The following is a 70,105-nucleotide window of genomic DNA, read 5'->3' on the forward strand; positions in this document are numbered from 1 at the left end:
GACATAAATTGTGATTTTGACATTAAAAAACAGACCAAATAAAGTCCTTAAAACAGTGCAAAATCTGAGCGTATCAGCTCTCGGTTGGTCTCCCATAATACTGGGGCATGACGGTCAGTACGTTGTTCTTCACATCTATATTCGCCTGCCCTGGGGTCACCACTATTGCCTGAGCTGGTTCTCCAGGCAAGTGAGCGTTGAGAGACCCGATCTCAGGATCGTTAACTACCAGTGCGGCCATCCTAACTGGTCCTTCTTCTGTAACAGTCTCCTCCTTCAACTCAGCAAACGGGTTCTGATCTTCCTCCCCTTCTGAGCTTGTATTAGATGGCCCTCCCGTGTTCAGTCCAGATCTAGTAACGACCGGGTTGGCTGCTTCTCGGATCCTCCAGTTGGTCGTATTATTCCAGTGCCTAAAGTTCTGGCCTCTATTCATAAACTGAAAAAAGAAAAAGAAAATAACAGGATTAAAAATATGTATACTAAATATCTCAAACACAAGCACATATAACGCCATCCATCCCCGGCAACGGCGCCATTTGAAGATGTCCTTTTTCAAAACTAAGAACTCAGAGTTCACATGCTCTAAAACATGCAGTGTTGCTCAACTTGTTCAAGTCAGACAATAAATGGTTCAAGCTGGCTAACAACTACTGGTCGCTGGATATGCAAACGGAGAGACTTAGGACCTTCAAGACCTTAACCCACAATACTATTAAACTAGTAAATGGAAGTAAGGGTCGAATCCCTTAGGGACGGATGTGAGTGGAGTTGGGATTGAGACATTTGGGAAGTTTGGCTGCGGCCAAGCTTTTTAGTGGGTTAAGTTTAAACTAAGGAAAAGGGAACTATTCAACTAACTAAACTAAACTGATCAAGCTAGACTAGAGACATCATAACTAAGGAAATGTAACTTGATCAAATAAGCTAAGAACGGAAAGGTAAAAAGTAACTTGGGACCACTGACACAAAATAAGCGCACTACCTAAAAAGTTGTAAACATCGAAAAGGTGACAGAGACTGCAATCCTAACAAACTACTACCTTCTTCTACGCTAAGCAGCTAAATAAAAACAACGAAAGCAGATCTAAACAGAGCAACAAACGTAAAAACAGAAATCAGACAAAACGAGCACAGATCCATAGGAAATAGACGTAAAGAAAAGCAGATCTAAAGTATCTAAACTATTCTCATGCAAGTTGGTGAACTAAAATGTAAATCTATCTACGAGAAAACATAAACAAGGAGCAAACGAAAGCAATCATAGTAGAAAACATCAGATCCAACACAACTTGAACTAAAAACTCCATTTCATAAACGATCTTCGGTAAACGTAACTAAGACAGAATTTCAAACAATGATTCAAAAAGCGATTAACGATGGAAAGGAAGCTAAAGTAGCAACTGGAAGGAAAACATTAAAAACAACTAAGCTGCGGAAACGATGAACTAAAAAAATAGAACAAAAATTATTTTAAACCCTCGGGGTGCAACTAAAGATCCAACTACGAAGACTTCTACGCAGATCCAGGTCCCTCCTTCCTTGACGAGGAAGAAGAGATGAAAACAGAGGTGAGAACGGTGACTCATGCGGCTAACTCCTTACTCCATGCTAAGAAAATAAGGTGAAAATAAGGTGACTGAAGGTGATGATGGTGTCGAACTCTTTCTTGTGTGCACTCCCTTCGTATTTATAGGATGATGTTGGGCCCAAATCCCTAGGGTAAGCCCATCTTGTCTTGACATTTATGCCCTTGAGATGGCATCTTTTCTTCTCTCTCCTCTGACTCATCACTTCATGTGGTAAACTCCACTTGATCAACTTGTCGGCTGGCAGGCTTCACTGTTCGTACGCAACTGATCAACTTGGCTTCTTTTCTGGCCATTTTTCACTCCTTTTCTGAGTTGATCAAGTTGATCCTGCACTTGCCGCTTTTACACTTTATAGCCCTCTGCACACTCAAATTCACCACTCTTTTCGCACATTATCAGCCATGTTACTGTAATAAACCCTGCAAAACCATGCTTGTAACAAGCCCTATCACGGAGTATACGGGTCGCTGCGGGGGATAAAAATGTCGTAATTCCCTCGCTGAGGGCGCGTGTAATGAAGCTGTTTGCAAAACCCAGAATTGTGGTTTCGAAAATGTTGACCATGAATCGGTGGGCGACAACGCCTGGGATCGCCGTAATCTGCCCCGTCAACGTCGGAAAAATCGTAGGGTAGTTCTGGATCAGGCCGTGGTGGCGGCCGAAACTTCTCAAGTCTCCGGTCGTTCGCGTTCATACGCGACTCCAATTTATCCAAGGCGGTCCATAGATAGTCCAACTTTGCCATATTAGGTCTTGCCATATTAGGTCTTGTAACCGTTAGATCATATCCTTTCATTATGAGTTTAAGATTGTCATTTCAAGTTAAAGAAAAACACAATTATAGATCTCTCCCTATGAAGATTCACATCATTTGGTATATATCATAGTTATATGTTCTTGATCTTATAAGTGATTGGGACAATTTTTCTAGTTCTTCTATTTGTGTCATGTTCTTGTTTTGTGATCAGATTGTGTTACTGTTATTGGATTACAGTACAATTTTACTTTTACCTGATCTATAAGATGTCAATTATCTCTTTGCTATATTTGAGCTAAAAATATATTGATTTGGATAGTCAATTGTTCGATTGCAATTTGTTGCCGTATTTTTTGTATAATTGGGGGTAACATGAAATCTGATCAAAATTGGAAATCAAAGTTGTTGGGTTAATATAGACCTTGTGTTGGAGTTCTCCTTAAAATTTCATTCAAATTTGGAGTTGGGGACCTTCCTAAAGTTCATCAAAAATCTAGAAAATTTTTCCAAATCTTGTTTCTCGATGTTTTGTATGTCCTCTAGCCTAGCACCCACTTTCACATACTTTCTTGGCTTTATTATTTGGTGTTGCTTGATTAGAACATAGCATCGTCATTTGGTAGCTCTATTTTACTCTAATCCTTTAAGTGACATTGGGTGAGTGATATGGGGTTTTTGGAGAAAAAAAAAACAAGAGATGAGCTCTTTTGATATGACCACGAGTGACATTGGGTGAGTGATATGGGGGTGTTTGGAAAAAAACAAGAGGTGAGCTCTTTTTATATGACCATGAGTGCTAGACGTCAAAGGTCTTCACTTCAGCGTGAGCCATGGGTTAATTGGGGCCCAAGGATGAAAGAGAAGACATGCCAAGGATCCAACAAAGCTAGAGGACCTCCTAAGGATGCGAGGAATAGAGAAGGCCTGGATTTGAGGACAAATCCTTTCCAAGAAGAGGAGGATGATACGACCATGGAAGTCGTGCATCAAAGTTCGTACCTACAGCTGGCTTTAATCAGTATTCTTCCTGTCGAGATGATGTCCAAAAACTTTGAAACAACCACCATTGTCTTTTTCTTCGATAGAGCTTCACGTGAGTATCTTACACGCCCATTGAAGTCCGGATGAGGGAGTTATGGTCGTTTTACGGAAGTCACGCAGTACAGAAAAAGTTCCACCCGGGCGGGTGGCTACCCAAAGGCATGGCGGAATCAGTGATTTCCACCCGAGTGGGTGGCTTTCGGCCACCAAATTCCACCCGGGCGGGTGGCCCACACAGAGGCTAGATTTTGTGGGCCTTTTTCTTGGAATTTGACCTTCAACTATAAATAGGACTTTATCTCATTTTCTTCTTGGGTTGATATCTCCTTTGTGAGTTTTTACTCTTTGAGGATTGTATCCAATTCCTTCCTTGAAGGTTGCTTGTTTCAATTCCAATAATTTTTCAAGTAGAGGTATGCATCAATAGAGTGTATCCATTGAGTAGTATTCCTTCTTGTGCACGAACACCTTTCATGGCTCCTAACACTAGAGCATGTACTAGACAAGATAACCCAGCGGTGGAGGAGAAACATATGTGGAGTTGAAGGCGTGATGGATGAAATGTTAGCCGCTATCATGGCTAATTTGGATGGGATGCAAAGTAATGTGAATAAATTGAAGGATGGTCAAATATCTATAAATAGTAAAATGAATATGTTGAGGAAACAACAATCTAACATCAAGCCTCCCGATAACCGAAGGAAACCGAGGCAAGATCATAAAGTGGTAGAAAGTTGTGTGGGGGATGAAGATCCTAACATGCAGTATGATGGTCATGAGCGGAGTTGGAGGGATCACTTTTGGAGTAATGGTCATGGAAAAGGTGGAAGAGATGAAAGATGCCCGGAGTACCGAGCTAGACATCATCATGGCTACGGGGGCTTTGGGAATATGAGGCATCGGCGGATCTAGGTGGGGTCGGGGGGGGTCGGCCGACCCCACCGCTGTTCCCGGAGAATAGCCGGATAATACCCTTCCCCAGCCGCCGACCCCACGCCGCGCGAAGTTCTGCCCCAGCAGCAAACCAGTCGCCGCCCCTGTGGAGAAGAAGATGTTGTTCCCAATTTCCAATCTTTTAGTAATTGGGCTTTACAAATGGGCTGGACTTGGTATAAATCAATACTCTAATTAAATAAACCCAATTTCCAATAAACCTATTTAAATAAAGAGAATTGGGTCTGGTGAAGGGCGGCGATGTCTGCTATTCATAACTGCTCCTCCGACGTTCTTCATTCCTGCTCCGGCGCAACAGGTTGAGGAATTGTTGTATATTCAATTTTTTGATTTGGCATTGCTGTTGATTGTTGGGTAATTGCTAAGTGTTCATTGTTGGGTAATTGATGTGTATTCAATTTTTTGATTTGGTATTGTTGATGGTTGGGTAATTGATGTGTATACAATTTTATAAATAGTTATTTCCTTCTAATGGTTTGGCAATTGATGTGTACGCATTTTTTCAATTTGGTATTCCTCTGTATGCAATTATATGATCTATGTATGCTACGAAAAGAATTTCGAAGGAAATCCTTAGCAATTGGTACTATTATTGAGGTAAAATTATCATTCAAGTTTAAGTTTGTACTATTATTTGTTTTTTTGTTCTGTTTTTACAATTCACATTATAGTGCTATAAAATTGTTCCATGAAGAATTCGTATGAAGAATGATGGACAAAGTATTACAAACTATCATTATTATCGTGTTGAAATTTTTTATCAGGTATTTTTGATAACTAATATTCTTGTTTATTTAAACTTTGATATTAACTCCTAACATAATTTTTTCTCACAATCAGGTTGTTGATTTAATTAGTCAAGAAATGAGGAATCGTTTTTCTTAGTCCAGCACAGACCTACTCAACCCCACGATTTTTTATTCCTGGATCCGCCATATTATGAGGGGTATGATTGTGAGAAGTATAAAGGGGAAGAATGTGACCCAAGCAACGATGAACTAAAGGGGAACATCAAGCACAGCTTGCTTGAGTTCCACAGAAAGTTTGATCCCAACCTACTTGGAGTAGGAATCACAAGTGAAGACAAGGTGAAGCTCTCCATTGTCGAGTTTAGAAGTCACACCAATACTTAATTGGTCCATGTGTTGAAGCTTCGGAGATGGAGAGATTTGGTCATGGCTTGAGTTGAATGTGCTAATGAGATCCATTTTTTTACCAAAATATTACTTCTTGAATAATAAATATTAGTGCAATGACAACCCTACTTATACCTAACTTCTCATTTGCAACATTATCGACCACATCAATAATGCGCAAAACCACAATTCCTACAATCTCATATCTCTCAGCACATCTATATCAACAATTTTAATTTTAGTTCTTCAGTTTTACTAATCATCGTCTACTTTACAAAATTAAATAACAAAAATGACATAATTTAAATTTGTCCTAAAAAATAATTTCATCTTTCCATTTCCGTCTATCCATCAAAATTATTCGCATACTAAAAATAGAATATTATTTCAAATTTATTATTCAATTTTTATCTTTCGCTATTCTACTTCCTCCACATTTTTCTTTTTTCTTTCATATTTTACCTGTTTTATTTATTTCTCTCCCATATTTTACTAATTTTGTATTAAAACTCATGCTATCTACCAATAAAACTATTTTTGGTAGATAAAGAAAGTAATATATTTCAAATAAATGTCTTGCTGTCTGAACCAGAGTGCCACAACGCATACCCATCTCCGTATCAAACCTCTGCCACACCCAATGCCATATTGTTGGAGAGGTACCCAATGCGGGGTTTATCAAACAACATCAGAACTCGAGGTGTGGCACCCCTTCCCTTTAAGCGCAGCCGATGGTCTCATATCCCCTAAAATTAAAATTTGATACCATTCGTCTAAAAAAATAGTAATCCCTCTGTTCCTTGTTAATAGAGGCATTTCTTTTCGGTACGGAGTTTAAAAATAATGTGTTAAATTGATGGTGAAAAAAGTAAGAGAGGGTAAAGTAAGAGAGATAAAGAGAAAATAAATCAAGAGGGAGAATGACATTTGCCAAAAGTAGAAACGACTCAATTAACTTGGAACTTCCTGAAATAGAAAAATGATTCTATTAACATGGAACGGAGGGAGTACTCTTTTCGTCTCACACAAGATGTCCACTTTTTTCTTTTTAGTTTGTCTCACTCAATATGTCATTAAATGTCATCTTTCCTTTGTAGTAAGAAGGAGGAGAAAAATTACGTTAGGTGAGAAAGTTTTAACTTTTGAAATGAGATTTTTTTTGACACCCTAAAATGGCAAAGCGAGACAATTTTTGTGGAGGGAATATTAATTATGCAATAAGAACTTCCTGTTTAATTATACAAATCTATCGATTCTATGTAGCTAACAAAGTCACTAATTATGTAGTGCGTGTATATGTGGGTATTTTGAGATTACCGTTAGAGCATCCACAATAGTTCAGCCATAGCCTAGCCACAAACTCCTCCTGCCACATTAGCAGCCCTAAAAACTCCTCCTGTCATATCATCATGACAAGCAACTGGTCAAGCAATAGTCCAGCCATAGCCTAGCCACAATAAATAATATTATAAAAACAAATAATTAACAAACGCACAAAATACGGAATTAAATTTTCGACACAGATACGGAATACTCAATAATAATATTAAAATTTAAAAAGTACATTAATTAAAAAAAGTACATTAATTTTTAAAAAAATTACAAAATAAAAAAATCCTCCTCCACACACGAGCCCCCCCCTCCTCCTCCTCACTCCTCGTTGTCGTCGCCGTTGTCGCCGCTATTCGGGACCCCCAAATCTGCGGCATCTGAGCCTGCGTCTGAGGCCCCCACCTATGCCGCGGCGGAGGTTAAATCGGCCCGCATACTCACGAGCATCGCGTGGAGAAAACTCTTCTCCTCGGGGTCGGTTGCCGCCCTCCATTCAGCTAAGACCTTCCACATCTGAGAGCGCGTTTGTTGACGCGCGAAGAAGGCGAGGTCGGCTGTCTACTGGCCAACAGGGGGGATGCCGACTGGACCTCCTGGGAGGCCTGGCGAGTCCGTTGCGCCCGCCTTTGACCAATCAGGCGAGTACGGCGAGCAAACGCGGGAGGGGACGGGAACTCCTGTGCATCCTCGGGGAGGTCGTGGGAACCGCCGCTGTAGTCACCGGTATAGTTCAGGCGCTGCTTCTTCGGCCAGCCAGCGTCGACACCTGCCCGAAACTTCTCGGAGTCCATCAGCACCTCGTAGCATTTTCAGTAGGTGAACTCCTTGTAAAGCCCGGGCACGGGGAAGGTTTTCTCCACTATCCTCCTGCAGTCCTCGTCAGTTTAGCCACTGGTCTGCATTCAGAGGACGTTGGTGTACAAGCCCAAAAATCGGGAGGCCCCAGCCCGGATTCGGTCCCACCCCTTTCCGGCACTCCTCCCCGCTGCGTGGCCTCCCCTCCGGGCAAAATGCCTTGTAGGCTGCTGCTATTTTAGCCCACAAGTTGACGATCCTCTGATTGTTCGAGGCGAGGGGATCATCGCAAACACTCACCCACGCCTTGGACAGCGCGACGTTCTCCGTCTGTGCCGGGCTGTCGTCACCAGCCGGCTGCGACGACTCACCGACCACCCTCTTCCCCTTCTTCTTCTTCTTTGGCGCGCCCCGACCCCGAACTACTCCCCCCGTTTGAACGAGAGTGTCCGCATCCCCGAGATCTATCTCCAACTCCTCAAAGGAGAAAATATCACACCCAGTGAACTGCGTCTCCGCTGGGGTCAATGTGTGCGAAGAAGCAGTCACAAAATCAAAACTGGGGCGATAGACGTTGCCCTCCCCCGGCGTCCCCTGCATCCCCAGGTACCCCGGCATCATCTGCATCCTGGGTTGCATCCCCGGTACCCCCTGTCCGCCCGGCATCGCCCTCCCCCCCGGCATCCCCTGCCATCCCGGTATACCACCCCCGGATGCCATCCCGGGCATCATCTGCTGCCAAGGGTACATGTTGCATCCCCGGGTACCCCGGCATCATCTGCATCCCGGGTGCACACCCCGGCATCATCTTCATCCCGGGTTGCATCCTCGGTACCCCCTGCCCGCCCGGCATCCCCTGCCATCCCGGCATACCACCCCCGGATGCCATCCCGGGCATCATCTGCTGCCAAGGGTACATGTTGTAGTACCCGGCCATTGGACCCATCCACCTCCCATGGGTACCGTGGGAGTTTGAGACTCGCTCGTCCCTGAAGTAGGCTCGTTGTTGTGCTCCATTTCGCGTTGTTGCTCTTGTACAGAAATTAAGATAGAGAGAATACTCGTTAAAACAAGTGGTGCAAATGAAAATGACGTGCAAATCATGTATATATAGTGTTTCGAAAATTAAATAAAAATAATAATTTCCGCTTGCCGATCGCTCGCCGATCGGGAGCCTGCAATGGCGGCCAGCCGATCAGCGAGCGCATCGGCCAGCGCTAGGAAATCGGCGTGCGCTCGTCGTTTTTCTGGCCGATTTGGCGCTAGCCGGCTGCAGTGGTTCGGCGAGCGCCAGGGATCGGCTAGCCGGTGGGCTCGCCGCCATCGTAGATGCTCTTATGATGAATATATATTCTGAATTTTGATTCACCACCACACGACCAAAGCTCATCTCTTTTACAAATATCGCACTCACTCACAGAGATAGAATCATAGAGATAGAGAGATGGCTGCCCATCTCTCTTCACATTCACTCTCAGCTATCTCAAGCTTCTCTGTGCAACATGTTAAAATTCCTTCAAACCGCAGTATGTCTCCGCTCTTCTCTTTTTGCTCTCAATTCCCCTTTATAATCTGTTAATACTGCTTATGCACAACCAAATCTGAATTTTGTGCTCAATCATGTGGATTGTTGGCTGATTTTTTTTAATTTGTCAAAATCTGAAGAAATTCCTATCCAAATTGCATGAAATTCCTTCTTCAATTCGATTATTGATTTTAGTGAACATTTGTATTCGCTTTTGTATCTTGTAATTAGTAGTTGATGAATTTTTATTTGGTTGTGTATTTGTCACAAAACAAAATACATTATTCTGAATTCACTGGATTTCTTTGGATTCTGTTTTAGATGCTAATTTCAAGCCAGTGGAATTGCAAGTTAGGTCCAGTTTGGAGGATGAGAGCAGCACTTCTTCTAGTTCTGATAAGCCGTTAGAACCTACGCAGGTAGATTTTTGTTTCTTGAACTTATGTGTTTAGAGGTGAAAGTATGGTTGAATGGGATTGTTGGGATTTGGTAGAGTTGCTAAGCCTGTTATTGTCTTGCTGAAATGCCCTACTGCTTTTACACATTTTGTAGCTAATTGATATGTAGTATTCTTTCTTATCCACACCTTATATGCATTGGCTTTGGTGAATATGAAAATTACCTTCTGTTTGGTGCACTTGTATGTTTGATAGTGTCTCTAAGCCTCTACTTAGGGTGACTGCTGAGCAAGTCTTGTTTGGAATGTGAGGAAATCTGGTGTATTGGCATCTGGATATTTTCCAGCAGTGATTTATGGATTTTGAAATTTATTAACCCTAGTTGGAGATGTGTAGATCTTATATGCTTTTGGTATTTCTTATAGTCAATTAGTCATCAAGTAGGTATCGGTTTTTTCGTTAAAATGTCTCACAACCTATCACTAAAAGAAGTCTTAAAGGGCAGTAGTCGGGAACATTTTTGCTCATATACTTTGAAAAGAATCATTAGTTTTGAGGTATTGAGTGTGTGTTTAAAACCAGACATTCTGGATCTACAGATGGTGGATCTCACCATCTCAAGTGTTCACTGTTACGCTGTTTGTTCGACTGTTCAGTTGTTTATTGTATTGTTTAGTAAGTTACTTCACAGGACCTAATCAGCTAGTAGCACAGTAGCTTGGGGGTTATTTGTCGATGTAGCATGAAATTGCCGTGAATGACTGCTGAGGTAAAACATAGAATGAAGCGCACAGAGTGATTTTTATCCAACTTGCATTTACTTTTTTGTTGATGTAATTGTTAGTCATCATCTGCTGTAGCTTATTGACTTCAATCGACGTTCTTTGTCTTTCAAACAGGCATCACATACTGCAACCTCTCGTCGCCATTGTCTGAATTGTATATGCTCCACAATGGTGTTGATAGTTGCTCCAGGAATTTCGGATTCTGACTCTAAGGCAAATGCTATGGATAACAAAGAAAAAGCAGTGTGTCGCAATTGCAGAGGCAGTGGTGCTATAATCTGTGAGTGTGAATACGCAGTTCTCTTTAAAGACAGTATCCTATTCTGAAAAACATATAAAGCAGAGCTCATCTGTTTCTCTGACCTCGTGTAGGCCATAAGATGATGTTCATTTGCTCTTTATTTAGGTGATATGTGTGGTGGTACAGGAAAATGGAAAGCTCTGAATAGAAAACGTGCAAAAGATGTCTACGAGTTTACAGAATGCCCCAACTGCTATGGTAACTATTTTTTAATCGTGTAGTTTGTTTGAGCATGCGTTTATCATATAAGGATGTTTCAATGTGGATATCGTCATTCATATATATAAACATATGCTGTTTCTTAAACTCTCTGACTTTAATATTGAATGATATCTACGAAATTCTAGGTCGGGGGATATTAGTATGCCCTGTATGTTTGGGGACAGGTTTGCCAAACAACAAAGGTCTTCTTCGGAGGCCTGATGCAAAGCAATTGCTCGATAAGATGTACAATGGCCGGTTGTTACCAAACTCCTAGGTACTATACTGTCGCTGTTCTTCATCACTTTCTTCCTACTTCATGATGCACAACAGCATTTTGCATCTTGTCATTCCCACTAAAGAGCAATACATGGTTTGTCTGTGTGCTCAGTATGATCTCTGTGTGTAACGAGACATCTTTGGACGTAGCAACAGATGAGAGGAAAGGAGCGTATAAGGAAAAAGTAAAACACAATGCTTGCAAGTCTAGTAGCATTTCTCAACTTGGGATGTGTGTTGAAAGCAATGGCAAATCTTTTGATCTCGAGACTCCTCTGGCAAGTTTCTTGGTCACCATATGAGAAACAACTCATGTGTTGTATATTTCTCACGCTTAATTACCATGATCATCATCATGAGTGGGTGTAGATGTTGATGTTGATGTAGATGTTACTGCTTTTGCCTCTCATGCTCTAGCCAGTGGGGCCGTATTGATCCTGTTTACTTTGGATGACTAGTCATGACTCATGACAAGTCAAGATAGAGTTAAGTTTTATTCGGAGCATATAAAACTTTTTTTAATTTTTTTGGTTTGCAGTTTTATTATTATATGACAAAAGCTCGGGTCAGAAATTGTAACTTGCAAATTAAACACATGTAAAATTATTTTTAAAATTTTTTTCTTGACATAACTTGCAAGGTAAACGTGTGGAGTTTAAATTTGGATAGATCATTTTTCTTTTCTTTTATTAATTTTGAATGTATTATTATAAATAAAAATAAATAGTTACATAATAAACAAAATACTTTGGAAGTTAATCTTTTGTACATAGATTATTTGACATAATTTTTTATTGTTCTAAATAGAAAAAAACATATTCCCTTCGTCGTACTCTTTCTAATACATATAATTTGTTCCCTATATTCGTCTATTTCCATACACAATTATAAATTATAAATTACAAATATTTACCCAATAGTACAAAAAATAAGAAATTCATAACCCTCTTATAGCATCTCCAACAAAGAAAGGTAAATAAAAGAGGTATATTATCTATTTACCTTCTAAAAAAGTGAAATATACCCTTTCAAAAAGTAACACATTCCAAAAGTGGAAAAATGTATATACAAAGGTAAATCATTTTTAAAAAATAAAATAATAGTACAAAATGCATTAAAAAACATAAAGTGTAATACTTTCTTAAATACTTTTTCCCTCGGATAATGGTTTTTCATGAAAAGAAGACAAATATGGTAGTTATAAGATTTTACCTCTCCATTGATGGATAGGTAACGATACCTTTTCAAAATGGGAAAATATATAATACTTTCTCAAATACCTTCCCCTTGAGAATGATTTTTCATGAAAAAATGTGAATATGGTAGTTACATGACTTTAACTTTCCATTTACCTCTTCCCTCGGAGATGCTCTTACAAAGAGATTAATTATTTTTGAATAAAAATTTAGAAAAATGATACTCCCTCCGTCCGTGAATAGGAGTCTCGTTTTTTCATTTTAGTCCGTCCGCGAATAGGAGTCTCGGTTCACTTTTACCATAAATGGTAACAGGGTCTCACCTTCCACTCACTCATTCCACTCACATTTCATTTAAAACCAATATATACAAGTGGGACGGACCCCTATTCCACTAATTTTTTTCCACTCACTTTTCTTAACATTTCTTAAAACTCGTGCCGCAAGAAATTAGACTCCTAATGGCGGACGGAGAGCGTACTATGGAGAGAATAAAATTTTAAAAAAATGAGTTATTTTTTTGCTAAAATTAATAAGACCAAAAAAAGAGAAATTGGGAAAGTATAAATTTATAGAATCTGAAAATCGAATCGAGCTGCACACAAATAAAAACTGTCGCCATAAATCTCACCCTGACGTGTGTAGCGCCGCCCGTTGCCTCGCTAGAAGCCAGGTTTCCTTTCTACGCAACATTCTAGCTACTTTCCTTCCATTGTGTTGCAGCTATCTTCTTTGATTCCTTTCATTGTGTTATCTATCTGCACTGATAAGCGTTTTTGTGCTTGTATTACTCTGTCTTTATGAAACCGTTCTTCTATAATGTTGAAGAACTTGATATATTCAAATGGAGGAATACAAGTGTAGTGTGGTCTTTTGAAATATGATCTGAATTTGCTTGAAAAAAGTTCGCTTGGAGGCTTATTTCTGTTCGATCTGAGTTGACTCATTACTAATTCGTTTTTATTGAGTTTCGTTTGGATCGAACTATCATCAATTTTTCGGCGGCAAAATCACGCAACTGTAACTTATTGAAACCCCTAATTTCTAGGGTTTGTCGTAAAGCAATTTGCAAATGGATAGCGAACGTTCCTTCAAAGTGCCGCCGGAAACGGAGAGGTTTCTCTGCGAACGGTTGCTGGACGAAAAGCAGCCCATATCAGAGCGGTTTAGAGTCCTATTTTCTCTCCGCAACCTCCGAGGCGTCGCACCCCGCACTGCGCTCATCCAAGGTATCTTAGAAATGTTCTTCCAAATTTTCCTTTGAGTGTCTCTATGTATATGTTCATATATTTTGTTATTGTCTAGGTTTTCTTTGTTCTTCTTTTAAGCTCGGTTTTAGGTTTGTTTCTATTAATAAGTTGATTAGTTGATTAGAGTCCTTTTTGTAAAGAGTAGTTGATGCAAGCTTGAATTTGAAAAGATTAGTTTATTAGAGTCCTTTTTGTAAAGAGTAGTTGATGCAAGCTTGAATTTGAAAAGATTAGTTGATTAGAGTCCTTTTTGCATATCAATTGTTTTTGTTGAGTAAATTTGATATAGAATATAGCATGGTTGATTTTTTACATTCGTTTAGTTTCTCTTGTTTGAGATTGAAAAAACAAGCCTCGTTAAAGTAGTTTGATGCAAATCTCTACTTCAGCAACTAGGGATACTTCAAACCTGCTTGCACATGAGGCAGCATTTGCTTTGGGTCAGATGCAAGATGCTGAAGCTATCCCTGCATTAGAAGCTGTTCTAAATGATCTTTCGTTGCATCCCATTGTGCGCCACGAGGTATGTGCTTTTTGAATCTGGATTTTGTATTCAAGTATATCAAGCGCTTCAGTTTCTCATGATTAAGCTCTAAATTAAATAGCTATTGTGAATTTGTAAATCATCAGGCTGCAGAAGCTCTTGGTGCAATAGGCTTGCAATGTAATGCCCCACTTCTTAAGAATAGTTTGGCTTCAGATCCAGCTCAGGAAGTTAGAGAGACATGTGAACTAGCCCTGAGTCGAATTGATGGGTTGAAGAATACCTCTGTGACTGAGGCATCCCCTTTCTTGTCAGTGGACCCTGCTGCTCCTGCTGCTTGTTCTTCTGTAGAAGAACTCAGGTAGTTATTTTGCACAAATATCATAAGTTCGTGTCTTTATATCATTTGGTTGCTTTATCAACTTCTTTACTTTACAGGGAAGTTCTAATGAACGAAGACAAGAGCATGTACGAGCGGTATTCTGCTCTTTTTGCTCTTAGAAACCTTGGGCAAGACGAAGCTGTTTCTGCTATCGTTGAGTCTTTAGGTGCCAATAGTGCTCTACTGCGGCATGAGGTTTGTTTATCTTTTCTGGATAGATGGTGCTGTATGTATTGAAGTTTTCCTGAAAAAGACAAGAATTCCTCGCCAACTCATTCTTTTTATGCCAATTGGCAATATGATTTACTATTGGAAGATTGGTTATACATACTAAGCTAGTTGGCAGTAATTGCAATATCAGCCGTTATCCTCTTCTTTCTTTTTACCTCTATCAGTCATCTCATTTTTGTGATACTCTAATGAATGTGAATAGATGTTGGAAGTTTAGGTCATGCCACTGATATCATCTTCATGATGTTTGTTTCCTAGCCTGAGTGATTGAGACAGTTCTTGTTGAGATTTGGATAATGGGTGATGCTTCATTGTGGTCAAACCGTAAAAGTGTCTGTTGAGCACCGATTAGATATTTTCAAGATCTCTGAAGTGGTGATTGAGAGTGGTTGATTGGCATTGTGTTATTGAGTAGTAGCTTCATGATTGGGTATTCAAGTGGAATGAGAAGGTGGTGGGAATGGAAAGAACATAACCCTCAATTCTGGGTGTTGTGTGTGTGTAGGGGGGCGGGGGCAGTGTTATTCCACACTTATGGTGAAAATAAGGTGACCAAGAACTCAGTTATCTTTCATTCTCGTTCTCCCTCACCTAAACCTCATATCAAGCACATCTCGAGTAATTCACTTATCGTTAATTGTCGGACGTTTCATACCAGTATATTTTCTATCATACGATTCATATTTTTGTCATTGATACTCTTGAAGTGATTGGCTGGAATGTCATCAGCTAACTGAATAATTGATAACCCACCCAAACCATGTAAGAAACAAGTTTTTACAAGTTACAGTGAAACTGATGCCTTTTGCTGTTGGCAAAGGATTTCTGAAGTTTAATAGTAGTATAAATATCACATTTATATTGTTGCTGGTGAAGGAATTATTTTTCATCATCATGTATTATTTGCAATAATAAATTTATGTTTTCACTTGATCAATGTAACTTTTTGTTTCTTGTGAATAATTCCTTTGCAATTTTGATTGAGTCCAGGTTGCTTATGTCTTGGGCCAACTGCAGAACAAGAAAGCTTCAGATGCACTTTCACAGGTTCTTAGAGATGTAAATGAACATCCTATGGTTCGACACGAAGCAGCAGAGGCTCTTGGTTCTATAGCAGGTTCAGCTTATCTATATTTAAAATGTGCATGCATATATAGAAGCTAAAATGGATGTATAATCTGTTGACACAATTTTGATATTGTAGATGAAGAATCGATTGCTCTGCTTGAGGAATTTTCCAAGGACCCCGAGCCCATCGTCTCACAGAGCTGTGAAGTCGCTCTCAGCATGCTTGAGTTTGAAAAATCGGGAAAATCCTTTGAGGTAATAAACACTGATTCAACTAGCATGTCTATATACTTGGTCTGAGACATATTTTTGTGATGAGTTGCAGTACCTTTTCATGGAGACGCCTCAAGCTTCATGCTAAGTGGAATTTCTTGTTTTTCAACTTCACTATTCTCAAGAGTGGTTCAAGAATCAAACCCTCAACTATTGTAGAGATGGAAATGAGGTTGCTCTAATTTTGTCTACATCTCTTAACTTATGAATTTGGCTTTCACCTTGTGAAGATGACTTATTTATCGGCTACCCTCCTATGCATCTGTTATATTACTATATGATTCTTCATGGGAATCAATATAATTGAACGATACATAATAGAGAATTCATTATGTTAAATATATAAATTGTTTAGGGATACATTATTTATAAGTTGAGTGTAAATTTGTATCAACTTTTGTTATTAACAAATCGATTAAAGTGAACCGATATGATTTTGTTTCTTGATGATTCAAAAAAAATCCAATTTCCAATAACTAGTCCAAACTTATCAGGACTCACATATTTGAGGATGATGGTGCGGCAGTATTGTTGGACTTTTGAAAATGAAGAAAGGGAAAGTGAAGAAAGAGGGAGGAGGAGAAGAAGAAGATTATAGTAATATGAAGTATATCAATTAGTAGTTAGGAAATATAATAAGGTGCGAGGTTATTGTGATATATGCGTTGATCAATATAACAGAGAAATCATATATTCTCAAAGAATATTTCATCTTCTTAAAACAATGAAGTGAATTATGTGTGATGATATTCGGATTTTACGGTAGAGGCAACCTCTAAATATATAAGGAAAGAAGATCAATTAATTCTTGTGCTATCATTCACCTATCCAAGATAATATTATTTCTTTAATTAATCATATAGTACATGATTTATATCCATTCTAAGTTCTAACACTTCCCTTCTAATGACATCTCCGATACTTAACATCGCTAACCACTTCTTCAAATATCTTGGAGTTGATGACTTTGGTCAACACATCTGGTTAGTTGATTTTCTGATTTGTTCAGAAGATGTTTTGCTGAATTAGTTTACTGAATTTAATTTGCCAGTTGCATGTCCATTTATTTTCAGTAAATTCAAAGCCATTTCTAATATCATCACAAATTAAAATATAAATCATGTAAAATGGTAACGCAGAAAAGGACTAATTAAACCTCATGACTTTATACTGCACTTATTATTTTAATTAATATGCAATGTCTTATTATTTTCATGAAATTTAATAAGGTGCTATATAAACTCTTAACAAAATATATCCTCCAACTCCAACAGTATAAATATGGAATGAGAACATGTGTTCCACAAACATATAGAGGAGTTTAAATGATGGGATCATTCAGATTGTAAGTATGATTATCAGATTTCATTGCAATTAGGCCTTACTTATACTCCCTTTCCCTCCATCCGTGAAATGTTGTCCAATTTTGCCATTTCGGTCCGTCCGTGAAATGTTATCCACTTAGTTTTTTTTTTTTTCCATTTTTGGTAAATAGACCTTACGTACCAGCAACTCATTACACTCACATTCTATTATAAAACTAATATATAAATGTGGGGTCTACATTCCACTAACTTTTTCCACTCATTTTTCTTCACATTTCTTAAAACTCGCGCCGAGTCAAACATGGACAACATTTTATAGACTGAGGGAGTAGGGAAAATGATCAATACAAAAATTGATTTCAATACAAAATCCTGACTATGAGATTTGGCAATCTAAATAATTAAATAAAAATACGGAGGGTCATAATAAAGTAGTTTTAGGTCATATTATAAAATTCGGGTTTGAGGTCATGTTAAGATCATTTTATGTCATCATTACTATAATGACGTAAAAATAAACTTAAGATGACTTAAAAATGACTTTTGTATGCTTGGTTCTGCATTTTTGTATTAAGAATGAGCTTTGCATAGATCAAAACTTGAGGGAGTAGTATATTAAGTATTTTATTTCATTTTTTTATATCGGGTTTCCAGAGATAGGATATCTGAGTTGGGTATTAAGATTGTTTGGATTGTCGACTGCAACACGTCATATTATCCGCTTTGGGTCAAGCCTGCACAGATTTATTTTTGAGTCACTCCCAAAATGCCTAAAACTAATTAGAGTTGGACAGGAATTATATAAACCTTCCAACTTCCCTTCAGACTCCCGATGTGGGATGGGTTTGAACTCAACATATCTCCCTCTCAAACCAGATCACATCGGGAACAGACAAACGCAGTGGACACATCGAGACATTACGGGCCCGATTCGTACTTGAGTCATCTTAGGCCCCACTCGACTTGTCTCTGGTACCACTTGTTTTGATAGAATAGAGCAATTGTGTAATTGAGACAAACAGAAACGTGAAGAAACACATATTTACGTGATTCACCAACATTGTGTTGGCCATGTCCACAGACAGAAAAAAGAGAACAAATTGTATTAAGAGCGAGATCCCACTGGCAAACTATATAGATTCAAGACATACTAACAAAGATATCCCAAAACATTTTGGGTTTGTGTAGACATATAATTGAATTTTGTATTTGGGCATCCGTGAATTCAATTGGACAGCCCTACTTCGCTTTAGTTTTGGATTGAGTGCAATGTAGTTATTGGATTATTTTTAGATTATAAATCTATAAATAGCATTTGAAAGTCAATTATATAGTTCATGTAATCAAAATTAGCTTCTTTTGTCCGTGATTAAGAATTCTATTTGAGTTCAACATTATGTTTTAAGAAATAAAAGAATATGTGTAGGAAAAGATAATGAAATGTTTGTGTGATGGAAGACTATACAAACATACGTAATTAGGTCCTTAAATACAACTACCAAAAGTAGTTAACTTTGATTTCTTTAATTGATTAAATCATCGAAATTGCAGAGCTATAGAAAATTAAACGCCGCTATTTTCTTGTCGACATATTCGACGAAGAAAGAGGAAATGGGGGTTAGGGCTTTTTTGCGCGCCAAAACTAAATTACTTTTGGCGGCTACTGCAGTAGCTGGCGCCGGCGCCGGTGCCGGCGCCATTGCCACCTCCGATGACCCGGCTTCAGCATTCAAACTCGCCACCGCCGTTCCCCTCCGCCTCTTCCGCGACGCTGCCACCGCCGCCTGCATCGTGTACGGTACGATTGGCTTCCTGTATGAAGAGAAGATCTTTCTGGTTTATTTAATTAACAAGTTTACTCTGACAGCTGATCAATCGAGCTGCTTATTCGATAGTTCTCACATCTGATTAGTTGGAGAATTTGTTTTTTGATTTTGTTGTGTGCTGGTGTCAAACAAATATGTGTGTTTTACCGAGGACAAGAGAGGCTGTGTCTCGTTCAACTAGGAAATTTATGAGTATAATAAAATTGGTTGTTCATAGCAATTTTCTACTTGCATCTAAAAGACTGTTTCTGTTGTTGATAGGAATTTTCTAACTCATGGAACAATATAATTGAGGTCTTATGTTAAACAATTTATTTGTAGATTATGAATACTCACTCTGGGGCTTGCCTGATGGAAGCAAAGAAAGGGAAAGAGTTAAACGTGAAGTTCATTCCAGAAGTGCACTTAAGCTGCAAGAGCTTTGCTTTAGAAATGGTGGGATCTACATCAAGCTAGGTCAGCATATTAGTCAGCTGGTATGCTGTTATTTTCTGTTATAGTTTATTCCAGAGTGTTATTCTTAATTCTGGATTTCATAAAATTTCCTTGTTTCAGGAATACTTGGTGCCTGCTGAATATGTACAGGTAATGAGACAGTCGATGTTGAATAAATGCCCCGTTTCATCATATGAGCAGGTTCTTGAAGTTTTCAAGAAAGAGCTTGGTGGGGCACCTGATGAAGTAAGTACCCTCATTCAGCTCAAATAACATTGGAATTTGAATGGCTCTCCAACATAAACCAGAAACAAACATAAGGTTCTTATTATGTAACAAGTCCTCTCCCTTTATCATTCACACATAAAGTTGGTTCTTGCAGATTTTTGATGAATTTGATCCTGTTCCCATAGCAAGTGCTTCTTTAGCACAAGTTCACATTGCCCGAACTCATGATGGACAACAAGTTGCTGTGAAGGTGTAAAAAGCTTGGACTTTCATCTTCTGCAGAATTGATGTCAAATGATTCAATTGATTTTCTTAGTTTCTGTTTTAATTCAATTGACTTCAGGTTCAACACACTCACATGACAGACACTGCAGAAGCTGACTATGCAACTGTTGAGTTAATTGTGAACGTTTTGCATCGCCTCTTTCCTTCTTTTGATTACAGGTTTAAGTGGATCTTTCGATTTGGAGTACTAATGCTTCATACTTCCTAATAATTGATATTATGTTAATAGCTGTGTTTGGCGCTATATTCGTTTTCCTTTTCCTTATTAACTCAAGAAACTCAATTTTGTACAGGTGGTTGGTTGATGAAATGAGGGAGAGTTTACCTAAGGTTTGCTGCTGACATGTCTATTTTTGTTCTCTCGTTGTTCTTTTATGTAAGATGAAAAGGTCCATGAGTGATGGACACACGGTAGTTAGGTGTTCACTGAATTTCAGCTCTTCAGTCTTTTTGTGGCAATATTTCCTTGGGGAAAACTTTGATCTTGACTGCCCAATTAAAAACTCCTGGCTTAATCCCCTCTTTCCCATGTTGTTTCGATATGTCTCTATTTGGAGCCACTTTTAGTATGCTATATGTTTCTCTAAAGAGTGAGTGAACTGAAAATAAAGCACACATACTTTGTGGTTTCACCTTTTGCAGTATCTATACTTTGCAAATATCATGGGAGGTCACCAATGACGGAGCCAAAAATATAATGTTGGGGGCCCAAGGGGATTCTAAATCAACTTAACATATCAAGTCATTAAGAATGACAATGAAAAAATATACAACTCCCTCCGTCGACAACCTATAGTCCTGTCTTTCCATTTTGGTCCGTCCACATAAAGATATTACCCCCTAAACATGGTTACCACCGAAGAGAGAGAGAGAGGAGAAGAGGAAAAGGGCAATTTTGTCCTTAAATCCCAAACAGTGAAAAAGTATCTCAAAAGCTATTACCCCCTAAATATGGTTGCCACCAATGATATTTCTAAATTATAGGTACCACAATGGTGAGAATCATAAAGTATGGTTATCTTATTTGTAGTTCACTCTTCTCTAAATTAAGGTTACCCTTAACTTTCTTCACTGTAGTCAATATCACATGTTACCTATTTTTATGTAACACGGGTTAACGTTCAACATACTAAATTCTTAAAAAACCTACAGTTTCTGCAAATGTGTAGTTAGTTCAGTGTGTGCTCATTTCGTTAGTGATGTAGTAATTCTTGTTTATATGGTATCCGATTACCTGAAGGATTGTGGATGAGCAACGTTTAATTCATGATGCCCCTTGTTTATAGTAATATCTCTTTACATTGTCAGATGAAGGTTACCTTTCTTATCGCACTTGCCACTTCTAAAACATGTTTTAATGAGTTACAATGAACTTCTTAGGAGTTAGATTTCTCGAATGAGGCCAAAAACAGCATAAAATGCATGGAAAACTTTCGGAGGTTCTCTCCGCATATTGCAGAATGTGTTTATGCTCCAAAAGTGTATTGGAACTTGAGTACCTCCAAGTTGTTGGTGATGGAATTTATTACCGGAGTACAAGTAAATGATTGTTTGGCCATTCAGAAGCTAAGTATTCAGCCGAGTGATGTTTCAAAGCTGGTAAGTTTATGTACTTCCTCTAACAATTCAGTATGATTGATGCCCAAAATCAGATGGGTAAAGCATTTTGGATGGAAAGTTATCTTTTCATTTATCAAGCTCCTTAAATGTTTTTTTGTAGCTATTGCAGTATTACTATTGAACTTAATTACACACTATGAGTTGATTGATAAAAGAAATGTCAATGGATCTGTAATTTATCTAATATGATTGAAAAGTCCTTAACATCACCATCTTAATTTTATGTATCCTTACTATATTTGGGGGTTGTGTGTTTGTTTATCATATGCAGCTTAGTCATGCTTTTGCTGAAATGATGTTTAAGCATGGCTTTGTGCACTGTGACCCACATGCTGCCAACGTGCTAGTTCGTCCTTTGCCTTCTGGAAGTAGGAGTATTTTTGGTGAGGCTTTTGCCAGATCTTTCTGGGTTGTCATTTACATTAATTGTGCATCTTTCTTTCTTTTAAACACGTTTTGCATGTATTGAGAACTCCTGGTAAGGTCTTCTTGGTTGTTGCATATTGATCACATGCAATATGCTTTTATTGCTTCGCTGAATATTTTCTTGTCTTTCACACTCAGGAAAGAAAAAACCACAGTTGGTATTGCTGGACCATGGTTTATACAAGGATCTTGATGACACAATGCGATTAAATTATGCTTCACTGTGGAAGGTGTGTGGTGTTCTTTAAAAACATTATTTTTTAATTGGAGATTCTGAGTTCAATTTCTTATTTGATGATATAATTCATTGGCATGCTTCACAGGGTTTGGTATTTTCTGATGCAAATGCAATCAAAGAAAACAGCACTAAATTAGGTGCTGGTGATGATCTTTATGTACTGTTTGCTGGCATTCTTACTATGAGACCTTGGAATAAAGTCATCGATCCAGCTGTGGATCACCTGGTTGTTAAGGGCACTGATGGCGATCGTTCAGAACTCCAGGTTGACCTTATATTTCAAGTGTTTCTCCTAAAACCTAAATCCTAATGATGACATGCTTCTTGAAAGAAAATATTCTATGATCCTTACTTCAAGTTGAACATATTTGATTGAACTAACTAGATTTGTCACAGTGAATCTTATCCATTGCTATCTTATATTCTTGAAGTTATAATTCAAAGAAATGTGCTTCATGATTTGTAAACACAATATGTATAGTATTCTGTAGTATGACAGCAGATGCCTAAGATTTCCATCTGTTCCCGATAGATATTAAACTGTTCCTTCCTTTTCATTTTCTTTCTTTGCAGATGTATGCTTCGCAATACTTTCCTCAAATTACTGAGCTCCTGGGGAGACTCCCCCGTGTTATACTTCTAATGCTAAAAACAAATGATTGCTTACGAGCAGTTAATAGAGCACTGGTATGTAGTTTCTTCTATATCTAATTCTTTCACACTTGTAGTTTGATGCAGTATATAAAACTGGCCGGTAAGAGCAGTACTAATGCTGCCAAATGAATATTATCATCTGAACCGACCATTCATTTTTAGGTGCATTTATGAAGAGCATTAGGACTCCAGCTTTACAGATTTTTTCTTGGTTCCACATGCATCCTCCTAATCCTCAATTTCTGGTCTTGAAATTTAGAATAAGCTTACACTTTGCATATCAATTTTCAGTTGTGCTATTTCAAGTGACATGGGTCACTCAACATATACTTTTAAGATGGTTCATGCATCTATTATCTATATGTATGCATCATTTCTCAGTCCTCACTTCATCTTTTAAGATTTTGTTTTGTGAGGAAAGGAATGTAGGGTTTGGTATGTCACTCTTCTTTTGCAATCCATACTAATACCACTGTACTTATGTAATAGATGGAAGGATCATCTGTCGAGACATTTTTGATTGTGGGAAGAGTTTCTTCCGAAGCAGTTATCGAATCAAAATATTTGCATAGCAAGTCCATCCTATCCCGGCTTCATGTTTGGTTCGAGGAGTTTCTCTCAGAGGCTCGGTTGCTCGGTTTGCAGTTTGCAGTGTGGCTTTTGAAATTTCAGAAAGCTTTGACGCTGTGAAAACCAGTCCACACTTCCTCATTCTTTGATCTATCTGAGAGACCATGGTTTTTCAACCTTATATTCTTTAAAACTGTGTCAATAATTTTATGAATCCACATTTCGATATTTGTCCTTGCAATGCCACTAAATCCAGTGATATAATTATCGAAAATTTCCCGCAACATTTGGTCCTTGAAAGGCAAGAGGTGCCACTCTCCAAGTATGTATCAGTTAGGCAGAGTGGCTTTCATCTCCTGGAGTTGTCATTATCAAGAAGCTATGGTACATTCCAGTCTCACTCAACATTGATTGATATGATGATTATGATCTCTCCTCTCCATATTGAGCTTTTTAGAATTTCTACTTGTTTCTTTTTCTTTGGTTGTAATCCCTTAGGTGGGTGCAGGCTCTCATGCGGTTTCCCATGGTTTAATTCGAGTTTATATATTATAAATGTATGATTCTTTGGAATAAAATTTATACAGATTAATTTTAATAACTCGAAACTTGGACGTTTAGGGTTAGAGTTGGAGTGGCCCGATTGATTCAAAACCCGTTAGACTGCAATTGATATCTATATCTATGAGCTTAGTTACTATGATGTCCTTTTCGATTGCAGAGATGGTACGGCTGCCATAACTCTCTTAGCCTACCCAAAATTAGTAAATATTAAATGGCATTTATTATTTAGGTGTGGATGCTTGAATTTTTGGGTATGATTTATTTGTGAGGATCTACGAAAGATACACTATATTTTGACTGTTCAAACTTCCATGTATTTGGCTACATTGATTTACTACTTGGCTACTTAGTTGCTTGCTCCTTATTAAACAGACGACAAGCGCGTAGGCAATCATTATTTGGACAATAATTATCCATGAATTACTATTTTAATTTTTAATGATGAATTTTTCATCGAAGTAACGATGGAAATTGGTCCAATGAGTCTATTGATTCCATTTTGTTAATTATACTATTACTCTATCTGTTCAAACGAAGATGACTCTTATCCTAATTAAAATTACTTATTACTAATGATAGAAATATCTTTTTGCTACATTATTTTCTCTAACATTTCTCACTTAACACATAAAATAACATTGCATAAAGTCTCATGCTGTGCAAAAAAGGAGTTATATTCTTTGGGATGGTAGGAGTATGAATTAAAGGATATACTCATTCTTAACCATGTTTTAGTTTTTAATTATACTCACATTTATTTATCGGCTTCGGAATGTTGACGTGGCTATTATGTGTAGTATCCAACACAAATTTTGTCAGGTTTATTGGTTGTTTGATGTGTCTATTTTCAAATTTTAAAGTTCAATCCATTTTTTTAAACCAATCCTATATCAATTGAGGGATTTGATGAGTTTTTGGGAATGTGCAATATAATTGGTGAAAACGATCCGCAAAATGGACAAATGAAGGAAGTTAGAATGTCAACAGTAATTGGCCTACTAAGACGATCTCAAAATTACATTTTAAGACCATCATTCTCTTCATTTTCGAAAGAGATTTGCGTGAGTATCTTGTCTATATTTTAAATCATTTCATACAATATGACCATTTTTAATAAAAAAAAATTACAAATAAATTTTTTATTCAAAATTTATCTCACTATTTCAAATATAGCGTTATATTACCGTTTTTTATTTTTTTATCCTCTAATATCTTCTATAATCACCTATAAATATCACATTTATCCCATTAGTTTTTACACAAAAAAAACACTCTCTCACTCAATTTTCTCTTTTAATTTCCAACCCACATTCTGTTGGAAAAATGTCCAACGGAGACAACTATTCTTGGAGCCAATTTTAGGTCAACATATCGGATAGGTGACGACTCCCAGAACCGCCGGCTCAGCAAAGGTCCACCGGAGTGAGGATGATGTGTATATCCCACATATGTCCTTCACGACCAACACGCTGCCCTAGTCGTGGATGGAATTCTTGTGTTCAACGAGCCCGACAATCGTTGGAAACCCACAAAAGTCAAAGGTCTTTTGGTAGAGATTGAATGAGGCATAGTATAAGGCAACCAAGCCCAATGGTCCTCCCCGTCGAAAATACACGATACTTCGAGATTATTTCGACCGAGTGAGTCCCAAAATTCAGAAAATCTGTGTCATCTTCAATAATTAGGAGAAATGATGCCGCATCGAATAAAGTGAGACCAATATTCTGAAGTTGGCACTAAGAATCATGCAACAAGACAACATGAAGCCTATCAAGTTTGTCCCAACTTGGAAAAAGGTCCATTACATCGACAAGTGGGTGGGAGTAATTGAGTTGCGTATGGGATAATCCTCGAAACACATGAAGCACATCATTTTTAATGTTTCGATTCAATCTATACACATCTTTATGCAAGACATTGTATTGAATGATAATATTTCCATCATCTTGAGCATGGTCTCTGATACGTTAGGATTTTGCACTACTTTAAGGCCTAATTTGGTCCGTTTTGAATGTTAAGGCCTAATTTGGTCGGTGTTGCATGTGATACTTGCAAATCATGTACGTTTATTGCATATTTTATCCATTTTGGTGTTTTTACGTGTTTTGTGAGAAATGTGTAAAATAGACAGAGAAAATGATAGAAAAATGTCAAAAAAGCGGAGATTGAAGAAGAATACATCCAGCGACCGCTGAGATGAAGTCAACGGTCCACTGTGTTTATGTGGAGATGCAGCAGCCTTAGTTTAAGCCCATTTTATGACCATTCTAAGAACGTCGAACAGTGCAGTCAAAGCTTACGGGAATTTAGGCGGGAATTCAAAAAAAAAAAGAATTTAGGCGGAAATTTAAGGAAGGGAAGAAAATATTATCTTGTGAAGCCGAATCTTTTCCATTCCTTGTAGGGCATAAAAATTACCAAGTCTAAACTTTTTTCAAGCCTACAAATACCCCATAATCTCATTCATATTATTAATAATTCATAGCTTCCAAAATTGGGGAGCCCCCTAGGCTCCTCCCTCTATGCTTCAACCCTAATTTCTCCATATTTCTCTACACATAAAATTCCTCCATCCTTCATTCCATCATTCATTCTTTATGTTTTGTACTTTAATTTATAGTTTTTTGCTATTTGTCTATGAGTAGCTAAATTATAAGAATTCGAGGGATGTGTCAGTAACTCTTTTGGTTTATATAATTCCAGTTTTTGATATCCGTTTGTTTATGTTCACTTTATTCTAAGTTGTTCGATAATGATTCATGTTTGAGTAATACATGTTATGATGATTTCTTTGCATGTAAAGTCATTGAGAGAGGATTTGCATGTTAGACAGACTTAGTTAACACTTCAATTAATTCCCCCTAAAAAGGTACGCTAATTGAGAGTAAGGGCAGCTTGATGGTCTAATCGAGCTTTTTGGAGTTATAAACCTAATCCTGACAACGTTAGTGTATAATCTACTTTGTGCCGCATGAGAAATACTTGTTTTACTCACTCTAGTTGAATTTGAATTGTGCTAGTATATCATAACTGTGTTTTGTGTAAACCATTATTGTGAAATCAATATCTCTGGAATTCCTTTCTTTATTTGATTTACTTTGTTTATATTGTTTATTTATAGTACCTAGTTAATTAATCCAACTCAACACTCTTGTGTCTCTCTACAATCTATGATGCTTAGTATATGATAGTCAGTTGCAATTCTATTTCCAATCTTGTGCTTCTCCTTTAGCTATACTATAATTATTTTGTCATATTGCAAGTAGATCTAATGCTAATAAAATAATGCATGTAACATGTGCATGTGCAAACATTTGAAAATGAGAGTATTAATTGTTATGATGTTAGCTTGTGTAATGTGTAACTATATTTGATTCTTTATATTCAATTGTTATTTATTCAGTTGATTTGTTCAATCGTTGAGTTGTGCTTTTAAATTATACCTCCAAAAATATGAAGAAATTAGGATTATTTAGACCATAATTTTAGAATTCAAATTAATGATAGACTAATTTAGTTTTTAACAATTCTATTAAAAAACAGCAAAAATATTATTCATACATATACTTTATGGTGTCCTGCATTTAGCTCAAGTGCGAAACACATAAGATTAAATAAGTAGGGAGAGAGAAATATGAAAGCATTGAAGGTGTGACACACTGCTCTCTCTCATTTAAAGCCAACGCTAACGCTACCATTTCAACAACTGCCTCCCCACCCACCCTCACTTGTGAATCTCAATTCTCCGTTTCCCATACTGGAATAGGAGAGGGAGTGATGGTGGGACCGCCTAGGCCATTGTTCGTCTTGTTCGGATCATCGATCGTTCAACACAGCTACAGCAATGGCGGTTGGGGCGCTGTTCTCTCCGATATCTACGCCCGTAAAGTATGTTTTCCCATTTTTCGGCTCGACTTTTGCGTTTGATTGTTTTGAATCCGTCTATTTCCGCTGCGCACTCCGTTTCTTTGCAGTTTTGATTGATTTCTTTTATACTACTACTGTTTCTAATTTAGTTTATTAGTATGTTTGATTATTAATTATTTCTTAATTATGGGTTAGTAATTCATAATTATGGTTCAGCGTTTAGTACTATATGGTTAGGTAATTCATAATTGAAGTTTTGATTTTTTGTTGATTGTATCGTTGGTCCAATGCCTAATAAAGGGATATGGGAATTGAAGAGTTGGTCTTGGGAAGCAAACTATCATTGAAAGTGACATGCGACAACAAATTTTCGAAAAATCGACAACACAAACTATAAGTAATTGATCTTGAAACTATTTGTGTGGTTTTGTTTGATCCATTGGGACAAGACTGGCATTATATGTGATTGAGTTCTTTTCAGCACATGATTTGGGAAAATGATAGTTAGTGAGTTAAACGGAAAGAAGTAGGGGAGTAAAAAGAGAGGGAAGTGTGATAGAGAGTAAAGTACGAGTGAATAGATGTTTTGTTTTTAGCTAAAAATGGAAATCAATCACTTAGAGATAACCATTAAAGGAAAAATCCGAAACTCCCGGCAGATGGCCAGTAGCCCAAAGAAACGAAAGAATCGGTTACATTTTTCATATAATCTCCTCTTATAGATAGACTAAAGACTAAAAAATTGACGAGATTTTTTTTCTTAAACTCAATTACTTATAGTGGGACAGAGGGAGTTTACCTTCTGATTAACAGTACTTTTTCATGTCTTCTTTATTGGATATACATGTTTAGTTACATTTCCATAGTAGCAGCAGTTTTCATTTTCATGGTACATAAATAAGGAAATTATTCTTAATTGGCATCATTCTCTGAGCAAAACCATTATCCCTGAGTTGTGATTGTGTCATTATATTCTCAACAAACAGGCTGACATAATCTTAAGGGGATACTTTGGTTGGAATTCCAGACGTGCTGCCAAAATTCTTGATCTGGTTTTCCCAAAGGTAAAAGCATTCCTGCTGCTCATTGAAACAACTTTACAACTTTGCGTTCTATTCAAATGTCGAAATCTTGCATAATATCGACTATATGGTTAGCCATACTTGTTTATTCCAATCTGAGAAACGGAATCCTTAATTAGGCAAGCATTTTTAAACCAACTCTTACCATATAGTACATTGATGAGTTGTGGTAATTGAAGAGCATGTCGCTATGGATTATGCTTCTTGTTTGACGTTAGCATTGTGGTTATTTCTGTTGGAGCAGGATGCTCCTGTTCAGCCATCATTGATAATCGTGTATTTCGGTGGCAATGATTCCATGGGACCTCACTCATCTGGACTCGGTCCTCATGTACCGCTTCCAGAATATATTCAAAATATGAGAACAATTGCGAACCATCTCAAGGTAACTAGTCTAAACTTTCGGATATGTAGTCATTATCTGATTGCTTCAATTGAGCATAAATCATCGTGTTTTACTGCAAAAACTTAGAGCCTGTGCTCTGATATCTTCTCACAATTCACAGATTGCTTATGCTGCTTTTCCATCCCTTAACTGTCTTTGGAACTTTACGTACTAACATTGGAAATGAATTCCAGAGCCTTTCAGACAAAACTCGCATAATATTTCTTAGTTGTCCTCCCGTGAATGAGGCTAAACTTGCTGAAAGCACAAGGTATGTAGATATTTGGCTACAACTATATACAGCAATGGCAAAGTTTCTCAACTGAGAAAGTGTTAATCTGGATAATTCTTTCGAAACATATATGCAGTACATATTTCAGTGAGCTAGTTCGAACAAATGAGTTGTGCCGGATGTATTCAGAGGCTTGCATAGAGTTATGCAAGGAGATGGATGTGAAAGTAGTAGATCTGTATACAGCAATCCAGAAACGAGAAAATTGGATGGAAGCTTGCTTTACGTGACCACCACCTCCACCCTATCTATCTATCCAATTCTGTTGTGTTGTTTTTGAGTAACTTGTCGCATCTGCAGGGATGGAGTCCACTTGTCCGAGGAGGGAAGCAAGGTAGTCGTGGAAGAAATACTGGAGGTGCTGAAACAGGCCGAGTGGGAGCCTAGTTTACATTGGAAATCGATGCTCACTGAGTTCTCAGAGGAATCCCCCTACGATCTAGTGGCTTCGGATGGAAAAACCACGATAAATCCTTCCGAGTGGACTTACCACAGAAAAATTCAGTGGGACTAGCTGTGTTAAACCCAATTTTGCTTTGTTGGTAGCTACTTCCATTGAGCAGAATGAATGTGCAACTAGTTATTTATGCTCCTCAAGTTAATGTATACTTGCTTGTATTTTGTATTTGGACCAACCCTGCAACAGTGTGAGGGCTGGGCTAGCTAGCTATGGTTGGAAAGTCCTTTCCAACTTTTGTCACTTTAATTGTGCTACCAAATTCAGTTGACATTAGTTGAATAGTTTCTTTGGGTTATTTGAAGTATAGGATGAACTTTGATCCTAAACCCAACTATATGGATTAGTATTATAAAAATATTTTTCTTTCATTGTTCAATTAATAATCAAGTCGAAATACTCGGGCAAATTGGAGGATTTTTGTTGAGTTTTTAGAATTTTGGGTTTTGATGCTTGTTCTTGAATACATGAACTTAAGTTGGCTTGAAATTCCAACTTGGATTATCGAGTATACTACAATTACAAAGATATTAGTTTTAAGTTGACCAAAAGCCATTTTTGGTTCCAACGGGCTATTTTACAATATTGATTAATAATATTATATTTTGAATTATTACATCCCTAATGTAAATGATCTGATTCAATCAATTTTGGATGCAGTCGTAAAAATTGACAGTCACCACCAATTAAGTTAGTTTGAGTGGATTAGCAACTTTTGATTAGAACATTTAAAATGAGCATACTTTCCTTATTAGTTTGTCTCAAGATAATACAATTCTAATTTTGATAGCTCTCTCTTTCCAATTAATACACCTAACCATTTTTTCTCTCTTTTATTAGATATTCAAATCTCTTTCTCTTTTTGATTTAATACTTAGAGCATCCACATCCGTGCTCTTGCCAACGAGCACGGATGTGGGCCCGACCCCACTTTTTCTGCCTACTCTTAGGCAAGAGCACAACACCCACATCCATGCTCTTCCGCAAGGACTAGCACAAGGGTCCTACCATTCCATTATTCAATTTAAATAAAAACATTTCCACAAAATTAAAATGCATTAAAAATACCCAGAATAATATTACAAAATACATTAAAAATTAAAAATTACATAATTAAAATCCTAAAAAATAAAAATTACATAATTAAATTCATAAAATTAAAAACCCACTACTCGTGGCCGAATTTCGCCCACATGTGTTTGATTAGGTCTTCTTGTAGCTCAACGTGGGTTCGGGTATCGTGCATTGTGTGTCTTGTTTCGATCCTCTCACCCACCGTCGTATGCACACCTCGGTGTGGGGGAGACCTCGCGCTTGAGCTTCCGGCTTCATCCTCGTCGTAAAAGCTAGCCGCCCTCGGTCCTTCGTCGGCTATAATCATGTTGTGTAAGATAATACACGTGTACATGATGTCGGCGATATTTTTCACGTACCACAGCCGAGACGGGGCCTTCACAATGTTGAATCGGGCTTGAAGGACCCCAAAGGCTCTTTCGATATCTTTCCGAGGGGACTCTTGACGCTGTGCAAAAAGAACCCGTCTCGGGTCTTGCGGGTTGCCGAGCGTCTTCAAGAAAGTCGACCACCTTGGGTAGATACCATCGGCGAGATAGTAACCCATGTGGTATACATTTCCGTTGACGGTGAAGTCGATCACCGGTGCTATACCATTCAACACATCATTGAAGATGGATGAAGAATAGAGCACATTCAAGTCGTTGTTAGATCCGGCAACACCGAAATATGCATGTCAAATTCATAGGCGGTAGTCGGCGACCGCTTCAAGGATAAGTGTCGAGCCGCCGCCTTTGTGGCCGCTTAAGTGTTGCCCCCTCTAAGCAGTCGGACAATTCTTCCACCTCCAATGCATGCAGTCAATGCTGCCAAGCATACCGAGAAAGCCATGGACTGTTTCGTGAAGACGAAGCAACCGTTGGCAATCATCGGTGAAGGAATTCATCACCGAAAGCTGAACGAACGCCCTCGCAAAAATTTTTAAGACAAAGGATTCCAGTGGATTCACTGACATGCAAATACTCGTCGAAGAGGTCCGCCGTTTGCCCAGTAGCGAGTTGTCGGATGGCACACGTACACTTCTGCAACGCCGAGAGACTTTGCCGACCGGCTGCATCTGGACATGTTTGGAAGTATTCAATACGGGCGGACAATGTGTTGACAATACGTATGAACAAGCGCTTTGACATGCGAAAACAACGCCTAAAGTAAACTTCCGGAAACCGCGGCTGGTCGGAAAAATAGTCGGCAATGAGCCTTTCGTGGGATCCCTCCCGGTCACGATGGATGTAGCGGCGAGTTGATCTAGTTGGTTGAGGAGGAGGGGCGGGGGTATTCGCTGCGACATATGTTTCATAAGCAGCAGGATGTTGTTCATAGTATTCTTGTTCTTCACGCTCCGCTTCCGCAATGAGATGAGTGAAACCCATTTGAGGTTTTGAGTGAGAGATTAAGGTGTAGATAAGTTGTATAAAAAATATGAATGATAGATGATTTGATATGAAAAATGGATGATGAATATGTGTATTTATAGATGATTTTGGGGGAAAAAAATAAAAAAATTTAAAAAAATACAGAAAAATGGGCAAAAAAAACGGCCATTTTTTGGGATTGTGAAAATATTTTTTTTTATTTTTTGGTATTATTTTCAATTTTTTTAAAAAGAAATGATTTTCCAACGGATATGCCGTTGGTCAATCAGAACGCGCCACGTCGCCTGCTCGCTGGCACGGACGTGCTCGATGCATCGAGCAGCGCCGTGCCAGCGGCGGACAGCGTCTCCGTGCCGCTGGCACGGACGGACGACCTCATGCTCGCCAATATGAATGCTCTTACACTCACTCTTTCTTTTAACCAATAATTTCTAAAATCTTGTGCTGATTAAGAAATATACCAAATATATTATTTTCCAAATAATTTAAATATTTTAATCAAAAGTTGCTAATCTAATCAAAACTCACTTAATTGAAGTTGACCGTCAATTTTAAACAGGTCCGTCCAAAATGGACTAAATCCGCACCGTTTTCATTTGTTAGTATGCAATAATTCAAAGAATAATATTTTGGACCAAAACCGTAAAATCAACATATGTTCATGACCAAAAGTGTCCTTTAGTCTTTTATATTTTAGCTAAAATGTCATGGTAAAATCAAAGTTCAAACTATTTCAAAAATCAGAATAAATATTTTTCCAAGCACCTTCCCGACCAGCTCGGCCCATCAATGAAACAAAGGGGGCTTGGGTTGGGCTCATTGGTTGAAATGAGCTCCAATTGGATCATTTTGTAAGCCCAGACCTAACTCGGGACCAACCCAAGCCCGACCCAGGCCCATCAGAGGCCCACTGTATATAATTAGTTTTTATTAAAATGTAATTAGGTAATTAACCACTAATAATAGTATATTTCTCTATTTATGCATGTCATATTGTCATCTTGTGCATTAGACAAGTTAATCTTCTATATATCGTTTCAATTTATTAGATGTCCCCGATTAGCCTCAAACAATAATAGTCTAATTCTACACAAGTTCTCAACCAAATCATGATTCAATGTTGACTAAATCTAATATTTTTTATCCAAGATGTAAAAAAAATGGTTCTGAAGTGTATCTTTAAAAATTTTACGTATTCAAACCTCAATATTTGATCAATAATTATAGAACTTTTTAAATTTGTTTGTGAGTCCATATACTTTTAAGAATACAAGATCAACTCAAATGCCATCATTAATTAATAAAAGTAACAATATTGGTACTTTTGGATAGAATAAAAAACATGAAAAATGACGTTAATACAAAGTCAGTAAATAAAATTAAATATACTTTTTAAGTTTAGATTTAGCGTAAATGAGACATAAATAAAAGTTATTTGTATTTTTTTTGGCAAATAATACTTTTAGCATCTTTTTGAAATACATAGATAAAAAAATTATACAATGCCCAGCCCAGTCCGCCTAAGACATGGGCCTAAGCCAGACTGGACTTCAAAACAGGCCTCAGCGGGCCAGGGACGACCCAACCCACTTGACAACTCTAGGCTGGGTATAGAAAGCCACATCCAAATTTGCTTATTATATCACCAATGTGCCGAGGGTATGTTCAAGTAGCCATAGCCGTGATGATATTCCAGAAGAGGCTCTTTGAGCCTTTTACAAGGGTGAAAAAAACACAATTTTTAATTCACTCAATTTTTTTTAATGATACTTTATCTTGTCTGAAAAGAGCAGAACTCTCCACCTATGACCAATGCTCAACGAGCGTGGATGGAAGAACGGATGCAGAAATAATTATCGATAGGGGCTGAGATTTCTAAATTTTATTTTAATTTATATTTTTGTGTAATTTAGATAATTTACAGGGCCTCCTTCTACATTATAACTTACATTAAATTTGATTAAATTTTAAAACTTTTAATAGAAAAAAATAAAAAAAAATTATTTCATTGAGGGCTTAAGCCCTCCCCTTTAACTTTGGGTCCGCCTATGAGAACTTATGTGCCCAAGGAGAAATTTCCTTGCTTGTTCGAAATATTCACATATTTCAAAGCTCTTAAAAATAAACTCATTGACGTCGGATGAAACCTAACAACACCACCATGAAGCCTTAGAGCATCTGCAACGGTGGACGGACGACGTCCGTCCGTCCGTGCCCTCGTCCGTCGCTGCTCGATGCATCGAGCACGTCCGTGCCAACGAGCAGGTGACGTGTCGTGCTGTGATTGGGCAATGGCATAGCCGTTGCCTTTGAATTATTATTTTTTTTAAAAAAATTGGTTTTTAATTAAAAAGACCGATTAAAAAAAATATTTTTCCACTTCCCAAAAAAATATATCCGTTTTTACCGTTTTCTACCCACTTTTTATATTTTTTAAATTTTTTTCCCCAAAAATACACATTTTCATCTATAAATACCTCTACTTTTACACCCAAAAATTCACACCACACTACACAATTCTCATTTCCATTCTCATCTACATTCTCTCATCTCCATTCTCAATCTTTCTTCCACACATACAACATAACAATGTCCAGCCAAGGCAATCACCCTCCGGGCTCCTACGGTTGGAACCTCGATTGGTTCGGTTCACAACCGTTTCCTAGTCCGGAAACGGAATATTCGGCCCCTCCTCAAACCCAAAGTTTGGGCGTTCCGGGTGGCTACCGGCCACACCCAATCGACGACCAAGATGCCCCCGAAGGGCGATACGGGTGGACACCCGAGCCTAGAGCGAGGTCGATCGCCCCCTCCCAAACTCCGACTCCTCCTACTCGCGGTGTCCTCACACCGTACTCGCCGGCGGAGATGGAGCAATTGTTCAAGGCGTATTTGTCAATCTCCGAAGATCCGGAGGTTGGCACGAACCAATCCGGCGATCACTTTTGGTGGTACATCTGTCGTCGGTACAATGAAAACCGGCCGGAGAGAACAATCGAGCGCAACGAGAGTATGGTGCGCAACGCTATCTACCGAGCCAACGAAGAAATTAGCAAGTTCCAGGGGTATTACCTCCAGGAAGAGCGGTCGGCGGGGAGCGGCCGGAGCGAGGTCGACGTCATCTCTGCTGCTATGAACACCTACCAATCCATGAACTACAAGGCGTTCAAGTACCTCAACATTTGGACGGAGACGCGGTCGCATTTGAAGTATAGAGGAGGCGTAACATCCTACTCTAGCGACTCCTCCAAACGGTCAAGGTCGGTATCCCTATCCGACGCCGGCTCCGATGACGTGGGTAGCCAACTCGCCGGAGCTAACTTGAGTAGCCCCGACACCGGCCCGAGCGATTCCCAACGCCGACCGCAAGGAAGGAAGAAGGCGGCGACCAATCGCCGTCGCGCCGCGACTCCATCCGGTGATGCTCCCGAACCCGCTCCCGTTCCCGTGCCTTATGCGCCACCTCCACCCCCCACCAACTCGTTGTGGGGGATTTTGGCCCAACTCAATATGGCCGATAGGTTATGACCCCCTCGCAACTTCGATCGCACGAGGCCATGATATTGGGCCTCCAAAAACAATTGGGGGTAGTGCCGCTGGATGAATAGTCTTCCACGGGGATATTTTAGCTTTAATTATGTAATTTTTAATTTTTAGGATTTTAATTATGTAATTTTTATTTTTTAGGATTTTAATTATGTTTTTTTTATTTTATTTGTAATTTGTAATATTATTTCGGTTTTTTAATGAATTTTAATATTATGGAAATGTTTTTATTTAAATTGAATAATAGAATGGTGGGACCTTTGTGCTCGTCCTTGCGGAAGAGCACATCTATGGGTGTTGTGCTCTTGCCTAAGAGCATGCAGAAATAGTGGCATCGGGCCCACAACCGTGCTCGTAGGCAAGAGCACGGTTGTGGGTGCTCTTAGTCCAATTACTTGCACACAAATTAGGAATACTGTAACTTCTTTTAGTTTTAATTATGATAAGTTTTACTGCAGTAGGTAATTTTCAAATTGTTATTATTTATTTTTCATATATAAATATTACCCCTTCAGTCCTAAAAATAATAATGAACAATGGATCAAAAGAAACAATGATTGAGTTCATCTCATTATAGGGAAATAGAATTTTATTATCAAAACTAGAAATGTATATTTTGATGTCAACTAAAATGGTTAAAGTAGTGTTTTTTATGGAAAGAACAAAGTATATAATTTAGAATAAATATATTCCTTCCGTCCCATCGAATATTCATTTTTCTTTTTGTTTTGTCCCAATCAAGATCACTCATTATTAAAAATGAAACACCTTTTATCTCTATTTTATTCTTTCTTTCTTAAGCATTTTATTCTCTACACTTAACATGAAATAAAATTGCATAAAATCTCGTGACGACTAAGAAAGGGGTCATCTTCCTTTAGAAGGAGGGGAGAGTACTATTGATTTAAAAATAATACTCCCTCCGTCCCAAGGAAGATGACTCATTTCTTAGGCGGCACGAGATTTTATGGAACTTTATTTTAAGTGTTGAGAAGAGAGAGTAAAGTAAGAGAGAAAATAAAGTAATGATAAAGGTTGTAACATCCCAAAAATAACCTTAGACGAAAAATAATTTTCTTGTTAAAAAAAAAGAAAAGAAATCATTGAATTAGGAATTTTGTGAATATTGATGAGGAAATTAGATAAATAATTTTTTATAATAATCATCTTTTATAAATAATCATGCGTGTATTTCAAGAATAAATAGGTAATAATAAGTTAGACTTAGTAATTAAAATGGGTGGAATTATCAAGAAAGATACTAGATATATATATTAAAAAGAATATTCTAGAAAAGGGGAGGAAAAATAAAGAGCTATCTACCTTCTTTAAGGAGGGGGGACGGTGGCTCTAGGGGGAAGAGAACCGTGAGGTTCTAGCTTGGCTTTCTCTTCGGATTCCCACTTAATCATCGATCTAGACCCATAAATCCTTATAAATTGACGACAGTAAAAAGAGAAAAAGGAACTGAGTGACTGGGGCGTTTGGGGATTCAAGAGCACTCTATCACAGTTTCTACAGCCAAAATTTCAAGCTAAATTTTCTACTCTGCTTCTTTGCATATTTGTGATTTAAGTGCATAATCCTTAATAAATTTGGGTGTTACAGTGGTTTTTTCATTTTAAGTAATGAGTTATTTTAATTGAGATAAAATAAAAAGAAAAATGTGTTTGGTGGGAATAGAAAAAAAAAGTACAGATATGACTCATTTTTTTTATTATTAATGTTTGTGGCTGAATTAGGGATGATGTTCTAATAGTAAGATTCTTTATTTTGCAATTAAAAAATATCGTTTGAAGCAAACGATGTCACTGTCGCACATTACCTACGTGGCCCAAAAGGGTAAAAGGTTCTTGCACTTTTGAGTATTCTATCAAAAATATCTTCAGATATTTTTGCCATCATATACTCCTAATGCTCATTCTAGCGCGTGCCCCTCACGTATATTATTCAAATTAAATCTTTTCAAGCCATCAACCTGTTCTTACTTTTGTTAATGACAAAATTTGTACTCCCACTATCCCAAAAAATATAGATATTTGAAATAATACATGAATTAATGCAAAATTAATAAATTAAAAGAGATGAAAATATTAGAGCAAGTCATAAATCAGCTGCTCATTATTTATTATGTTAGAGTTCCTATAATACATTTATTGTTGTAGAGTTCCTAGTAATATAGAGTTCCGATTTTCATTTATTCTTGTACTTGAAGAGTTTGAAATATCCTAATAATTACTAGAGTGATAAGCATCACAAACATACAATAAATATATCTCTTTACTTCCTACTATCAAATGCCTAACCAGTCTCTCTATACCTCTCTTGATTACCATATTTAAGAGATGTGAAGAATAACTAAAGTAGTGTCAGTGGCTAGAGAGACCCACATTATTATTAATGTTTAATGAGTTATAATAGTGAGTCATACTGATATACGTTGTAAATAAACTGATATAATATATGGTAATGAGTTGGAGACAACTTTTAATAAATGGAAATGTCCGACGAAAATACTAATTCACATATTTTGGTGGGACGGATGAGGTATATTGAACAAAATAAATAATGAAAAAAATAAGATTTTATAAAGATTATTAAGCATAAGCGAAAATTTGGTATAACAATAACATCATGTAGTGGAATTTAAATTGATAATATGAAAATAAAAAGGATGGAGATTGAGGATAAGGCACGCGGCAGAGTCGCGTAGGAGAGAGAGGTCGATTAGCTGTTGGCGATAGAAGAAAGATAAGCGAAAACCGCCCCACTCTGAGAAATGAGAATACCTATAAACACAAACCCTCCTTCTTAACTAGCATCAATTTGCCTCTCATTTCAATCTAGCATGGACGACGACACCAACCGCAACCGCAACCGCAACCTATCCCCTAAATCCACCGCCACCGACCAGATCGACGGCGATCCTGCAGTTTGGGCGGCCTTCTCCCAGAATTTCCGGCAGGTCCAGTCGGTGCTCGACCGCAACCGCCTGCTCATCCAGCAAGTCAACGACAACCACCAGTCCAAACTCCACGATAATCTCATCCAGAACGTCTCTCTCATTCAGGAAATCAACGGTAATATTTCCCAGGTCGTCTCCATGTATTCCGATCTCTCCTCCAATTTCTCCACCGCCTGCCACCACCACCGCTCTGCCGCCAACACAAACTCCTCCGACAAGCGCTGATTCTCTACTCAATAACTATATTTTACTTCCCATTTTTTGTTTGTGTTTCGCTTCGAATCTGGTGTGCACTACTTCTTTCCAATAAAATTCCTAATTGCTCTTCACTATTTGTAATTATGTACACCTTTTGTCTACAAAATTTTCATATGAATTTAAATACAATCGCTCCACTATACAAATTGGCATTATCATGTCTTTTAGTAAGTCGTTCCAAGAACAAACCTATGAAAGTTTTGTCCGAATCAGACAATATCATACTAATGTGGAGTTCATCGACGAACCCTTATAGACATAAAAGAGTTCAGGTTCAGACGTGAAAGAGGTCGGTGATGAAGTGGTAAATTCTGGTTATTATAATTTGAAACAAGTACGGAATATGAGAAATCTAAGCCTAGATCGTTTTCGTACATTATCAAATCAGAAAGTTTTTAGAGATTTTGGTAGAACGTGTAACCGATGTCTGTTCTCTCTCTGTGTGTGTGTGTGTGTGTGTGTGTTTGTGCCAGCTAAAAACTGGATATGACACAGACAATTAGGATTTACAGAGACAATTCACCACTGTCTGAAACAATAACGGTTGCTTTGGGCATTCCACTCTCTGTTCCCAGTGATTCAATCTTCTTCACCACATCCATACCCGAAAGCACTTGTCCAAACACGACATGATGCCCATCCAACCTTTAAAGCACGACAAAAAATCATCAACGCAAGAAGATTAAGCCTTTTGTAAACGAATCCTATAAACGAAATAAGCAAGCTTGTTTGGTTTATTCAGGTTCACACGATGGTTCTTGGATGAAGCCTTCGTTGTTGTTCACTTACCAGCTTGTTTTTACTGTTGTGATGAAAAATTGAGATCCGTTTGTATCCACTCCTGAATTTGCCATTGATAGAACCCCTGTGGAGAGATTCAGCAGTGAGATAAACAAAGTTTCCAGATTGGAACAGCTTCCGTTTGTTTATCTTCAGTTGTTATACAGTTGAGTAATAATTCACTCATACCTAGTGGATTTAAACACTAGAAACTCACTAGGGCATGTGTGTTTTAGCTCGAAGAAAAACAGTTGTTATGACAGTTGAGCAATAGATTACTCACAGCTGATGGATTTAAACACAAGACACTCACCAGGGCCAGTGTGTTTTAACTTGAAGTTCTCATCAGGAAATTTATCGCCATAAATAGATTCCCCTCCCCGCCCATCACCTCGTGTGAAATCACCTCCCTGGATCATGAAATAAGGTATGATCCTGTGGAATGTGCTGCCTTTGAAGTGAAGCGGCTTCCCACTTGCTCCAGTTCCTTTCTCCCCTGAAATAAAGTTTTATATATTAGACATCTAAGTTTCTCGGCCTTTTTATTAGTAACTAGGTCCAAGCAACAAAATGGCGATGTAGGTTCCATCTGTACACACTGTACTTGGGTACCAATCACAAAATTAAGAAAATTGTACCAACAGAAAAGAAAATTATCTGGTATTGGACTACAACAATGTGGCAAACAATACAGAAATCTGTTCCTTTCATTTCACAGAGATGTAGACTGTTGAAACCTTGTAAAAGTCAAGTGTTCAACAAATCAATACGATACTGGTTTAAGTTTAGAACGGTTGTATGATCATATTACGATTGATAGCAAAAGTATTCTTAGACACAGGCAGTACTGTAATGTGATATTTAAGCTGCAGCCAGTACCTAATAAAATCCACAGATACTGCATTGTAATAGTTCGTGAAAATATCCATAGTGCAGAAGACAAATGACTTACTGAACATCGTTATTTGTAAGACAGAAGAAAAACACTAAAAGGGAGAAAATGTTACTCGGCTACCCGTGCAAAGAGCTCGAAAATTTTCTGCAGTCAGAAAATTAAAAGAGTTAGCCCAAGTATGTTCGTGAAAACAAAGATGATAAAAAATATAATTGCATGCACTTGAAATTATACCTGCTGTTCTTGGCACAGTTTTTCCATAGAGTCCCATCACAACGCGACCTGAAAATGCCAACAGTAATGTGATTATATAGTATACAAGACAAACGTGACAGAACTTAGGCTATTTGCTAGTAATTTTGCATCACATAATTTGCAAATGTTCTCATGACCAATTTTAATCCATACAAATTAACGATTCGGAACTCCAAAAGTAACTCATGCCAATTGTATCCAAGGGTGCACCAAGATATTCAAGTTATACTAACCATTTCTGAGTCTGCATAGATCAGGAAAACACTCTCAGATCATGATTTAACAGGGGTAAGAATTACAGTTAAAGATGGAAATTGCAGTGGCTGGTCAAGTGTTCGTTGTGGTAATAGAACTAGAAAATGAGAAAGTGAAAGGAATCATCCTCTTTTAATGGTGTTTGGTATGTGGTTTCCAGAATAAAAATAAGTTAACAATTATCCCATTTTCATTAGCTCCTCTCCATTATTTAACAATTTGATTCTCACTCCCACTGACCCCCCCCCCCCATGAAAAACATTGCTAGAAATTTATGGTAATGAATCACAGTAATCTCACTTCATAGCCTTATTCTATAACGCATTCATACATTAGGGCATGGAAGGTGCAGGTAGGAGCAGATATTGATTAGCTACTAGCTAGTGTCAACTATGGTCATTGTTAGGCAGAGCAGATTTACAAATAGAAAATGTAGAGGCAAATTAGGTGATAAAGACATGCTTTCTTAGGCATATGAGACTGTGATTCACGCTATTCAGCTGAGACAGATTCACACATCTCGAGCTAGCTATGCCAACAGGAAAATAAGTTTGGGGGGGGGGGGGCTAGAGACACTTCTTTACAACATATTATTATCATAATATCACCACAACAAAATTTTATGATCTTTCAGAACAATTTGTGAGCTACTCCTGCTCTCAAGCATTTCACTACTTTTTAAAGAGTAATGTTGCTCTTGCTCACCCTCTTGTGTAATCATAGGTACATTATGCCAATTGATATGAAGAACATTTGCAGAACAGGATTACAACATTTGCAATTCCCTAAGTAGTAATGATTTAACACTGGACAGCATGGTATTGATGAGAAGCATTATATGATGTTATTTGGTTTCTTTAGTGCCAGGGTTTGCAAAGAAACTCAGCCATATTAAAAAAACGTCATACAGCGAAATGTTCCAACTAAAAGAGAGGATTTTTTATCCAACATAACACGCAAGGATGATATAATTCTGCAAAACATTTCCTTGTCATCATAGCCAGGAATAAGAAACAAACATCGTCCATTCACTACAGTGAAGGAGTTAACTTTTCTTAAGTCATTTGTTATTTTATCATGATTAGTGCAAATCATGGTAACAATAACTTAAAATTTTATGAACTTCCAGTACCTTTTAAAATACTACTTTTGAAGCATATCAAAACTTTGGGACTGAAATTGTTTGGTGCATGCCCTCTTCATTATGTAACTATAGTTACACAAACATAGTTATGTGTTTGTGTCTCTGTGAGCAGTGCGCACACACATATCTGTGATATATGCATGTGTATTTGTTCACTACTTCTTTCTTGGTACTCCCTATGAAACTAATGATATGTACACATGCTTAAGGAAAACCATGGATGGCTTATTTCCATCACTATCTAAGATAGCCCATCCTTCTTGATCCTGCCTAGGATTTGAACACGTTGAACAGTTTATACACGGATACATCTATAACATGATACAGACAAATCGACTTTGAAGAGCATGGTGAATAATAAGTCAAAGCATCTGTATATACACACTTGATATATTCACAACTAACTCATATCATTATACTTATACATGTAGAATAAATACATCAGCAGCTTTCATCAAACATAACATACAATGAGAAATATAGGATGCAAAATTGTTCTGATAAAAATATGCTGAAAGGATTATACGAAAGAAAAACGTTCATTTTATACCTATGTGCTTCCCACTGATTTCAATGTCAAAGTAAACTTTATGCGTCACCTGATCTGCATCCGCCGACGATTCCACCTACATAAATCCGACCAATGATAGATGAATTGAAGACGATGACAAAAAATTGAAGGACTACGAGTTGGAAAGTGTTGTTTGTGAGTTGAAGATTCAGACCTCGCTAACAAGCTTTTGATCTACAGCAGAATCGTGCTCCGATGAAGCCGCTGGATCGCTTAACCGATTCTGAAATTCAAAAATACACAGGGAGTTTGGAGTTAATAGTGCAGGAGCTAAGCCAAAATCAAAAGAAGAAGAAATTTACCAGAATTAGAGCAAGGGTGCCAAACAGAATGACAATCCACAAAATCACAATGGGAAGTAATCTTCTGGTGTTGGCCATCTCAACATTCAACGATCGACTAGGTTTTGGTATCAATTTGGGGAGGAAGGGAAGATAATACAAGTGGACTAGCTACACTTTAACAAAAATACTAATCGACTTCAAACAAAAGAAATAAGTATTTTATATAAATAGTTGTTGGAAATACCACTAATTTATGGCAAAATCTAGTATTTTTCGCAAATCTTTTATAAAATAATCAATTTATTGATTTGTATGAATTTTTCATAACAAATCATTTCGCCCATAATTTAAATTCACATGCCATATTTAATTATGCCTGAAGTTATGTGGTATAAGAGGAATAAATAACGCTACGGGCATGACTGCACTTGGGTCCCGACACGCGGCTTTGCGCGTTGGAGGGGAGAATTTTGCGGCCTGGGCCGCGCCCAGGGTCCATCACGTCTCGGCGTTAGGCGTGCCCGGGCAGGAGTTGGCGAGTCCGGGTCCGGCGTTGGAGGGGAAGCGGGCCGGTGCAATTTTATATATATATTTTTTGAATTTTTTGCCTATTTATACTCCATTTCTTCAACATTCTTCCAACACTTTCTCCATTTCCATCCTCTTATTTCAATATTTGTGGCTGCTATGGAGTGGTTTAACAGCGACGAACGACAGATGAACGAGTTCGTCAATGTCAACAACTGGTACATGCCGACATCGCCCAACCCAGATACAACGCCTAGTCCGGGGTGGCTTCTAACATGGAAATACCATCGCCAGTTAGCCATGATGAGTACGACATCAGTGATATGGAGCCCGCTAAAGGGAGGGGCAAGGGCAAGGCTGCGGTGGCGAATGATGAGGAGCCGAAGAAGTATGGTCCGCAGGAGACATTGTGGCTGGCCAAGAACTTCGTCGACGTCTTCGAGGATCCTATCATCGGCAACCAGCAGAGCGGCAAAGTGTTCTGGGAGCGGATTGCCCAGAAGTACAACGCTGGTCGACCTAGAGGTTGTTCGAGTGTAGCTACGCAAGTATTGGGGTCGGGTACATAAGGAGATGAACAAGTGGAATGGCAAGTGGACTAACGTAGTCCGGATGTGGCCGAGCGGCAAGTGGGGCGCCGAAGAGAACCAAAGTTTTCGCCGCCGAACACTACTCTTCGAGTGAAGGAGGTCCGCCAATCGACCTCAACGTGACAGAAGACGTCGTCTTCCTCTCATCCCCTGGTACTCAAAGCCGTTCGATGAGAACAAAGGCGACAAAGAGGAAAGCGAAGGGGAAGGCAACTGCTACGAGCTACCCTACTATGTTGCCGCCGCCGCCCAATCCTACTCTGGATAAGATATCCGACTCTATGTCGGATATGAGTATTACCTTGCGGATGGGTCAGCAGACGGAGTTGATATTGAGGGATACCTCGACAATGTTGGAGTTCGAGCTCGAGTTGTACCATGAGATGATCGTCTACCTTCGCGCACAAATGAAGAAGAAGTAGTTTTTTCATTTATTTTAAAAAATTTTATGACTTGTATTTTTATTTTCTAGGATTTGTAAATTTTTTTCTAGGATTTGTAATTTTCTTTTTCTAGAATTTTTAATTTTCAATTTCTAGGATTTGTAATATTTTTTTTTTCGACTGAACAATGAATTTTCCCGGTTTTAATTGTTTAACGTATTCTATTTTAAGAGTAAAACAGGTTGGAGTTGTGAATAGTGCAATTTAATTGTTGTGACATGGGATGGAGCCTGCATGGTTAGAGGAGTTGTGGTCCGTGACTCAAATTTAGGGGAATGATGACGTGAAGGGGACTTGGGGCCTGAATCCGGGCCAGGGTTGTGGATGGCCTAAAACTGGCACTCTAAGTGGATGTTCGGTTCAGTTTGTTAGACAAAATAATCATGAGATGTAGTCTAGGATTGAGGGTAAAATTATTTTAGTTGAAGCGGGTGACTATTAGCATTAATTATAATATGATTATTCATTTAGGATTGAATTGTGAAATTCTATCTTATGTGTTGGAAGATACCGAAGATTGGGCTGAAAATTGGAAGGATGATTTGTGGTGATTTGAAATTGATTTGTTACCTAAGATAGATGGGATCCCTATAATCTAGGTTTACCATATAGGAACATATTCTATGCCTACAAATATTGTATCATACGCTGTAATTCATATCAAGTAAATAAACCAAAATCTTCTTCCTATTGTCTCTACATGGCATCAGAGCAGAGTAAAATCTGGCTCAGAAAAGCTTCATCATAGCTAAGAAAAACCATACCAATCCCGGCCAAAAAGGCTGAAGTCGATCCATAGCCAACCAAAACAATACCAATCCATACCAATCTCCTTCAAGAGGCTGGAAAGCAGTCCCTACACATAAACATGTCCGATTCAGACTCATAGGGAGATAACAAACCCAAAGTCAAAACATCACGGATGAAAACAAGCAAACATGTTACTGTTGCATTCAAATTGAATGGAAAGAACTATCCTTTGTGGGCTCGACTGATGAAAGTCGCGATAGGAAGCCGAGGAGGATATTCTCACATCAGAGACCTGCCACCAGGACCAGAGGATCCTGGGTATGCCGAGTGGGAGGAAACAGATCTTGTGGTGTTCTCGTGGATCATCGACAACATCGAAAACGACATAATAGCCGACTTTGCTCACTACCAAACCGCGAAGGCGATATGGGACAATCTCGCCGTGACGTTTGAAGGCAAGAAAGACCCGTATCTCATATACGATCTGGAAGATAAAGCTATTGCACTCCGCCTAGGGAATCTGGATTTCGAGACCTACTACCGACGAATCCACGGATTGCGGATCAATGTGGATAGATGTCGAAAACAGCCGGTCGATTGCTGCGACAAGGGGGTCAAGCAATTCCGGGAACTCTCGAACACCACCAGAATATTCAAATTCCTCATTGGGCTCAATCCAGAATATGACACGATTCGCAGGGACATCCTCAAAGAGGAGCCCTATCCCTCAGTCGAAGAGGCCTACGGGAGGGTCCAGAGGGAGGCGGCTCGATTGAAAATCATGCCACCGGCGTCCTCCAAAACCACCGAAGACCACGGCGTTGGTAGCGCCGATGCATCATCGGGAGAAATCAGGTGTGGGTTCGGAGCACAGAGAGACCGGCCAACCAACCGAGGCCCACCGAGACCGCCACCTACCGGAGCTAATCACCAAGCCGGAGGGAGGATCGACAAATCCAAACTCTGGTGTTCTCATTGTGGGAAGAACAAGAACACAAGGGATACATGTTTTCTCCGTGTGGGATTCCCGGAATGGTGGGACGAGAAACAAAAAGCCCGAGCCCAGATGAAGCTCGCGGCCTTCGGAATTAGCGAGATGGGGCCGAGGCAGGGGAACCCCCAAGGTCAACCCAGAGAAGGACCTACAGGAGGATCAAATCAGGGAACCCACCAAGAATACCCCGGCGACAATGGCGGTGGCGGCGGAAACGGCGGAGTTCGGGTCGGAAATTTCGTGGAGAGAACGGGAGCCCAAATAGAGGCACAGAAATGGAATGGAGGCGCCTCAGGAGGTATCGGGTTTGATCCTAGATCAAACCCTAGGATTTCCCATTTCTTACACTTTAGTTCCCCAGAAATGAATGATATGCAATTGAGTCTTCCACATTTTAGTAATCCCAAATGTGACCCCCAGATTTAGAGAATTGCGAAATACCCCCAGAAGTTTTGAAAAGTCCGAATTTTACCCCCTGGCATACATATTCCCACACATAATCAGTTTGCACCATTAATGAATATTTCTGCTGCTTTCTCTGTACAAAATACTGATAGTGTTGATAGGAAGGGATGAATTTTTGATTGTGGTGCCACAGACACTATGACACCAGAGAGATCTGATTTTAGTAATTTTGAGGAGGTTACTAAAACCTACATTAGGACTGCCAATGGGGAATTGATTACGGTAGCAGGGGTGGGAACCATAAAAATTTCCCCTACTCTTCGATTATCAAATTGTTTATTTGTTCCTAGCTTGTCTCAGCGACTCATGTCAGTAAGCCATGTAACGAGGGAACTGAATTGTACTTTGCTAATGCATCCAAATTTCTGCATCTTACAGGATATTCAGACGAGGAGGATAATTAGGCGTGGCACTGAGAATCAAGGACTCTACTACGTGGATGGGGTAGCTCAACATGGCAGTGCGATGCTAGCTCACGGGTCCATGAGAAAAGAGGCTTGACTGTGGCACAGAAGACTAGGATACCCGTCTCATGGTTACTTTAAACTTTTGTTCCCAAATTTTTCTTTACCTAGGGATTTTTCTTGTGAAACTTGTGTTTTGGCCAAGAGCCACAGACAATCTTTTTAACCCTCAGATACTCGTATGAAATTTATGTTTGATTTAGTGCATGCTGATGTGTGGGGGCATGCACCTGTTATTGGGGGTAGTGGATTTAGGTATTTTGTGACTTTCATTGATGGCTGCACGAGAATGACCTGGATCTATTTTTTAAAACATAAATCAGAAGTGGTTGACAAATTCATCCTATTTTTTCATATGATACACACCCAATTCCACACAACCATTAAAATCCTTCGTTCAGATAATGGGAGGGAATTTGTTAATAACACTATGTCTGAATTCTTCACAAAAAGGGGTCTCCTTCACCAAACTTCCTGTGCCTATACCCCTGAACAAAATGGGGTTGCTGAAAGAAAAAACCGAACCATCCTTGAAATGACCCGTGCCCTTATGATTGAATCCCATGTCCCAAAATCTCTTTGGCCCGAAGCCGTTGGAACCTCTGTCTACCTAATAAACAGACTGCCCACCAAGATCTTAAACACCAAAGCCCCCTTGAACATCCTTTCCCAACAAGCCCAGATACCAGAATCTCTTAGCATGCCACCAAAAGTCTTTGGATGTACTCTCTATGTTCACATTCCCAAACATGAGAGAACAAAATTTTCCCCATGCGCAACCAAATGTGTCTTCGTGGGGTACGAGGTCAATCAAAAAGGGTATCGGTGCTATGATCCAAGCACTAGGAAAATCATCACCACCATAAATTGCGACTTTCTAGAAACCGAGTTCTTTTATACGCACCACCTTAGCAGCCAGGGGGAGCAAATTGAGAGTAACCCTAAAAGTAATCATAAGGACTGTCTAAGATGGTTTGTACCACTTCCAAGCCTCTCGATTGAGGATCCACCCGAGACAGTTATCACTGCCGCCGAGCACGCCTCTCCAGAGTCTTCTCAACCGCGCTCACCTGATCCTCCTCAACCAATATCCGAGGTATGTCCGGAACCAGTCTCTGAGGAAATTACTACAGTTGATACTAACAATGCAGACACAGAGGAGAATACTATAGACGGTGATACGAGGAGATATATTCTTCCCCCACGAAGTAATCGAGGTGTTCCCCCGAAGAGATACTCTCCAGAGAGAATTGGCAAAAAAAAAAAACAGATATAGAGTGGCAAACTTCGTTCAAGGCAACTTAAGTAAGATGGCCCAAGCATTTGAGGCCGCTTTATATGAAGACCAAGAGATTCCACAAACTGCCGAAGAAGCAATGAAATGCAAACATTGGAGAGAAGCTATGCTCACTGAAATGAGAGCATTGATGAGAAATGAGACTTGGGTGAAAGGAAAGCTACCCGAAGGAGTGAAGGTTGTGGGGTGTAGATGGGTGTTCACGATCAAACGGAGGCCAGATGGGTCGATCGATCGATATAAGGCTCGACTAGTGGCAAAGGGATATACCCAAACATATGGAGTCGATTATGCCGGGACTTTCTCCCCAGTGGCAAAAATTAATACCGTACGAGTGTTGTTCTCAATCGCGGCCAACAGAGACTGGCCCCTCCACCAGTTTGATGTCACAAATGCCTTCCTACACGGTGAACTGCCAAAACCAGTGTTTATGGTTCCTCCTCCAGGGTTCACTGAAGAGTTTCGAAATGGAGAAGTATGCCAGTTGAAAAGAACGTTATATGGGCTAAAGCAGTCCCCGAGGGCATGGTTCGGCAGATTTACTGAAGTGATGAAAAAATATGGGTACAAGCAGAGCAACTCGGATCATACACCGTTTCTCAAGAAGAAGGATGGAAAAATTACGTGTCTCATCATTTATGTTGACGACATGATTATTACAGGGGATGATGAAAATGTGATAGGTGAATTGAGGAAGAACTTGTTCACAGAGTTCGAGATGAAGGACCTAGGTCTCCTCAAGTATTTCTTGGGCATTAAAGTCTTAAGATCGAACCGGGGAATCTTCATAAATCAGAAGAAGTATGTGCTCGATTTACTTGCGGAAGTTGGAATGATAGACTGCAAACCGACCGACACCCCAATGGTGCAGAATCATGAATTGCAAATCCGTGAGGGAGGAAAACTCACTGACAGGGGGGGGGATATCAGCGTTTAGTAGGTAAACTGATCTATCTTTCACACACCCATCCAGATATAGCATATGTTGTAGGTGTGGTCAGCCAGTTTATGCACTCACCGCAGGAAGATCATTGGGAAGCAGCCATAAGGATCGTCCGGTACTTGAAAGGCACGACAGACCATGGAGTGCTATTTGAGAAGCACGGTCACTTAGAGGTACATGGGTTTACTGATGCAGATTGGGCAGGGAACCCAAATGACAGAAAATCAACCGCCGGGTACTTCACTTTTGTAGGGGGAAATCTTGTCACTTGACGAAGTAAGAAACAGAAGGTGGTCGCTTTATCAAGTGCGGAAGCAGAGTTTCGAGGCATAAAAAGTAGCCTCACAGAAGTATTGTGGTTAAAGAGACTCATGACAGAACTTGGTCTCCACTCATCACAACCTTGCAAGTTATTTTGTGACAACAAAGCTGCGATCAGTATTTCAGAGAATCCAGTTCAGCATGATAGAACTAAACATGTGGAAATAGACTGACACTTTATAAAGGAGAACATCGAAGCAAAAATTGTCGAGCTGTCGTTTGTCAAGTCCGAGGATCAGTTGGCTGACATATTGACTAAGGCTGTGAACTCAAAAACATTCAGAGAAGTATTAGACAAGTTAAGTGTTGGAAATCCCCTCACTTAACTTGAGGGGGAGTGTTGGAAGATACCGAAGATTAGGCTGAAGATTGGAATGATGATTTGCTGTGATTTGAAATTGATTTGTTACCTAAGATAGATGGGATCCCTATAATCTAGGTTTACCATATAGGAACATATTCTATGCCTACAAATATTGTATCATACGCTGTAATTCATATCAAGTAAATAAACCAAAATCTTCTTCCTATTGTCTCTACATTATGAACCAAACACAATACTCTCTTCGTCACCTATTAATTGGCATCCTTACTTTTTTACTAGTTTTTATAATGGACCTCACCTTCCACTAACTCATTCCACTCATATTTAGTATAAAATTAATATATAAAAGTAGGACTCACATTTAACTAACTCTTTCCACCCACTTTATACTATATTTCTTAAAACTCGTGTTAAGTCAATCGACACCAATTAATGGGGGACAGAAGGAGTACCTATTTAATCTCGAAATATAATCTTGCAAACCAAACAGGACATAAGAGCAATGTAATGCAATCCCTCCATGTCCTATGTGGAATTTTTGTTATCTCTTTTTTCCAATAATAATCCATCTTTCTATTGCAATTAATAAGCAATTGACAGGTCGCTATGGAGAAAAAGGAATTATTAAGCAATTAATCTTATAATTGAAACATGCAATTCATTTATCCAATTACTGCCTCCGTCCTTAAAAAATAGACAAAATTGTAAAGAGTACATGTTTTAATGCGCAATTGATAAAGTAAGAGACAAAGATGAAAGAGGTGGTGAAAGTAGTGTTAGTGGATTATGAGGTCCACATTTAGAATGATGAGTAGAGTTAATATTTGTTTAAAACTTTCCATATTTAGAATTGGTCAAATTTTAGTGGGCTCAAAATGGTAAAATTAGTCTATTTTTTATGGAAGGAGGTGGTATAATTTATACGATGATAAACTGAGGTACGAAGAACAGAATATAAAACGTAATATGGTAGCGTACTTAAATTCATATGAACTTGATTTTGTGAATGGTATGGGTCCAAACGTTGAGAGTTGTTCTTGTTGGGTTGCAATGACGATCTTACAAGAAAAGAATATCGACAAGAAAATGTAAAGTACACAAAAGGAAGTAACGTGGTTCGGCAAGAGAGTGCCTACGTCCACGGAGAAGGTAACCGGAGTTTATTAATCGAGATCACAAGATGGTGTATCCACTCTACAATCTAAAACGCCCTCAACTAGTCACAAGCAAAGGCTAAGCTATCAAATCGTGTGTGTATTTCGTGTGTTCTACTTCTTCAATCTCTTTTATTGGCTAATATATGTGTGAATACAAGTGAATGAATCAACTAACTCCCTTCAGCTGAAAGTTAGTTATAACTGCATCCAACGGCTACTTCCAGAAGCTTTAAACTCGAGCTCATTCCTTCACTTCATCACTCATCCTCAACGGTTATATTCGGCTCAATACTTTGATTGATTTTTTGAGGCACAACTCACACATCTCCACTTTGCATATGCAAATCAAGATCAATATCTAACTCCCTTCTCAATTATTCCCATAAACCCATCACTCCACAATCTCTACCAATTCCAAACAATGCTTGAATTTTGAATCTGGCAGAGATTTTGTCAACATATCTGAGGCATTCTCCTTAGTTGGAACCTTCATCACATTGATCTTTCCACTTTGAATCTCATCCCTGATGAAGTGCCTTCTGACATCAATATGTTTAGACCGTTCATGAAACATCTAGTGTTTGGCTAAACATATAGCCGAGTTGCTATCACAGTTGATCCTTACTGCTCCCAACTCCATTCCCAAATCCTTAAGAATCCCCTGCAGCCACTTTCCCTCCTTTGCAGTCTCTGTTAGAGCAATATACTCAGCCTCTGTTGTAGATAATGCAACCACAGGCTGTAAATTTGACTTCCAACTGATTGCTATGCCAAACAATGTGAAAATGTAGCCACTTTGGGACTTTCTGTTATCTAAGTTAGCAGCATAATCTGAATCACACAATCCCTCACGAACCTCATCCTTTTCAGACCAAGCTCCACCTCCAAATTTCAAGCCAACCATAACAAAACCCTTCAGATATTTCAATATCCATTTTAGTGCAGCCCAGTGGTCTCTTCCTGGGTCAGCCATATACCTGCTAGCCACACTGATAGCATGGACAACATCCGGCCTTGTGCATATCATCAAGTACATCACACTGCCCACTATGTTAGCATAGGGTATCAAGCTCATTTCTCTTCTAGCTTCATCAGTGTTTGGCATATGCTCCTTACTAAGTTTAAAATGACTTGCCAATGAAACAAAGACTAACATTGCATCTTTCACTTGATACTTCTCTATCACCTTTTTGATATAATCAACTTCAACCAATTTTAGTTCCCTTTTCTTTCTGTTTCTGAAGATATCCATGCCTAGGATTCTCTTGGACTCTCCAAGATCCTTTATTTCAAACTTTTGCTTTAGTTCTTCCTTGATAAGTAGCAGCTCATTCTTGCTTGAACCTGACAGTAGAATATCATCCACATACAGCAACAGATAGGAATTATCAAATCTCCTTTCCTCTTAATGTATACACAACTGTCAAAGCTTGATCTTTCAAAATTCATTGACTCCATATACTCATGGAATTTCTTGTTCCACTGCCTACTACTTTTCTTGAGCCAATATAAATTCTTTTTCTGTTAGCAAACTTTGTGCTCCTCACCTGGCTTTTCAAAGCCTTTAGGCTGCACCATATAAATTGTCTCCTCTAAATCCCCATGTAGAAAAGCTGTTTTTACATCAAGTTGGTGCAACTCCTAATCAAAATGAGCAGTCATGTCCAATAGAATTCTGATAGAAGTATGCTTCACCATAGGAGAGAATACTTCTGTATAGTCTACTCCCTCTACTTGTGTGAAGCCTCTAGCCACTAATCTTGCTTTGAAACGTGTGCTTTCAACTTCCGTCACCTCAATATTTTTCTTGAATATCCATTTGCAACTAATCAACTTTTGTGTTCCTGGATCAACCACCAAAATCCAAGTCCCATTTTTCAATAGAGACTCTATTTCCTCTTTCATGACTTTGATCCATTTCTGACTTTCTTTGCAGGTCATGGCCTCTTCATAATTTGAGGGCTCTGAAAACATAAGTACTTCAGCTACACATAAAGCAAAGAAGCTCATATCATAGTCTGAAAATCTGTTGGGCATCCCCACATTCCTTCTTGGATTTCTTCTGTTTCTCTTACCTGCAGCACCCTGCTGCTCTCCTAGCTGCTGATCATTTGTGCTCTGAGATGTTTGAAAATTAGGTGCTCTACCTTCTTCTAGATTCTCAATGACCTCTGCATCCTCATCAGTATCTGATCTGGTGGATGTTAGAGTTTTGTATACTAGAAATACCTTTCGAGTGATTAGATACTGTAATAACTCTTATTTTATTTTCCAAGGAATAAAACAGATCATTTTTGTCATAATGTTGTTATGTTTTACATTTAATGGTTGTTTTATTACATGTTTAAATGTATAAGAAACTTAACAAAGTCTAGGTCTTTGTTTTAGTAGACCGGTTATGGGCGTCGTCTACTTTAAGGTAACACGGTCAGTTCTGAACAAAGAAAATGGAGAATTTCAAAACCTAGATAGGCTTTGACTACCTATCAAGAAAGGTTGCAATGTCAGTGTGATTGTTTCTAAGCCTTAGTGAAATAAGATGACATTGGTGTGGTATAGCACTGAACGGATCTAACAGCAAGACGTGTCTTTATGCTATCTACTGAAAGACGAGGTCTTGATAAATAAGTATTTCTTAATCTATATACGTTAGCATTGAGCATACGATATTGATTGTTCACTACTTTGACTTATCAAATAGTATGAGTTTTTCGTAACCCAATAAACTTGATATATTGGGTGGTGATTAATATCTAGCGGTGCTAGGATTGCTATTATGTAGAAACGCACGCGAGGGGAGTCTCGTTTGATAATGTTCTCAAGAGGAGCGTGAAACAAGGTTTTATTATTCGGAACCTAGCTAGTTGGAGTTTGATTACTCTATGAATAATAAATAAGGGTTTCGTGCTAAGTCCACTCTTGGAATTAATAAGAAGTTAATTAATTTTTGTCCATAGCAGACAATTATCAATTAATGGACATTTTTATCTTAAGCGCGGGAAATAAATATTTAATTTAAAATGGAAACCCGGATTACTCGTAATTTTGGATTTGGATGGGCAGTGCAATATTATTTCTGTAGTGGCTGCAAATAATATTCCAATATAAGCTTGTATTAAATTGTGGGTTCAATTTAATTAGTCCTAAGCTAATTGGGGCAGACTATATCCAAAACCTTCTATAGATCCCTGTCTGGGCCCAGTATGAACTAAATATAAATAGGAGAATAAAGGAGAGACAGAGCGACACATAATTAATTATTGAAATTTTCGCCCCCCCTGTATTAAGGACTGGACGATTTTTTTAGCTCTCCTCCGTGAGAATTTTTGTCTTCTTTATTCGAGTCCTAGTGTTCTGGTGAGAACAGCCCACACTGATATCGGAATACGGTTCGGGAACCAGTCAGAAGATCCGTGGTCGAGTATTGAAGATCGACACGTGGAGAAGTAGCAAACCATCCGCGATTCTTTGGAGAATCAAGAAGGTACAACTTTTGCTCCGTAGAAAAACATGTTTTAGGTTTCAATTAATCAAAAGCATGTTTTAATTCAAGTTATGAGCATGATACATGTGATAATTGAGCGAATAGAATTTGTCTAAATAATCTGCTAAATAGATCTAGTTCTCAGATTTATTCATGCTTCCGCTGCCAACCCCATCAGTGGATCCCTCACCAAATTCAAAATTCTGCAGATTAGAGTTAATGCCTTCATCAGAGATTTCTTTCTTCTTGAATGACATTTCTTCTTCATTGAATACCACATCCATGCTTACAATAATATTCTGTCCTTCTTTCTCCAAATTCCGTAGTCTGTACCCTTTCACCCCATCTTGGTATCCCAACATTACACATTTCTTTGCCCTTGGCTCCAACTTATTCTGCTTCACATGTGCATAAGCAGCACACCCAAAAGTCTTCAAAATAGAATAATCACCTAGGCTTCCATACCATCTTTGATCTAGGGTCTCACTAAATATTGCTGAGGAAGGACATTTATTGATAAGAGCTGCAGCAGCAGTGGACAAGGCCTCTGCCCAAAATTTCTTAGGTAACCCAGAATAGAACAACATACACCTTACTCTCTCAAGTAGTGTCCTATTCATTCTCTCTGCTACCCCATTTTATTGGGGGTTCTTTGGTGCAGTTCTATACCTTCTATTCCCCTTCGATTTGCAGAAACTCTCAAACTCAGCAAATAGAAATTCCATACCATTATCAGTTCTTAGATACTTCAACACTGAACCTTTCTCATTTTCATATCTAACATGCCATTCCTTAAATTTTGCAAATACTTGAGACTTCTCTTTCAAAATATAAATCCATACTTTTCTGGAATAGTCATCAATGATAGAGATAAAATACTTACCTCCACCTATAGATTCAGTCTGAGCTGGTCCCCACAAGTCACTGTGAGCATAAACAAAAGGTGCTGTTGAGGTGTGCTTTCCACTTGCAAATGGCAGTTTCTTTGCCTTCCCCAGAATACAAGACTCACACTTATTCAGACTCTCTGATGCACCCAACCTTATTACACTACGTTTGGCCAGCTCCCTGATGCCCTTTTCACCCACATGTTCCAGCCTAGTATGCCAAAGATCCAGGCTCCCTGACTGAGCAACATTCACAACATCAATTATAGTCTCAACCATCAAGTAGTATAGACTATTCTTTCTTTTGGCCTCCATAACAATTCTAGAGCCCTTAGTAACTCTGAGCACTCCATCAATGGAATCAAACTTATATCCCTTTGACTCCAGCATTCCCAGAGAAATTAGATTTCTCTTGATTTTTGGTATGAATCTGACTTCTGTCAGAATCTTTACACTCTCATCTTTCATTTTCAGCTTGATATCTCCAATACCCCTGACATTATATGTCTGATCATTTCCCAGCATCACTGACCCTCAGCAGTTTGATAATCTCTGAAACCAAGATCTGTGAGAGCAAATATGGAAAGTGCAACGAGAATCCATAATCCAAGACTCTTCAATGGTAGCTCCTGAGTGTACATTTAAAGCCTCTTTGGCCTCCACTTCCTGAGCTAAATCAACAGCTACTGAGTGTACATTTAAAGCCTCATTGGCCTCCACTTCCTGAGCTAAATCAACAGTCTCTGCATTGCTAACCTTCTCTTGTTCTTGCTTTCTCTTCCAAGCAAAACAAGCTTTCTTCAAATGGCTCGATTTCTTACAATAGTGACAACTTCTAGTTTCCTTTCCTCCTTCAACCTTCTCTTTATCTTGCTTCTTCTTAGACTTCTTCTTGAACCCTTTCTTTTGATTATTCTTCAAGTATAAGGTCTCAGCTGCTGGATCAGTTTGCTTGGCATCTGACTTCTGGGTATCCTTCAATTTCAGAGCAAAATGAACCTCCTCATAACTGATCTTGGATTCTCTTTCAAGAAGCATTGCATCCTTGAAGTGCTCATAGCTCTTAGGCAGAGAGTTCAATAGCATCAATGCCTTGTCTTCATCCTTGATTTCGTCATCAATCATTTCAAGATCATCAATGCACTTTCCAAACTCTTCAAGTTGCTCCAATAAACTCTTTGCATCAGAAATCTTGAAGGTTAATAACTTCTGCTTGAGGTGCAGCCGATTAACAAGAGACTTTGTCATGTATAATGACTCCAACTTGGACCAGACTCCTGCTGCTGTTTCCTCCTTCGATACCTCCCTCAGCACCCTATCTGTCAGATTCAAAATCAGTGTGTTGTAGGCCTTGTACTGCATTTCTTGCAACCTCCATCTCTCCTTCTCATCAACCTCGGGCTTCTTCTCATCACTGCCATCACCATCCTTCTTTTCACTCAGAATATACCATAGCCCTTGTTGCATCAAGATGGCCTTCATCTTTAGCCTCCATAGGCCAAAGTCATTCTTACCAGTGAATTTCTCCACCTCGAACTTGGTTGTGGACATTTCTCGAACAGATGATGAGTAACGGCCAAGATCGGCTTAGAAACAGAGCTCCTGAACTTTAACTCGCCCAAGATCAACCTCAATTGCTTTCCCACCGGACGACGACACTTGTTGGGTTGCAATGACGATCTTACAAGAAAAGAATATCGACAAGAAAATGTAAAGTACACAAAAGGAAGTAACGTGGTTCGGCAAGAGAGTGCCTATGTCCATGGAGAAGGTAACTGGAGTTTATTAATCGAGCTCACAAGATGGTGTATCCACTCTACAATCTGAAACGCCCTCAACTAGTCATAAGCAAAGGCTAAGCTATCAAATCGTGTGTGTATTTTGTGTGTTCTACTTCTTCAATCTTTTTTATTGGCTAATATATGTGTGAATACAAGTGAATGAATCAACTAACTCCCTTCAGCTGAAAGTTAGTTATAACCGCATCCAACGACTACTTCCAGAAGCTTCAAACTCGAGCTCATTCCTTCACTTCATCACTCAGCCTCAACGGCTATATTCGGCTCAATACTTAGATTGATTTGCTGAGGCACAACTCACAATTCTTATCAAACTATTGTAGAGACTAGAGAATATGGTAAGTTGCAACCATTCTCTGATTAGTGGGGACCATAATCCATCTTATAAGAGCATCGACAATGTGGCGGAGGATAGCCCGCATGATGCATCCTCCGCCCTATCGTCCGCCACTACAGGTGGGCGGACGATGCAACTTCCATCCTCTGCGCCCTATCCATCGTCCGCGGACGATCATGCAATTTTTGCATCCTCCGGACTATCCTCCGTCCCATTGCGGGGCCCCGGACGATGCAACACATTTCCTTTTTTTTTTATATTTTGTTGTATACATATCACCAATTTTTTTACTTCATTTTACACCTTTCACTCCACTCACTTCCCTATCTCAATTTCTCTCTAAATTCAATAATAAATTCCGACGATTTTCCATATTTGTAAAAAATAAAAAATAAATACTACTAACAATAGGATTTGCCTTTAATTTGTGGTGTTTTTACATTTATTTTTGCTAATTGATATATTTGCAAACATAAAAAATAAAAAAAACAAATACAAAATAGGAGTTAAAACTATAGAACGGGCTATAGGGCGTTCCACTGCAGATGGATGGGGTGCAGGATAAAATGCTGATGTGACGGAGGATATGGTGCCTATAGGGAGGGCTATAGGACGCCCCATTGTGGATGCTCTAATCCTTCATTTTTATTTGAGTCGCTCCATAAATTTGAGAATTACTATATGGTCTCTACATTTTGAATCCATAACAATTTTATACACTTGTGCCCATAACTTAAACTTTAATCGATTGTTTTCTTATACTCAAAAGGTTGTGTTTGTTAACATAACTAATGAAACTATTATACAACGATTTTAGAAAATGAAACATAACTAATGAAACTATTATACAACGATTTTAGAAAATGAAAAATAGAAGAGAAATGTTATGATGTAACTGACTTTTATATTTAGACCGTTGTTTTATTTTTAAAATTGTTACTGTGTTAAGGCCACAAGAATGAGATAGAGAAGAAAGATGAAATGTGACAAAAATTAAACAAGAACACTTATGTATTTCATTTAAAAACTTTTACTCAATCTTATATGGAGAATGAGTATATGTTTAAGGAGTATTTTAAAGGTGAAATTATTATTAATAGGTTGAACACAGGCCACTGAATGACAATCGAACAAAAATATATTATCATGGAAAACTATTTTTAGCATGGTTTATTACATCAGAGGCTGCTAATAAATTAAATTTAAAATGTAAATAGTGTAGCATGGCGAGGACGATAAATCCTTCAGAAAACGGTGATGGCAAAGTCGAATCCGTGGCGAATCCGCCGCGGTGGCGACATATTCCACATCTTCCATCTCTTTATTTTTTGAATCAAATCCAAACAACCCCTTCCCTTTTCCACAAGCAAACGTCGCGATCGTATTAATAAAAAGAATTGGGCAAGATGTCGGGCAAACAGACGTACCGGGTGTGCTTCTGCTTCCAACGGCGGTTCCGGATGGCAGCGGCAGAGGCGCCGAATGACGTGAAGGCAATATTCTTCAAGTACACGGCGGCGAACGGGTTCATGAGCGTGGAGCAGCTGCGCCGGTTCATGGTGGAGGTGCAGAAGGAGGAGAACGCCACGCTGGAGGATGCACAGGCACACATCGACGGGGTTAGCCACCTCCATGAGCTCAAGCATCTCACATTGTTCCACCGCCGAGGCCTCAACCTCGAGGGATTTTTCGAGTACTTGTTTGGCGATGCTAATCCGCCTCTCAATCCTAAACTCAGGGTAACCGTTTTTTCCCATGCATTACTCTTTTTATTCTCCTATTCCATAGGATGAACAAACATATATTTATATCGAACAACAAATGGATGAGGAAAAATGATGACAGATTCTCGGCCATTTATTGTTCCTTCTTTCTTTTTATTTCAATGAAGTAAACTAGGATTTCAATAAACCAAAATTAATTAGGATTGACGATAACTGATTTTTCTAGTTAGTAGACTTTTCGTATGCCTCTTCGGAGGATTGTTGTAGGCTTGTTCTACTCTTACTTTTAATTCTGGTTCATGTTTACTATTTTTCTTTGTGCTTGTTTTTTTTTCATCTCGTCTTTACCCCATATCATATTTTTGTTATTGTTGAGATGAAGTGCATGTTGTGATGACAATAAACTTCCATTCTTAGGTGAAACAAAGATGAAATTGAAAGAAACAAAACTAAAGTGTTTAGTTGTGGTACATGAAATCCAATTATCTTGATCTGATTATTCAATATTACTTTGCTACTCAGGTTCACCATGATATGAATGCTCCACTATCTCATTACTTCATATACACAGGCCACAATTCATATCTAACTGGGAATCAACTAAGTAGTGATTGCAGTGATATACCAATTATTAATGCATTGCATAGAGGTGTAAGAGTTATCGAACTAGATATATGGCCCAATTCCACAAAAGACAACGTTGAGGTTCTTCATGGGAGGTTTGTTTTCATTGCAACTTTTTATTTATTGAATGTTGACAATTTGAGTGTGTGATTGAGGGGTAGAGCATTATGCAGTTTAAGGCTAAATGAACTCATGAAGAAGTGCTTTGTTGTTCCTTTTTATTCATTAAGAATTCAATAGTCTTACATAAGGGTGATTAGTTCAGTTCTATTGGTAAACGATAATCATGGGGAAAATCTCCATCTTTCTACTTGAAATGATCACAAATTTGACAGAGATTTTCGAATTTCTTGGTGCGTAGGACACTTACCACTCCGGTTAAACTCATCAGATGTTTGAGATCTATAAAGGAACATGCTTTTGTAGCATCTGAATATCCTGTTGTGATTACACTTGAAGACCATCTAACTCCCCACCTTCAATCTAAAACGGCCGAGGTTCGTCTTATGGTGTTTGTAAGGGTCTATATGGTACTAACATTGCTTCATAATCGATTTCCTCATGACAGATGATAACCAAAACATTTGGTGGCATGTTGTATTCACCTGGTTCGGAATGTTTGAGTGAGTTCCCATCGCCCGAATCTCTAAAGAGGAGGATCATTATATCAACCAAGCCACCCAAAGAGTATTTACAAGCCAAAGATGCTAAGATACAAGAGACTAGCTCAAAGAAGAGAAAGGATGCTAGTAAACAGGAACCTTGGGGAAATGAAATCCAAAGTTTCGGAACTAAAACTAATGTAAATAAGGTTAGTTATCTATCTTGGATAATGTTGAGCATATTCACATTATTTCGTATTCTAAGTTGCACTACGATTTCTATTCAAGGTTGGTTGCTTAGATACAGAGTCGAATGAAGAGGGCGAAGAAGATTTCAAGTTGGACCAATACGAGGCGCCTGAGTACAGGCGTCTAATCGCAATTCATGCTGGAAAAGGGAGAGGTGGAATGCAGGACTGGCTTAGAGTGGAGCCTAACAAAGTCAGACGCCTTAGCTTGAGTGAGCAGGAGCTCGAAAAGGCCATTGCAACTTATACCCAGGATGTCGTGAGGTAAGTTCCATAATATCCTAGGTAAGTTGTCAATAAGTCTGTTTCTATCTTTTTTTAACAAGCTAATCTATCATAACATTTTTAGTAATTTGCATCTGTGATTTTACAATAGACAATCATAATCTAGATATTGTTTGGATTCAGATTTACACAGCGGAATTTACTGAGAGTGTATCCTAAAGGCATACGTTTTGACTCATCCAACTACAACCCCTTGCTTGGGTGGATGCATGGTGCTCAAATGGTTGCGTTGAATATGCAAGTGAGTGCATTTTCCTTTCATGAATTGTGAATATTTCAACTCCAACTTAAACTACTGGCTTATGTTTTCTTGACTTTATGTCAGTGTACATACATGTAGCAAAGCATAAAAAATCACCACAAATTTATATTTGAATGTACAGAATAGACAAATCTAAGGAAAAAAAAGTGTTAGTTTTGTGACTTTTGTCATGAGTTTAATCATTCGAGCTAATATGACTCATGAAATTCCAAAATAGGGTTATGGGAGAGCACTGTGGTTGATGCATGGCATGTTCAGGGCTAATGGTGGTTGTGGATATGTAAAAAAACCAGAATTTTTGTTGAAGAATACAGATGTGATTTATGATTCATTACCTGTTAGAATGACATTGAAGGTAAGCTCAATAATTATTTAGTTGGCTTAACATTTGTCTGTCTTTGATCTCATATGTACTTACTTGTTGCTATAGGTGACTGTGTATATGGGCGAAGGATGGTTTTATGACTTCAACCATACATACTTTGATAACTACTCTCCTCCTGATTTCTATGCAAGGGTAGCCATATTTTCATCGATTGTTGTCAATTTAAAGATGAAGTTATAGATATATTTTACTCCTTCTATTCTTAGGTGGGAATTGCAGGAGTACCGGCTGACGTTGTAATAAAGAAAACAAAAACGCTTGATGATAACTGGATACCTAATTGGGATGAGGTGTTTCTGTTCCCGCTAACAGTTCCTGAGCTCGCACTTCTTCGGGTTGAAGTTCACGAGCATGACACGTCGGAGAAGGATGACTTCGCAGGACAGACATGCCTCCCTGTATCAGAGCTGAGACAAGGCATCCGAGCCGTTCCCCTTCATACCCGGAAGGGGGAACGCTACAAGTCCGTTAGGCTACTAATGCAGTTCGAGTTTATCTGATCCGGTTATATTGTCTCAGTTAAGTTGTTCTATTTTGTATGTGATGATAATATTTGAATGCATAAACATGCTACTACAGAGAGGTGTCTCAAGGCATCAATATTGTCAACCAAAATAGCTTAAAACGTTTCTGTATTGATGTGTAAATATAGTGATCGTCTGAGTACAAAATAGTAGCCTTTTGTTACAATCTAATGTATTGTTCCAAATTTAATGAGCAGATTCGGCATGTCTCAAAATCTTGACATCTCCTATTAAAATACCCACGTTAGCATATGATGATCCTCATTTACTCACTGATATTCTTGCAAATCTCTCAATTCCCTTGTAGATTTCATCAATTCCTCTTTCTTCGTTCTCATCGCTTCCTTTACCATCTTCTCCCACCACCCTCCGATTACAGACGTCTTTCATACCCACACCTCTTGCACGAGGGAAGCATACATCCGTTATTAGTCATTTGATATGTTAGTTGAATTAATCATATTCTGATTAGTATCTATAAAAGACTAAAGTTCATTTTTGGTCCTAAGGTCATTCAAATAAGATCGTCTAATTCTTGTCTAAATATGATACGATCCCTATATCTTAGTATTTAGTTATCTTTTTGATTCATAGTATCTTTTCCATATCTTTGTTTTCTTATTCAATAAGTTAGGGTAGTAGTATTCTAGTATTATAAATAGGAGAGGATGTTATCATTTTAATCATTCAATGAAATACAATATTATTTTGGCCAAGTCCACGTGTGATTCTTTGAATCCCCAATTCCATACGCTACCTGCTTCCCGACGGAATCTCTCCGCGCACAGCCGGAAACGTATATCTGATCTGTAGCCGTTGTCCGACGGGTTGGAACCCGCGCACAGCCGCCCAGATTCGTCCTCCGCCGACCCTCACGGGCGCCAGATTTATCTCTTCTTAGTTGTTCCCCGTTCTACCGAACGTTAGGGATTTAGATCCCTAACAACTGGTGCTTTCATCCCGTACTCATCCCCCGTCTTTGTTCATTCGTATCCCCCACATATATCTCCATTACCAAAAAAAATTAAAAAAAAAAACTTTTTCAGCCTACACCTCTGATCAGCGGCACAATTTCTCTACATCTTCCGTCATACATCAATTCGATTCATGGCCGCTCCCCGGACGTGTTGGGACCCGCCATATCGATCCCACCACCAGCAATTGGGGCAACAGAGACAGCCCTGGGACCTGCCACGACAGAGACAATCAAGGGGAGTCCAGCCCTATGTCCCACAACAGCCACCACATCTCCGAGTGACGCCCTCTCGACTCGAGATGCCACAGCAGCACTACTCTAGAGTGGGGCGTTATGAACAACTGATCGATCTATTGGACGCTGCTACCTATAGGCTGGAATCACAATTTGAAGAAATCGATCATCGTTTGAGAAAATTGCAGGCGTCAAAAGCAGCATATAGACAGCGGCCCTATGCGGAGATGGTTTCGAGACCGCCTAGGCGTCGTCCAAAATGCTGGGATCCACCATTTCGAACACACGGTCGCCGTGTGACATGCTGGGATCCACCATTTCGAACACACGGTCGCCGTGTGACATGCTGGGATCCACCATTTCGAACACACGGTCGCCGTGTTGAAGAGATTCGCGCTCCTCCGCTGCCGGAGCCACCGCCACAGTACACACCTACACCATTTCATCAACCGCCGCTTGTACAGACCCTCAAGCTTACTTGTTGGGACCCGCCGGGCGCTCGGGTGTCGATGGATAGCCTGGATTATGAAGAGAGCGCATCCATATACTACTCTGATTATGAGTGTGACTCTGATGGTTATGACGAGGACTTTGGTGTTGACTATATAAGCCAAACTATTGATGAAGCGGACTGTTTTATGGCTAATGAATTTGATTACCCCAGTGACATTGAGAAGGGTGTAGTCAGTGAGCGTATTCCACACACTGTACCGAGTTCTCACCTTTGGCAGTCAGACCGACCAATTATGATGCCCGACCGGATGTTGCGACAGTCGAGTCACTGTCCACCTCACGTCGCTGATCCTCGACACGACCCATCTATCAACTCACTACCTACTGTCGGTGTTGTCCCGTCACCACCACCACAACGCTCGTCATCTTGCTTGAGCATGACGAGCTACTGCCGTCAGCAGTGCTACTGCCCGTTGTAGCTGCTGTCCCATCTGTGAATCTGCCCCCAACTGCTCCGTCTTGCAGCCCCGACGACGACAGCAGGGAGGAGAGCGCAGCCCCAACTGCTCCGCCGTGCAGCCCCTATATCAGTGGAGAGGAAGAAACATTTTTAGATGACGACGAGGAGGTTGGTTCCATTGAGAAAGTGAAGAAGGTCGTCGTATCTCTCGATGCTGCTCGAGTGACATCACAAGATGTTGTTGAGAATTGTTTGGGTGAAAATGGAGGTGCGACGTTGAGAAAATTTTCCAAGGACTCACTGAGTGTTGTGTTTGATGACAAGAGTGGTGATCTTCTTGATCCAACACAAAATGGAGGTGCGACGTTTGCTCGAATACATCGACTGTGCACATTTACTTTTGATCCGGGAGGAGATAAATCGCCAAAGCTTCTTCTTTCAACTCTTTGTTGGTTCGTGGTTTCCACCTGAGGACAAGGTGGATTTCAACCGTGGGGGAGTTGATACGATCCCTATATCTTAGTATTTAGTTATCTTTTTGATTCATAGTATCTTTTCCATATCTTTGTTTTCTTATTCAATAAGTTAGGGTAGTAGTATTCTAGTATTATAAATAGGAGAGGATGTTATCATTTTAATCATTCAATGAAATACAATATTATTTTGGCCAAGTCCACGTGTGATTCTTTGAATCCCCAATTCCATACGCTACCTGCTTCCCGACGGAATCTCTCCGCGCACAGCAGGAAACGTATATCTGATCTGTAGCCGTTGTCCGACGGGTTGGAACCCGCGCACAGCCGCCCAGATTCGTCCTCCGCCGACCCTCACGGGCGCCAGATTTATCTCTTCGTAGTTGTTCCCCGTTCTACCGAACGTTAGGGATTTAGATCCCTAACAACTGGTGCTTTCATCCCGTACTCATCCCCCGTCTTTGTTCATTCGTATCCCCCACATATATCTCCATTACCAAAAAAAATTAAAAAAAAAAACTTTTTCAGCCTACACCTCTGATCAGCGGCACAATTTCTCTACATCTTCCGTCATACATCAATTCGATTCATGGCCGCTCCCCGGACGTGTTGGGACCCGCCATATCGATCCCACCACCAGCAATTGGGGCAACAGAGACAGCCCTGGGACCTGCCACGACAGAGACAATCAAGGGGAGTCCAGCCCTATGTCCCACAACAGCCACCACATCTCCGAGTGACGCCCTCTCGACTCGAGATGCCACAGCAGCACTACTCTAGAGTGGGGCGTTATGAACAACTGATCGATCTATTGGACGCTGCTACCTATAGGCTGGAATCACAATTTGAAGAAATCGATCATCGTTTGAGAAAATTGCAGGCGTCAAAAGCAGCATATAGACAGCGCCCCTATGCGGAGATGGTTTCGAGACCGCCTAGGCGTCGTCCAAAATGCTGGGATCCACCATTTCGAACACACGGTCGCCGTGTGACATGCTGGGATCCACCATTTCGAACACACGGTCGCCGTGTGACATGCTGGGATCCACCATTTCGAACACACGGTCGCCGTGTTGAAGAGATTCGCGCTCCTCCGCTGCCGGAGCCACCGCCACAGTACACACCTACACCATTTCATCAACCGCCGCTTGTACAGACCCTCAAGCTTACTTGTTGGGACCCGCCGGGCGCTCGGGTGTCGATGGATAGCCTGGATTATGAAGAGAGCGCATCCATATACTATTCTGATTATGAGTGTGACTCTGATGGTTATGACGAGGACTTTGGTGTTGACTATATAAGCCAAACTATTGATGAAGCGGACTGTTTTATGGCTAATGAATTTGATTACCCCAGTGACATTGAGAAGGGTGTAGTCAGTGAGCGTATTCCACACACTGTACCGAGTTCTCACCTTTGGCAGTCAGACCGACCAATTATGATGCCCGACCGGATGTTGCGACAGTCGAGTCACTGTCCACCTCACGTCGCTGATCCTCGACACGACCCATCTATCAACTCACTACCTACTGTCGGTGTTGTCCCGTCACCACCACCACAACGCTCGTCATCTTGCTTGAGCATGACGAGCTACTGCCGTCAGCAGTGCTACTGCCCGTTGTAGCTGCTGTCCCATCTGTGAATCTGCCCCCAACTGCTCCGTCTTGCAGCCCCGACGACGACAGCAGGGAGGAGAGCGCAGCCCCAACTGCTCCGCCGTGCAGCCCCTATATCAGTGGAGAGGAAGAAACATTTTTAGATGACGACGAGGAGGTTGGTTCCATTGAGAAAGTGAAGAAGGTCGTCGTATCTCTCGATGCTGCTCGAGTGACATCACAAGATGTTGTTGAGAATTGTTTGGGTGAAAATGGAGGTGCGACGTTGAGAAAATTTTCCAAGGACTCACTGAGTGTTGTGTTTGATGACAAGAGTGGTGATCTTCTTGATCCAACACAAAATGGAGGTGCGACGTTTGCTCGAATACATCGACTGTGCACATTTACTTTTGATCCGGGAGGAGATAAATCGCCAAAGCTTCTTCTTTCAACTCTTTGTTGGTTCGTGGTTTCCACCTTGAGGACAAGGTGGATTTCAACCGTGGGGGAGTTGATACGATCCCTATATCTTAGTATTTAGTTATCTTTTTGATTCATAGTATCTTTTCCATATCTTTGTTTTCTTATTCAATAAGTTAGGGTAGTAGTATTCTAGTATTATAAATAGGAGAGGATGTTATCATTTTAATCATTCAATGAAATACAATATTATTTTGGCCAAGTCCACGTGTGATTCTTTGAATCCCCAATTCCATACGCTACCTGCTTCCCGACGGAATCTCTCCGCGCACAGCAGGAAACGTATATCTGATCTGTAGCCGTTGTCCGACGGGTTGGAACCCGCGCACAGCCGCCCAGATTCGTCCTCCGCCGACCCTCACGGGCGCCAGATTTATCTCTTCGTAGTTGTTCCCCGTTCTACCGAACGTTAGGGATTTAGATCCCTAACAACTGGTGCTTTCATCCCGTACTCATCCCCCGTCTTTGTTCATTCGTATCCCCCACATATATCTCCATTACCAAAAAAAATTAAAAAAAAAACTTTTTCAGCCTACACCTCTGATCAGCGGCACAATTTCTCTACATCTTCCGTCATACATCAATTCGATTCATGGCCGCTCCCCGGACGTGTTGGGACCCGCCATATCGATCCCACCACCAGCAATTGGGGCAACAGAGACAGCCCTGGGACCTGCCACGACAGAGACAATCAAGGGGAGTCCAGCCCTATGTCCCACAACAGCCACCACATCTCCGAGTGACGCCCTCTCGACTCGAGATGCCACAGCAGCACTACTCTAGAGTGGGGCGTTATGAACAACTGATCGATCTATTGGACGCTGCTACCTATAGGCTGGAATCACAATTTGAAGAAATCGATCATCGTTTGAGAAAATTGCAGGCGTCAAAAGCAGCATATAGACAGCGCCCCTATGCGGAGATGGTTTCGAGACCGCCTAGGCGTCGTCCAAAATGCTGGGATCCACCATTTCGAACACACGGTCGCCGTGTGACATGCTGGGATCCACCATTTCGAACACACGGTCGCCGTGTGACATGCTGGGATCCACCATTTCGAACACACGGTCGCCGTGTTGAAGAGATTCGCGCTCCTCCGCTGCCGGAGCCACCGCCACAGTACACACCTACACCATTTCATCAACCGCCGCTTGTACAGACCCTCAAGCTTACTTGTTGGGACCCGCCGGGCGCTCGGGTGTCGATGGATAGCCTGGATTATGAAGAGAGCGCATCCATATACTACTCTGATTATGAGTGTGACTCTGATGGTTATGACGAGGACTTTGGTGTTGACTATATAAGCCAAACTATTGATGAAGCGGACTGTTTTATGGCTAATGAATTTGATTACCCCAGTGACATTGAGAAGGGTGTAGTCAGTGAGCGTATTCCACACACTGTACCGAGTTCTCACCTTTGGCAGTCAGACCGACCAATTATGATGCCCGACCGGATGTTGCGACAGTCGAGTCACTGTCCACCTCACGTCGCTGATCCTCGACACGACCCATCTATCAACTCACTACCTACTGTCGGTGTTGTCCCGTCACCACCACCACAACGCTCGTCATCTTGCTTGAGCATGACGAGCTACTGCCGTTCAGCAGTGCTACTGCCCGTTGTAGCTGCTGTCCCATCTGTGAATCTGCCCCCAACTGCTCCGTCTTGCAGCCCCGACGACGACAGCAGGGAGGAGAGCGCAGCCCCAACTGCTCCGCCGTGCAGCCCCTATATCAGTGGAGAGGAAGAAACATTTTTAGATGACGACGAGGAGGTTGGTTCCATTGAGAAAGTGAAGAAGGTCGTCGTATCTCTCGATGCTGCTCGAGTGACATCACAAGATGTTGTTGAGAATTGTTTGGGTGAAAATGGAGGTGCGACGTTGAGAAAATTTTCCAAGGACTCACTGAGTGTTGTGTTTGATGACAAGAGTGGTGATCTTCTTGATCCAACACAAAATGGAGGTGCGACGTTTGCTCGAATACATCGACTGTGCACATTTACTTTTGATCCGGGAGGAGATAAATCGCCAAAGCTTCTTCTTTCAACTCTTTGTTGGTTCGTGGTTTCCACCTTGAGGACAAGGTGGATTTCAACCGTGGGGGAGTTGATACGATCCCTATATCTTAGTATTTAGTTATCTTTTTGATTCATAGTATCTTTTCCATATCTTTGTTTTCTTATTCAATAAGTTAGGGTAGTAGTATTCTAGTATTATAAATAGGAGAGGATGTTATCATTTTAATCATTCAATGAAATACAATATTATTTTGGCCAAGTCCACGTGTGATTCTTTGAATCCCCAATTCCATACGCTACCTGCTTCCCGACGGAATCTCTCCGCGCACAGCAGGAAACG

General features: G+C 39.5%; 7 protein-coding genes and 1 long non-coding RNA gene across 9 annotated transcripts; 7 read left to right on the top strand and 1 right to left on the bottom strand.

Moving 5' to 3' along the window:
• Positions 1-4,552: 4,552 nt before the first annotated feature.
• On the top strand, positions 4,553-5,619 carry LOC121741212. Its single transcript, XR_006037806.1, has 2 exons — positions 4,553-4,642; positions 5,185-5,619. It is a non-coding gene; the product is annotated as an uncharacterized LOC121741212 (long non-coding RNA).
• Positions 5,620-8,979: 3,360 nt separating this feature from the next.
• On the top strand, positions 8,980-11,655 carry LOC121810905 (protein PHOTOSYSTEM I ASSEMBLY 2, chloroplastic-like). Of its 2 annotated transcripts, none has more exons than XM_042211636.1 (6): positions 8,980-9,133; positions 9,454-9,551; positions 10,430-10,595; positions 10,722-10,814; positions 10,964-11,094; positions 11,209-11,655. In XM_042211636.1, the coding sequence occupies exons 1-5, from the start codon at positions 9,052-9,054 to the stop codon at positions 11,092-11,094; spliced, it is 570 nt and encodes a 189-aa protein (XP_042067570.1). In that variant the 5' UTR covers positions 8,980-9,051; the 3' UTR covers positions 11,209-11,655. The 2 variants fall into 2 exon arrangements, with proteins under 2 accessions (XP_042067570.1, XP_042067571.1); XM_042211637.1 differs by having other exon boundaries at positions 11,253-11,655.
• Positions 11,656-12,848: 1,193 nt separating this feature from the next.
• On the top strand, positions 12,849-16,423 carry LOC121742581 (deoxyhypusine hydroxylase-B-like). The gene is made up of 8 exons (XM_042135763.1): positions 12,849-12,965; positions 13,341-13,521; positions 13,932-14,065; positions 14,173-14,387; positions 14,465-14,603; positions 15,630-15,756; positions 15,844-15,962; positions 16,033-16,423. Exons 2-8 carry the CDS (start codon positions 13,365-13,367, stop codon positions 16,066-16,068), a joined length of 927 nt encoding a protein of 308 aa, XP_041991697.1. The 5' UTR covers positions 12,849-12,965; positions 13,341-13,364; the 3' UTR covers positions 16,069-16,423.
• Positions 16,424-18,830: 2,407 nt separating this feature from the next.
• On the top strand, positions 18,831-24,188 carry LOC121741587 (putative ABC1 protein At2g40090). The gene is made up of 12 exons (XM_042134425.1): positions 18,831-19,103; positions 19,453-19,607; positions 19,687-19,812; positions 19,949-20,044; positions 20,138-20,238; positions 20,373-20,409; positions 21,460-21,678; positions 21,971-22,082; positions 22,264-22,355; positions 22,449-22,628; positions 22,937-23,050; positions 23,507-24,188. Exons 1-12 carry the CDS (start codon positions 18,917-18,919, stop codon positions 23,705-23,707), a joined length of 1,620 nt encoding a protein of 539 aa, XP_041990359.1. The 5' UTR covers positions 18,831-18,916; the 3' UTR covers positions 23,708-24,188.
• Positions 24,189-27,751: 3,563 nt separating this feature from the next.
• LOC121741588 (GDSL esterase/lipase CPRD49-like) lies at positions 27,752-30,532 on the top strand. Its single transcript, XM_042134426.1, has 6 exons — positions 27,752-28,039; positions 29,005-29,082; positions 29,345-29,485; positions 29,680-29,756; positions 29,854-30,003; positions 30,078-30,532. Exons 1-6 carry the CDS (start codon positions 27,929-27,931, stop codon positions 30,289-30,291), a joined length of 771 nt encoding a protein of 256 aa, XP_041990360.1. The 5' UTR covers positions 27,752-27,928; the 3' UTR covers positions 30,292-30,532.
• Positions 30,533-38,944: 8,412 nt separating this feature from the next.
• On the top strand, positions 38,945-39,592 carry LOC121741602 (protein EARLY FLOWERING 4-like). The gene has a single exon (XM_042134440.1). It carries the CDS (start codon positions 39,076-39,078, stop codon positions 39,415-39,417), a length of 342 nt encoding a protein of 113 aa, XP_041990374.1. The 5' UTR covers positions 38,945-39,075; the 3' UTR covers positions 39,418-39,592.
• A 155-nt stretch (positions 39,593-39,747) lies between these two features.
• On the bottom strand, positions 39,748-43,842 carry LOC121741601 (peptidyl-prolyl cis-trans isomerase 7-like). The gene is made up of 8 exons (XM_042134439.1): positions 43,653-43,842; positions 43,505-43,573; positions 43,330-43,405; positions 41,360-41,407; positions 41,246-41,269; positions 40,544-40,726; positions 40,240-40,315; positions 39,748-40,095 (listed from the first exon to the last, which is right to left on the bottom strand). The coding sequence occupies exons 1-8, from the start codon at positions 43,728-43,730 to the stop codon at positions 39,957-39,959; spliced, it is 693 nt and encodes a 230-aa protein (XP_041990373.1). The 5' UTR covers positions 43,731-43,842; the 3' UTR covers positions 39,748-39,956.
• Positions 43,843-59,689: 15,847 nt separating this feature from the next.
• Positions 59,690-63,048, top strand: LOC121811650 (phosphoinositide phospholipase C 2-like). Its single transcript, XM_042212533.1, has 9 exons — positions 59,690-60,157; positions 60,665-60,861; positions 61,128-61,263; positions 61,335-61,577; positions 61,657-61,880; positions 62,025-62,142; positions 62,381-62,518; positions 62,594-62,680; positions 62,755-63,048. The coding sequence occupies exons 1-9, from the start codon at positions 59,825-59,827 to the stop codon at positions 63,046-63,048; spliced, it is 1,770 nt and encodes a 589-aa protein (XP_042068467.1). The 5' UTR covers positions 59,690-59,824.
• The last annotated feature ends 7,057 nt before the right edge of the window (positions 63,049-70,105 follow it).

The sequence above is a fragment of the Salvia splendens genome, chromosome 7, assembly GCF_004379255.2.
Source record: "Salvia splendens isolate huo1 chromosome 7, SspV2, whole genome shotgun sequence".
NCBI classification, from domain to species: Eukaryota; Viridiplantae; Streptophyta; class Magnoliopsida; order Lamiales; family Lamiaceae; genus Salvia; species Salvia splendens.

What these genes read in the sequence shown, in the direction of transcription:
- LOC121741602 (XM_042134440.1), top strand. Translation starts at nt 39,076, where the DNA reads ATGGACGACGACACCAACCGCAACCGCAACCGCAACCTATCCCCTAAA.
- LOC121742581 (XM_042135763.1), top strand. Translation starts at nt 13,365, where the DNA reads ATGGATAGCGAACGTTCCTTCAAAGTGCCGCCGGAAACGGAGAGGTTT. An exon ending in TCTTCTGTAGAAGAACTCAG is followed by an intron (nt 14,388 to 14,464) that starts GTAGTTATTTTG and finishes TTTACTTTACAG; the next exon opens with GGAAGTTCTAATGAACGAAG. An exon ending in GGCTCTTGGTTCTATAGCAG is followed by an intron (nt 15,757 to 15,843) that starts GTTCAGCTTATC and finishes TTGATATTGTAG; the next exon opens with ATGAAGAATCGATTGCTCTG.
- LOC121741587 (XM_042134425.1), top strand. Translation starts at nt 18,917, where the DNA reads ATGGGGGTTAGGGCTTTTTTGCGCGCCAAAACTAAATTACTTTTGGCG. An exon ending in TTTCCTTCTTTTGATTACAG is followed by an intron (nt 20,239 to 20,372) that starts GTTTAAGTGGAT and finishes AATTTTGTACAG; the next exon opens with GTGGTTGGTTGATGAAATGA. An exon ending in TGAGGGAGAGTTTACCTAAG is followed by an intron (nt 20,410 to 21,459) that starts GTTTGCTGCTGA and finishes TGAACTTCTTAG; the next exon opens with GAGTTAGATTTCTCGAATGA.
- LOC121811650 (XM_042212533.1), top strand. Translation starts at nt 59,825, where the DNA reads ATGTCGGGCAAACAGACGTACCGGGTGTGCTTCTGCTTCCAACGGCGG. An exon ending in CTCTCAATCCTAAACTCAGG is followed by an intron (nt 60,158 to 60,664) that starts GTAACCGTTTTT and finishes TTTGCTACTCAG; the next exon opens with GTTCACCATGATATGAATGC. An exon ending in CTAAAACTAATGTAAATAAG is followed by an intron (nt 61,578 to 61,656) that starts GTTAGTTATCTA and finishes TTTCTATTCAAG; the next exon opens with GTTGGTTGCTTAGATACAGA.
- LOC121810905 (XM_042211636.1), top strand. Translation starts at nt 9,052, where the DNA reads ATGGCTGCCCATCTCTCTTCACATTCACTCTCAGCTATCTCAAGCTTC. An exon ending in TAAAATTCCTTCAAACCGCA is followed by an intron (nt 9,134 to 9,453) that starts GTATGTCTCCGC and finishes ATTCTGTTTTAG; the next exon opens with ATGCTAATTTCAAGCCAGTG. An exon ending in AGGCAGTGGTGCTATAATCT is followed by an intron (nt 10,596 to 10,721) that starts GTGAGTGTGAAT and finishes CTCTTTATTTAG; the next exon opens with GTGATATGTGTGGTGGTACA.
- LOC121741601 (XM_042134439.1), bottom strand. Translation starts at nt 43,730, where the DNA reads ATGGCCAACACCAGAAGATTACTTCCCATTGTGATTTTGTGGATTGTC. An exon ending in GCACCCTTGCTCTAATTCTG is followed by an intron (nt 43,574 to 43,652) that starts GTAAATTTCTTC and finishes TTTGAATTTCAG; the next exon opens with AATCGGTTAAGCGATCCAGC. An exon ending in AATCAGTGGGAAGCACATAG is followed by an intron (nt 41,408 to 43,329) that starts GTATAAAATGAA and finishes TGGCATTTTCAG; the next exon opens with GTCGCGTTGTGATGGGACTC.
- LOC121741588 (XM_042134426.1), top strand. Translation starts at nt 27,929, where the DNA reads ATGGTGGGACCGCCTAGGCCATTGTTCGTCTTGTTCGGATCATCGATC. An exon ending in TTGATCTGGTTTTCCCAAAG is followed by an intron (nt 29,083 to 29,344) that starts GTAAAAGCATTC and finishes CTGTTGGAGCAG; the next exon opens with GATGCTCCTGTTCAGCCATC. An exon ending in CAATTGCGAACCATCTCAAG is followed by an intron (nt 29,486 to 29,679) that starts GTAACTAGTCTA and finishes AATGAATTCCAG; the next exon opens with AGCCTTTCAGACAAAACTCG.